General features: G+C 48.6%; 2 protein-coding genes and 2 pseudogenes across 2 annotated transcripts; 3 read left to right on the top strand and 1 right to left on the bottom strand.

The window, feature by feature from the left end:
- Positions 1-15,839: 15,839 nt before the first annotated feature.
- LOC121837621 lies at positions 15,840-17,764 on the bottom strand. The gene is made up of 2 exons (XM_042293312.1): positions 17,424-17,764; positions 15,840-16,628 (listed from the first exon to the last, which is right to left on the bottom strand). The coding sequence occupies exons 1-2, from the start codon at positions 17,679-17,681 to the stop codon at positions 15,840-15,842; spliced, it is 1,047 nt and encodes a 348-aa protein (XP_042149246.1). The 5' UTR covers positions 17,682-17,764.
- A 13,737-nt stretch (positions 17,765-31,501) lies between these two features.
- LOC120840238 lies at positions 31,502-33,185 on the top strand (annotated as a pseudogene).
- Positions 33,186-35,102: 1,917 nt separating this feature from the next.
- LOC115328966 lies at positions 35,103-54,574 on the top strand (annotated as a pseudogene).
- Positions 54,575-54,584: 10 nt separating this feature from the next.
- On the top strand, positions 54,585-58,166 carry LOC121837625. The gene is made up of 2 exons (XM_042293315.1): positions 54,585-55,829; positions 56,658-58,166. Exons 1-2 carry the CDS (start codon positions 54,585-54,587, stop codon positions 58,164-58,166), a joined length of 2,754 nt encoding a protein of 917 aa, XP_042149249.1.
- Positions 58,167-71,817: the final 13,651 nt, after the last annotated feature.

The raw sequence follows: 71,817 nt of genomic DNA on the forward strand, positions 1-71,817 counted from the left end.
CGAGTGGTGTTTGTAGAGGAACCTAAGCACACACAACCCCGCTCTGCACTACAACTGCGACACCACCAGAAGGGTTAGGAGAAAGGCGGTCCTTCCTAAAAACCTGGTGTCGGCGTAAGACCTGTGTGTGTTTGTCGCTCAGATAGGTTTCCTGCAAACAAAGTGCCACAGGACGAAGCTCATCGAGAAAAAAATTAACGTCATCAATATTACGAAGAAGGCCGCGACAGTTCCACTGCATGATACCTAATTGTTTAGTCATAGCAGTGCTAAAATTAAAATAAACTTTAACTTATAAACTGCAAAAATGGGTAAAAACAGGTTACTAGGGTTTAAAATCAATTTTTATGCGCGGAGCGTTTTTCTTTTTCGCGCAGTCATTCTGCTTCCCACTAGAGGTAGTGGGAGCAGCGAGGGAGGACTCCGATCCCGAGAGGATAGCCTCGTCATCGGATCTGAGCCCGCACTCTTCCATGGGCTCTTCCGGTGGTGTCGTCAGCTGACCCTTAGGGGCCAACTGCTTCGACGTCTCACCGGGCTTCCTCGGGGCAGTGGTTCGGGGTGGCTGGCCCCGGCCCCGGCCCCGGGGGAACACAGAGGCAGGGGGGGCCATCCCCTGCTCGGGGGTGGATGCTGACAGGCCAGCACCCTCCCTGGGCTTGGGACATCGTGCTGCTGGCACCGTCCCTGCGGGTTTCGGTGGGGACTCCGACGAGACCCGCAGATCGTCCGGAGACGTCTGTGTTCCCGCCGACGCCATTACTGGCCGTGCAGGTCCCCTACGCACGACCTCGGCATATCCGCCTTTTGCCAAGAAAGAAAAACGTTTTTTGGCCTCATGGTAGGGAATATTTTCCTTTGCCTTTAGAGTGAGAATTTCTTTCTCTTGCTTCCACAATGGACAGGACCGAGAGTATGCCGGGTGAGGACCGTCACAGTTGGCACACTTCGGATTGTTATCGCAGGTGTCAGCAGCATGCTCTCTGCTGGAGCACTTGGCGCAAGTGTCGGCTCCCCGACAACTCCGCGACCCATGGCCAAACCGTTGGCATTTGAAGCATCTCTGAGGGTTCGGCACATAGGGCCGTACACGGCACTGTAGATATCCTGCCTTCAAAGTTTCAGGTAGTGTGGTAGAGTCAAAGGTCAGGATGACGTGTTTGGTTTTTCTTTCAACACCATCTCGGCGGATAATGATGCGGCGCGCAGCTACAACCCCTTGACCAGAAAGGCCCTCAACAATTTCTGCCTCGGATGTTTCAAGCAAGTCATCCTCAGAGATGACTCCCTGTACGGTGTTTAGCTTGCGATGAGGTGTTACGCTAACTTTGTAGTCTGCGACGGCATTCAAAGCTAGGAGAGCTTCACTTTGTTGTTTTGTATTAATTTCCACAAGAAGGTCACCCGATGCCATCTTTTTTGCATTAAAATTCATTCCAATAATACCTTCAAGAACTTTTGATACCAGAAAAGGGGATAACTTTGCAAGTGGGTTTTCGTCTTCTGAGTGGAGTACAAGAAACTTCGGGAATTTTAGAAATTCAACACGTTTTTCGGGAATGTCGTTTGCTTCGGTCCGGACCCTTTTCAGGGTCCGATCAGTCGGTTTTTGACTGGAACCCATAAAGATGGGAGGAAAGTTCAGTGCCCGGGTGCACCGCCCACCACGGAGCCCAACAAGGGGGTAGGTAATGTGCCATAGCAAGAGGGCTTGGCTGACACAATTACGCTACCAGTGCTGCCCGGGCACTATGCCCTAGTGTGGTTGCAGGGATAGGTCCTGTTTCCACTCAAGGTTGGCCCTTGCCGCCTAAGAAGGTGAAAAAGGAAGGAAGAGAGTGTAGAAGAAAACAGAAAGGGGTGGGAGGAAAAGTGAAAGAAGGAAGAGGAGGGTAGAAGAGGCGACTGACTGAATCATCCTGGTCGGGCCAAGCCAGGACACCCGTCTACGGGAAGCAGGGGTCGAAGCGGTGTATTGCCTCGCCCGGGGGGCCCCGAAGGGTCCAAACATACCCCGGGCTCAGCTCAACCACCAGGGTCCCCTTTTCCCCGGACACGGGTACGCCACGCACAGCCAGACGTGGGTGGGCGAACCCACATGGCTCGGGGTTCGTAGTGACAGACATCCAGGGGGGTCTTGACCATCCGGCCCAGCAGAAGCTTGCAGGGGGCACGGCCAGTGACCTCTTGGGGTGTGGTCCGGTACTGGAACAGTACCCGGGCCACCTGTGTCCGGAAATCCCCAGGCTGGCTCTTTTTGAGCTTGTCCTTGATGGTCTGGACCACCCGGCCGCTCGGCTGCACCATTGGAAGCAGGGTGGTACGGCGGAACCAGCATCCGGTGGATTCCATTTTCTGCAGCCAGTCCAGGTACTCGGCGCTGGCGAAAGCGGGACCATTGTCGGACACAATAATGTCCGGCAATCCCTGCGCCGCAAAGACTTGCCGCAGCGCCGCAATGGTCGCACTTGCCGATGGACGGGTTACTGGCAGTGCTTCCACCCACTTCGAGAAGGCATCCATTACCACCAGGAAGTAGTGGCCCTTGAAGGGTCCCGCATAATCCACGTGCAAGCAGGACCACGGCCTCTGTGGGAACGGCCAGGGTGTGATCTCCACGTGGCGCGAGGCTCGCTGGTTCTCCTGGCAGCCTTGCACCTGGTGCACGATGTCCTGGTCCAAGCCAGGCCACCAAACGTGCGACCGTGCCACCATTTTGGTCTTTTCAATGCCAGGATGCCCCGCATGCAGCAGCTGCAGGACCTTGGCCCGGAGACTCTGTGGAATCACCACCCTGGAACCCCACAGCAGGCAGCCCTGTTCGAAGCTCAGCTCGGCGGTCTTGTGGCTGTACGCCTGGTGACGGAGCTCCTCCCCTCGGGACACCGCCTTGACCACCTGCGACAGGACCAGGTCCCGGCTGGTCGCCTGCGCCACCGCAGTCCTGGTGAGCACCCCCGGGTAGGCCTGCTCCAGCAGGAAAAAGTCAGCTGGCTCTGGAACGGCAACAGGCACAACCGGCAGGGGCAGGCGGCTCAGGGCGTCAACAGGTCCGAGGTCCTTCCCAGGGCGGTAGACTAGCTTGTAGCTGTAGGCCGCCAGCGTCAAGGCCCAGCGTACCACACGAGGCGATGCTTGCACTGGGACTGCCTTGTCAGGCCCCAGCAGCCCCAGCAGCGGCTTGTGGTCCGTGACCGCCTCGAATTTCCGGCCCCACAGGTACTGGTGGACGCCGAGCATGAGGGCTCGACCCCGAACATGAGGGCCAAGCCTTCCTTGTCAAGCTGGCTGTAGCGTTGCTCCGCCGCATGAAGCCGACGAGAAGCAAACGCCACAGGGCGTTCCTGACCATCCTGACCCCGGTGCGACAGGACAGCTCCTACCCCGTACGGTGAGGACTACAGGCTCGGCCGGATCAAAGTGCACCAGCACTGGAGCCTTAACGACCAGCTCCTTGCTGCGCTGGAAGGCCAAGTCCTGCTCCTTCTTCCAGGCCCACTGCTGACCATCACGAAGCAGGCGATGCAGCGGCTCCAGATGCGTCGACAGGTTGGGCAGGAACCTCCTGTAGAAGTTGACGAGGCCAAGGTAGCTCTGAAGCTCCTTCTTGCTCTTGGGCTTTGGCGCCTTGAGCACGGCCTCGATCTTGCGGGGTGCCGGGGCCAGGCCAGCCTGGGAGATGATGTGTCCCAGGTACTCCACACTGGGGGTCAGGAACATGCACTTGTCCAGCCTCAGCTTGAGATTGGCGTCCTGTAGTCTTGTCAGGAATTTGCGCAGGTTCTGCAGGTGGTCCCCGTCGTCGGTACCGGTAACCAGGATGTCGTCCAAGTACACCGCCACGTGCCTCATGCCCCTGAAGAGGTTATCCATCTCTCTCTGGAAGATGGCTGGGGCTGAGGCCACGCCGAACGGTAGGCGCGTGTACTGGAAGAGTCCCATGGTTGTTGAAATGGTGACATACTTCCGGGCGGCATCCTGGAGCACCAGCTGCTGGTAGGCATCTCGAAGGTCGAGCTTGGAGAACTTCTGTCCCCCGGACAGAGCCGACCAGAGATCTTCTACCCGAGGCAGCGGGTACTTCTCGACGGTAGTGACGGGGTTGATGGTGACCTTGAAGTCCCCACAGATCCTGACGCGGCCGTCTCGCTTGAGGACTGGGACAATTGGTGCGGCCCACTCGGAGGTCTTGACGGGCACCAGGATACCGTCTCGCTGCAGCCGTTGCAGCTCCTGGGTGACCCCATCCTTCAGGGCGAACGGCAGCGGACGCGGCTTGAAGAACCGAGGCCGGGCTCCCTCGGGTACGTGGATGCCGACCGTCGTGCCGGCGAAGGTGCCCACCCCCCGCTGGAACAGGGACTGGAAGTCGGTCAGGAGGCTCGGGACGTCTTTCACCACGTGCAGCGCAGCTTCTTGGTACTCCGGCAGCCGAACACCCAGTGCGTGAATCCAGTTCCGGCCCAGCAGCGTCGGCGACGACCCCTTGGTTAAATAAAGGGGAAGGATTGCCTCCCTGTCGCCAAGGCGAATGCTGACTTGGGCCCGACCCTGGACCTGGGAAAGCTGCCCGGAGTAGCTGCGCAGCATGACGTCCGACGCCTCGATGGACACGCCAGGGAAGGTCCGTGTTGCGGCCGGAAGCGGCAACCCTGGCCAGAGCCGCCAGCCTTCTTCCGGCAAGGAAACAACGGTCGTCCGCCGCGATGCCGTCACGCCGACTAGGGTCGGACGTCTGTGACCTGTACCCTAACAATGTATTCACGTTTCTCATCTCCTATAAAGAACCCGAGTTACAAAGCGTTGTGTTTCCTGACGCGCTAACAATGGCGACGAGGCTCGATAAGGAGAGGAAAACTGAACGACAATATGCGAACGTCAAGTGGTGTTAGTCGGTGCGTCGGTGGGACCCGGGAACAAAGGAGATGCGGTGGCCACCATGGAACAAGCTCAAACCCTCTACGCCGCGCCGATCCAGTATGACCCGGCTAGGATAGGATTAAGATTTTAATGGCGCAGCGGCAACGGTGGCCATAATGCGCCAAACAAAATGTTTTAAAGATCGAATGAAACAGATGCTAGGCTAGAGAAACTTTTTATAACTGGTGTAGATATCCAGTTTTGTTAATAAAATCAAAAACTCGTCCGAGTGGTACTAAGGCATTGTCTCCAAGTAAAAACATAGGATGAAAGGGAAGATGGTTTCTAAAGAGTTCAGGAAAACATGATACGCGCAGTTGATGATAAAACCTACATTCCCATAGAATGTGTAAAACTGTAAGTAATTCCCCACAATGGGCACAAACTGCAACATCTTCGCCACTTAGAAGGTATGTATGTGTCAAACGTGAATGGCCAATTCTCAAGCGGCAAAGCAGAACCTCAAGGTGGCGGTTCTTGTGGAATGAACTTTCCCAGATGCCTATCATGGGTTTTATCAGGTGGAGCTTATTATTGGTTTCAGTGTCCCATTCTAGCTGCCAAGTCTTTCAAAGAGATTTCTTTAGAAGTGGTTTAAAGTCCTGGTAGGGCAGGCCAAAAGATACTATTGAGTGTGTGGCAGATGCAGCCAGTCGATCTGCATTCTCATTTCCTGCGATTCCTACGTGACTCGGTACCCAGCAAAATTTGATAGTGCATCCAAGGCGAAGAGCTCTGTTTACTTTAATACCAACATGTTGTGTAAGTATATTCTTTGTAGAAACTCTGGAAGAAATAGCAGATAAGACACTTTGCGAATCGACAAAAATGACTGCGTTCAATACATTGTTGTCCAGAATATGTCCAATGGCTAATAAAATACCATAGAGCTCTGCGGTGAAGCTGCTTGCCATTGAGTCAAGCTGCACAGCTCTTCCAAAGTTACTAGAATAAACTGCACAACCAACGTGACTTGAAGATTTCGACCCGTCGGTATAGTACTCGTTGCAACCTCTAGATATTCTTTCTTGCAAAGAGAGAAATTCTTTCTGAAGAAACTGTGGAGCAACGGTCTTCTTACTGTATTTGGTGAAAGACCAGTCACAACATACGGGTAGCTCGTTCCAAGGGGCAATTCTCTCTATAGATTTTAGCAAGTTAACACCACTTGTGGAAGGGACAGGGAGGTTGAGAGAGCTACAGATACTTTGAACTCGAAAGCCTAGGGGGCGCACAATTGTTGGCTTGTTTTCAAACAAATTACAGAACTGAGGGGTGTGTAAAATACTATAAGCAGGATTTTTGGGATCCGAGAGGACTTTGTAATAATAACACAGGCTCAAGTACTGTCGCCGTTTTCCAAGAGACATTTGATGTGTGTCCACATACAAGCTTAATACGGGTGATGTGCGAAATGCCCCAGTGGCAAGCCTTAGCCCAAGGTGATGAACCGGATCCAACATCCTTAGTGTGGAAGGTCGTGCTGAACCATAAACGATCGCTCCATAATCCAAGCGTAACCGAACTAAAGCATTGTACAACCGTAGGAGGCATCGCCTGTCAGACCCCCAAGATACATGTGACAGCACCTTAAGGATGTTAGAGGATTGCAAGCACTTCTGCTTTATTTCCTTTAAATGAGACTTAAATGTAAGCTTTTTATCAAAGATCATGCCCAAAAATTTATGTTCGTGCTTCACCGATATTTCTGTGTTATTCAATTGTAAGATTGGATCCAAAGATAGACCTCGTCGCAGGGAGAAGGGCACACACACAGTTTTTTCTGGGGAAAATTTAAAACCATTCTCATTTGCCCACTTGCTCATCCTATTTATCGTGAGCTGCAATTGCCGTTCACAACTAGAGAGATTGCAAGACGAAAAAGATATTTGCACATCGTCCACGTAAAGAGAGTAAGAAACGGATGACGGTATAATTTGAGCCAGACTGTTTATTTTAACTGCAAATAAAGTGGCACTTAAGACTCCGCCCTGGGGGACACCATTTTCTTGTAAGAAGACACTGGATAAAGTAGATCCTAATCGAACTTGAAATGCACGCTCACTTAAAAAATTCTGTAAGCAACGGAGCATGCGGCCACGCACTGCAGAGTTGTACAGATATCGAAGGATACCATACCTCCATGTAGTGTCGTATGCCTTCTCTAAATAAAAAAATACGGACACACAATGCTGCCGGTGAACAAAGGCCTCGCGTATGACGGTCTCAAGTCGGACCAGATGGTCCATAGTCGACCGTCCAGCCCGAAAGCCACACTGGTTAGTATCAAAAAAGTTTTTCTCCTCTAAAAAAAACATAAGGCGGCGATTTATAAGCCTTTCATAAGTTTTCCCTAAGCAGCTTGTAAGTGCTATGGGGCGGTAGCTTGTAGCCAGAGAGGGATCCTCGCCCGGGGGGCCCCGAAGAGTCCAAACATACCCCGGGCTCAGCTCAACCACCAGGGTCCCCTTTTCCCCGAACACGGGTACGCCACGCACAGCCAGACGTGGGTGGGCGAACCCACATGGCTCGGGGTTCGTAGTGACGCCACTCACCAAGCACCTACTAAAGTAGGTGCCCCCTGCGTGCGGGTATGGTGGCCCACGCGGCTGGGGTCCGTGGTGACGCTACTCACCAAGCACCTAGCACCTAAGGTGCAGGCGCCCCCTGCGGAGCTTGGGGTCCGTGGAGACGCCACTCTCCGAACACCTGCTTTCACAGGTGCCCCCTGCGGGGATCAAGCCCAGGGGATGTAGGCTTTGCAGCAGCAAGGGCTCGACGAAGCTCAACAAGGGAAAAAGGACAATTATATTCTTCAGTGCAATCTTCTGACCTACGAATTGGAAGTCTCTCATGCTTCAACTTAAACTGCAGAAACTCTCTGGTGTAATTTTCAGAACTAGAGACTTGTGCAAAGTGCCTACCCAATGCGTTGGCTTGTTCATATAATGATGAAAATGCTTCTCCCTTCTCGTCTAACAGCAAGGGGATTGAGAAAGGATGGTAGTCACCATCCATTCTACCTACTCTGTCCCAGACAATCTTCGCTGGCGTGAAACTATTAATAGAAGATGCATACGAGCAAAAGGATCTCTTTTTTGCCCGTTTCCTAATATAGCGGGCTTTTGCACGTAATTGCTTAAATGCCAAGAGGTTTCTGGAAGTAGGATACCTCCTAAATCTTGCCCAAGAACAGTTTTGGCGGTTTCGGGATTCTTTGCACTCGTTATCCCACCATGGTTTTGGACGTCTTGGCAGCTTGCCGGATGTCTGTGGGATGGACAGACGGGCTGCCTCAACAATTGCTGTTGTTATTAGAGCATTTTTTTCGTCCACGGAGGCTGCTTGCGAAAGATCCAGAGAGGAAGGGATATTTGACTGAAAAAGGTCCCAATCTGCTGAACAGATCTTCCAACGGGGGGAACGACAAGGCAGCCTGGGCAGGACTTCCGAGGGAGTAAGATACACCGGAAAATGATCGCTTCCATAAGGGTTATCCAATACATTCCAAATAAAATATGTAAAAAGTGCAGCTGAACAAATAGTGAGGTCAATGCAAGAAAAGGAGTGATTAGCAGAACTAAAATATGTTGGCTCTCCTGTATTTAGTACACATACCTCTCCGAGAGATAAAAACCGCGCCACAACAGAACCTCGAGTGTCAGTTCGGACACTGCCCCAGAGGGGGTTGTGTGCATTAAAATAAAAGGTTCAGGTAGCTGATCGACTAAAGCTTCAAGTTGGGCGAGTTCCAGGGCAAATGAGGGGGGGATGTAAATGGAGCAAATTGTAATAAGGGGTTGCTGTAGCAACCTCACCGCAACAGCCTCCAGAGGCGTGTCTAGGGGGACCACACAGGCAGGAGTGCCATTGTCTACAACAATAGCAACCCCACCGGAAGCGCCAGAGGTAGTCACGCGGTCCTTCCTGTAGACTTGATATGATCTAAGAAAGTTGCTGTTGGAAGGTTTGAGGTAAGTTTTTTGCAGGCAAAATGCAGAGGGTTCATGCCTCTGCAGCAATTACAGAAAAGACCTCTGCAGTTCCACTGCATAATGCAAGTCATATTTTAAAAAGGGCGAAATCTAAAAAGCTAAAAACGTAAAAATGAAGGAAAGCTTAAGTACGTACAGACAAGGGATATATTTTCAGGTCTTAAAATCAATCTTCATACGAGGAGTGTTTTTCTTTTTAGTGGCACCCTTCTGCTCACTGGTGGATCCACGAGTGCCAGGAAGGGAACACTCCGACCCCGACATGGACCTGTCCTCGTCGGACTTGAGCCCACTTTGATCCATTGGCTCGTCAGTGGTTGTCACCAATGGCTGACCCTTGGATGCCGCTGGCTTGGTTGGCAGGCCAGGGTTCCTCTGGGTACCAGAAGGGCGGAGTGCCATACCCCGTCCATTGGGAGGCAGGGCAGTGGGAGGAGCAAGGGTCGCCAAGCCCTGCTCCTTACTGGGTGTGGGCACGCCCACATCTTTCCTAGAGCTCGGGGGCGGTGTTTGCCGCACCACTCCCGAGGTGGAGGGGGACCCCGACGGGACACGCAGGTCACCTAAAGATGTCTGCGTCCCCGTGGACACCATTGGCCGTGCAGGTCCCCTGTGCACAGCCTCTGCACATGAGCCACGTGAGGCAAACAAGACACGCTTCTTTGCCTCGTGGTATGGAATGTTCTCTTGGACCTTCAACGTAAGTATTTCTTTTTCTTGCTTCCAGAGAGAACAAGACCGAGAGTATGCAGCGTGCTTCCCTTCGCAATTAGTGCACTTTGGATCGTTCTCACAGTGATCTGCGAGATGCTCTTTGCTAGAGCACCTCACACACGTGTCAGATCCGCGGCAGCTCCGCGAGCCGTGGCCGAAACGCTGGCACTTGAAGCAGCGCAGCGGGTTCGGTACGTATGGCCGAACGCGGCAGTGCAGGTAACCTGCCTTGACAGCTGGTGGAAGGGTGGTCATTGCAAAGGTCAGTACGATGTGTTTTGTCTTGTGTTCCACGCCGTCACGTCGAAGTGTGATGCGCCGTGCGGCGATCACACCCTGGCTGGAGAGGGCCTCAACAATTTCCGTTTCTGGAGTTTCTAACAGGTCTTCTTCAGAAATTACGCCTTGTTTTACTGTATTCAGTGTGCGGTGGGGGGTCACGGTGACTTTGTAATCGGAGATTGAGTTCAATGCTAGTAGAGCATCACTCTGGATCTTAGTGTGAACCTCTACGAGGAGGTCACCTGATATCATCTTCTTAGCTTGAAAAGTCTTTCCCACAACGCCCTCTAGAGTTTTCGCGACAAGAAAAGGGGACAGTTTACTTAGTGGTTTCTCAGTCTCTGAGTGCAGCACCAAAAACTTTGGATACTGCGGAGTAACTACTACTGGAACAACAAGTGTACGTGCTTCGGTGCGGACTCTTTTCGGAGCCCGATCGAGGAAGGTTTTGTTTTGCAGACCCATAAAAATGGGAAAGTTCAGTGCCCGGGTGCACCGCCCACCACGGAGCCCAACAAGGGGGTAGGTAATGTGCCATAGCAAGAAAGGCTTGGCTGACACAATTACACTACCAGTGCTGCCCGGGCACTATACCCTAGTGTGGTTGCAGGGGCAGGTCCTGTTTCCACTCAAGGTTGGCCCTTGCCGCCTAAGGTGAAAAAGGAAGGAAGAGAATGTAGAAGAAAAGAGAAAGAGGTGGGAGGAAAAGTGAAAGAAGGAAGAAGAGGGTAGAAGAGGCGACTGACTGAATCATCCTGGTCGGGCCAAGCCAGGACACCCGTCTACGAGAAGCAGAGGCCGAAGCGGTGTATTGCCTCGCCCGGGGGGCCCCGAAGGGTCCAAACATACCCCGGGCTCAGCTCAACCACCAGGGTCCCCTTTTCCCCGGACACGGGTACGCCACGCACAGCCAGACGTGGGTGGGCGAACCCACATGGCTCGGGGTTCGTAGTGACGCCACTCACCAAGCACCTACTAAAGTAGGTGCCCCCTGCGTGCGGGTATGGTGGCCCACGTGGCTGGGGTCCGTGGTGACGCTACTCACCAAGCACCTAGCACCTAAGGTGCAGGCGCCCCCTGCGGGGCTTGGGGTACGTGGAGACGCCACTCTCCAAACACCTGCTTCCACAGGTGCCCCCTGAGGGGCTAAACAGCCGTGGACAAGAGTTCACGTGGATTATGCCAGACCAGTAGAGGGGAAGATGATCCTGGTGGTGGTCGACAGTTTTTCTGGCTGGATAGAGGCATTGCCAACGACAACAGCGACATTGGCAACGACAGTGGAATTGCTCAGAACCACCTTTGCTCGATTTGGCCAGCCCTCATGTTTGGTGTCGGACAATGGCACTTCATTCACAGGAGCCGAATTCCAGGACTTCGTCAAGAAAAATGGAAGACGTCACATACGTACCGCACCGTTCCAACCCCAGTCTAACGGCCTGGCAGAAAGGGCCGTGCGCTCGGTGAAGGAAGGACTAAAGAGGGTGTCTGGTGGGTCCCTCACAACCCGCTTGGCGAGATGGCTCCACATGCACCGCAGAATGCCATCGGGTGGTCGTCCTAAGTCTCCAGCAGAAATGCTTTTGGCCTATTAGCCGAAAGTTCGTCTGGACTTACTGACAGCCCGGGCAGAGAGTCACAAGCCGGCAGGGCCAGCCAACCAGTCGCCTACATGGAGCCGAGGTCAGGCTGTTTTTGCAAGGAACTTTGGTAAGGGACCTCGCTGGCTGAGTGGAACCATCATGGAAGAACTGGGAAACCGCATGGCGCTGGTGCAGACACCTGGTGGGATGATCCGCAGACATCATGACCAGCTACGCCTGAGGCACGAGGTCAACACACCTGACCCTCTGCATCAACCCAGTGAGCGGAATGAGGATTTAATGTTAGAATGGGGCCAATCCTCAGCGGCTCCAGAGACGTCAAGGACCACCCTGGAGCCAAGCAAGGAGCAGCGTCCACTGCGACAACGCCGACCACCCGTGCGGCTTGACTTGTAGTTCCACCATTCCACTAAGTGTGGGGGAAGTGTTGCGGCCGGAAGCGGCAACCCTGGCCAGAGCCGCCAGCCTTCTTCCGGCAAAGGAACAACGGTCGTCCGCCGCGACGCCATCACGCCGACTAGGGTCGGACGTCTGTGACCTGTACCCTAACAATGTATTCACGTTTCTCATCTCCTATAAAGAACCCGAGTTACAAAGCGTTGTGTTTCCTGACGCGCTAACAGTCCGCTTGAACAGCTTCCCGGGCATGACCGACACGTTGGCCCCTGTGTCCAGCTCCATGGTGATGGGGTGGCCGCAGATTTCAACAGACACCAAGTAAGGTGGCACAGACGACGAAATTCTATTGGTGTGCCACACGTCGAAAATCTGTGGTTCCTCGGCCACGACGTGGACCCTGGCTGAAGACGGACCCGGGCCTGGTGCCGCTCGTCCCCACCATGTTCTCTTGCGACGACCACCCTGGCCGCGGGCTTGGCTGGAACCCGAGCTTGAACCAGGCTGCTGCTGCTGGCCGCCGCTCGTCCTCCCCCCTCGGCAGACACATGCGAGGTGCCCAGTTCTCCCGCACGTAAAGCATTGTGCTTGAACGAACTGGCATTGTGAGGGGGAGTGGGCAGCACCGCAGCGGCTGCAGGCACCGCTCCTTGCCGCCATCTTGTTCACCGCCGCTTCCGTCGACGGGGAGCCGGCCGCACGCGCTATCTCGCTGGCGTCCTTAGCTGCTGCTTCCATCGCCTGCGCTGCCTTCACCGCGTCGTCCAGCGAGGGGTCGGGGAGCTCCAGGAGTCGCATCTGCATGGCGGGGTTGTTGATGCCGCAGACGAACCGGTCCCGGAGTAGCGAGTCCAACTGGTCGCCGATGGCGCAGGTGCTCGCTAACCCTCGTAGCTAGGGTGAACACCCGTCCCGCGACTCGCGGGACTGTCCCGCATTGAGGGCTTGTGTCCCGCGTCCCGCAAGCGGATTCCCAAATCTTCAAAATGTCCCGCATTTCATACTGTTGTAAAATTCACTCTGCAACTTATGGCGCTGCCGAACAATGGGGCACGGGGAAGCCCGGAGGTCGTTGGAAATCGTGTGAATCGCAATAGTGCACCATTTTCTATCCAAGCATTCCGGGAAGCGACCGTCGTTCTTGAAGGAGAACCGACGCGCATGCTCCGTTGTGCCTCTCCCCTTGGGGGCAAATTATTCTAAGAACGATTGCCCTCCAAAAGTTTCAATATAAAATATTGTAATTATTTTTCAAATCGCTCTGCCAAAGCAAAAGGGTTGCTGTGGATCTTTGTTTTAGTGAACACAGTCAAAAAAGGCAGAGCCTGCAACTCGGAACGGTCGAAAAAGCACATAATGTTAGAACTTTGTGTTTGACTATGTTGATAAAAGTAAGCGTTGACAGGAAACAATAACCCGAAAGAGATGTAATATTTCTTATTTTCATCTAATGCACTGAGTTCTGCTACAGTCGATATTTATGTTTTCAACTTCGACACATTTAATAACACATTTACCATAAGAGCTATATTACTTTTAGTCAAATTAATTGAGCTTAATTGCTGCAATACAATTAGCAGGTGGATAAACAGCACACAATGTTAAATGTATTAACAAAGCCTCGGTTCCTGGTGTGTGCGTTAATAAATTTCCTCTAACCCCCCCCCCCCCCCCCCCCCCCCCCCGTGTCCCGCATTTCGCTAGCAGGAAGGTGGTCACCCTACTCGTAGCGCAGCGACAAACTGCCCGAGGGTCTCCCCGTCCCAGCGGCTCCGGTTGTTGAAGCGGAACCGCTCCATAAGCGTGGATGGCGCCGGGCTGAAGTGCGAGCGCAGCGTGGCGAGCAGCTCACCCAGCGTTTTGACGTGTGGCGTGGCCGGCTTGAGGAGGTCAAGCAGGAGGCTGAAGACGCGGGTCCCGCAGCTGGCCAAGAAGATGTCCCGTTGCTTCGCCTCGGGCGTGTCGTTCGCCCGGAAGAACACGAGGACTTGTTCTTCGTAGACAGGCCAGGCGGACCCATCTCCCTCGAACGGCTCGAGCCTCCCGTACAGCGGCATGGCGACAGGAGCGGGGGGCGGTGTTGCGACTCTCTCTGCGGCGTGGGCCGAACTGTGCACGTTGGTGGCCTCCAGTGCCACGATCCTTCTACAGGGTGAAACAAGTAGACGGTAGGCTCTTTAAATCGACCGGAAAATTCGGTTTCTTAACCTATCGCGCTAAGACTTTGTGCAGCGTTGCCCACAGATGGTGCATTTTTTTTTGTAAAATTTGCAAAGAGCGAACTTACCTGAGGAAAAAGTAACGAAAGAAAAAGGCTTAGCTCCTATGGAAACTCAGCGACGCCACCGGTCTTCAAACAACACGGCGCCGTTTCGCACGGGACACAAGAGATGGCGCAACGAACGCCGCCAACGAACGAGCATACGGCGCCGAGAGCCGGCGTATTTAGCAGACAAGGAACTGCAGTTCCTCGTTGTTACTGCGCCTGTTTTTGTTTCTGCGACTGTCGCCGCCTGCGGAACGCGCGTCGCTTTTGAGTCGAAAAGATTGTCTGCTAAAGACGCTGGCTCTCGGCGCCGTGTGGCCGTATGCTCGTTCGTTGGCGGCGTTCGTTGCGCCATCTCTTGTGTCCCGTGCGAAACGGCGCCGTGTTGTTTGAAGACCGGTGGCGTCGCTGAGTTTCCATAGGAGCTAAGCCTTTTTCTTTCTTTACTTTTTTCTCAGGTAAGTTCGCTCTTTGCAAATTTTACAAAAAAAATGCACCATCTGTGGGCAACGCTGCACAAAGTCGTAGCGCGATAGGTTAAGAAACCGAATTTTCCGGTCGATTTAAAGAGCCTACCGTCTCCTTGTTTCACCCAGTAGAAGATGGACGAAGGGGGCCGAAGCACACGCCGAGAAGAGACGACACGCAGCCTGGTTGTGAGGTCGAACGATGACTGACCGGAGCGGCGTGCGCTCAACTGCGTTTATTCCAGTGTTGTCAGATTGCCGAACCCGAAAGTCCCCACGTGCAGGCCAAAAAGTCCCTCTGTGTCCCTACCCGAGTGTGCAAATGTCCCTATGGTTGTCCCTACAGGTGAAAAAAAAGCCGTATTTTATTTATTTTGCTTATTTGAGCGAGCCTGCCTTCTGCACCTCTCCGTGAGCGCGTTGCAAATGATTAGTTAGCTTTTCCCTTTTCTTTTTTTTTTTTTTTTTTTTTTTTTTTTTTTTTACAAACACGCGATTGAATTTTGTATTTAGGTCAAAGCTGGAGTTTTGGAATAATTCGCGGGTTCTAATTTTTGCGACGCGGTGGGATCTCAATATAGATTTCATTTTGTTTACATTTTACCGGAATCGTTCGCCCGATTTATTTTTTGCGAATTGTAAGCGGTTCGCGAAAATTAGGTCTTCGCGAAAATTAAGTCGTTTAGAGTATGTAAAAGGACAAAAAAAAAATAGAAGTCAATCCAGGTATTCAGTATAACAAAGAATTTTGTGTTTATTGCATAACATACCACAGTCACTAAAACTTGAATAGCATTTTTAAGAACAGTCACGTTATAAGGTCCCTTCGTTAACAAACATGCTTCTTTAACTATTTAATTATTTCGCCCTTATAGACAGTTCAGGAAGGCGAAGAGCATAACACTGTATAACAACAAAGCACAGATTGACGAGTATATAACCAGTAAAAGGGAAAAACGAAATGTCGGGAAACACCAATAAAAAAGTACATGACGGACATGATTATATTTACAGTTTATGCACGCATACACAAAGGATTAAAATGGCTTGCCAGTCGTAACACAATATAGCACCCTTTGGAAAAGCTGAGGACAATGATACGCGAAATAGTGTCGCCACCGTCTACAATAAAATTTGAAAGGTTGTTTCATGAGATGGGAGAATAAAGTTTTGATGACGAGTTGGTCTGCTTGCGTTACGCCTTATAAATTTCGCTGGTGAACAACTTCATGCGCTTCTTTTCCACCTTGAAATTAGTGCATGTCTCTGACCTTGCAGTCATGCCAGATTTCACGACAAGCACTGCGTTGATGCTGTCCGGAGCAAGGCGGTTTCTTTTCCTCGTCTTCACGTCTGTCAGTAGGGAAAATATTCTTTCCGTTTCAGCATTGGAGTGCGGCAGTGTTAGCACCAACTTTGCCAGGCAAGCGATGTTTTCGAATTCGGGCTTGCCTTCGAAGTTTTTTAGCTTGGACATTTCGCCCCAGAATGAAGCGGCGGGCTTTTCTCGCAGAAGTGCCTTCTCGGATTCAGTGAAAAAAGAAGGCAGCATTCGCCATTCCCCTTGCAGAGCATCGGCGCGTGGCAACAAGTGTGTGTAGCGCCTTTGCAGGACTGGCAGCACGGGCAGCTGTTTACGATCTTCGTAGCTCAATGCTGTGCTGGGTTGGACGAATTGTACCTCGTGGTAGAATGGTCCGGAAACTGGGAGCCTTTTCTTCACCTCGAAGACAGCCGTCTGGTAGAACTCCAGACACCGCAGCCTCAGGTGCTTGATATCCGAGCTCCCCCCTTCCATGCTTTGAAGAAGCTCTTGGCAGCTCTCTCCGAGATATACTTCCTCCAGCGGAAGAAGAGAACGCGGATCCATGGGGTTGAGCTTCTCGACATCTTGAATTGCTTCCGGTCGCATGAAATTTTGGCAGAGGCATCGAATGAGCCTCAGGCTTTCTTGCTGCATAACAGCGATGAGGTTCTCTTTGCTCTGAAACAGAGCGTTCATTTTGTTGAAAAATCCCAAGACGTAGGCCATGAACTTCAAATACGCCTCATTAATTGGGTTCATTTCGGCCAAGATCTGCCCTGCAGCTGCAACTCTGTCCTCTACAGACGCTTGCAAGAAAAGCAACTTCAATGTGTCCCATTCCTGAAGGACGCGCTCGACGCATTTTTGCAGTGCCAGCCACCGCGTTTCGCTGGGCCTTAGGATTCTATGCTTCTCTGTTTTAAGGTATTCCTGCAGATCAGCAAGCTGAGCTTGACGCTTGCAACTATGCCCGAAGTAACTCGCGACATTCTTCAGCAGATCTTCAAGATTCCGCGGTAGCTTCATTGCAGCTTTGCTGGCAGCGATGTGTAAAGAGTGGCAGATGCACCTGATGGTCACAAAGCTTCTGTCCGCGTTCGCGCGCAGTCGGGTCATCAAAGAGTTGTGTTCGCCGACCATCACGCTAGCGTTATCGCAAGCCAGTGCGATAATGTTTTTCATTGGAATCTCCTTGTGGTTTAAGCACTGCTCAACAGCAGTTGCGAGGGACTCTGCGGAGCAACTCGTGGCGTCGAGGGGAATAACTTCAAGCAGCTGCGTGATGACATCATCTACAGCATCGCAATAATAACGTACGACGCAGCAGAGGAGCTTTGTGCTCGAGACATCCGTGCCCTCATCGACGAAAAGAGAAAACCGCGTTTCTCTTAGTATGGCGGAAAGGCTCTGCACTTCTGCCTTTGCTAGCACATTTTTTACAATTGATGTGCATTTCGTCTTGTGAAGTCTCACCTGTTCTGCGATTTTAGAATCAGGAAACACCGTTTTCACGAGCTCGCCCATGTGGTCCATCGCTTTGAATGACAGGGAGTGTTCCGTGATAAACGCAGAAAGCTTGATCTCTGCCATCTTCACCTTGTCATCCATGGAGTCTTTTGGCTTTTTCTGGATGAACCCTGTTAGGAGGTGTTGTTTCTGGAGGCCTAACATGGCTTTCTTGTGGCCTTGCCTTTCAGCGTGCTTTTTAAGCTCGCTACTGCCAGCGACCATACTAGCGCTGCAAACTTTGCAGAACGCCCTGAACGGATCCCCAGGGACTGCAGCCAACCAGCCCTGAAATTCCGGCTGCTCAATCCATGCATCACGAAATCTTTGCTTTCTTGACTTCGATGTTGACGAGGAACCCTCACCCGGATCCATCATGTTGAGGAGTCAGTGGAGCAATTGATGCCGGTAGATATTTCCCAAGAGATGGTTAGGAACAAATCTAGAAAGAACAAATATTTGAAAAGTTTAACGTCTTGCTAATCAATGTGACATACGTTTAACGTTCCCCTTTCCGCATGGCCGGATTTAGAACCCTGGGCTAATTGGCTGCTTACGAGGCCCCTAATAATGGTGATAATACCGACTATGATAAAGATGGTGGATGGTGGTAACAACAGTGACGGCATCATGTATATTTCACGACCTTATATGATATACAAATATCGTTCATTTTATGATACATCTTAGAAGGCTTTTTTTTATCGGTAGACTTGATGATCAGAAAATTGGTGTTTCACTGGGTGAAAATGAAGCAGATGCGACTGTGCATTAAAGGCTGTTTTGTAAATACTCAATCAACCACTATGAGGTACAAAACGCAACAGCAATGAACAATTGGGGGATATGTTAAGAAGTGTCGCGCACATTGAGGAGGGCCTCGTAAACCTCCGTTGAAAAGTTGAAAATGATGACTGCGTGTTCCTATGGACTTGTTTTACCAGGTTTACAACCTTATTTACGCAGTAAGTGTCTCTGCCGCCTTGCATAAATTCATCATGATGCTACAGAGATGGCACAGATGACCGCCTTCATTTCGAGTGGCATAACTCCATGGGCACAAATTGCATTCGACAGTAACCGAAAGAATACCCGCAAAATTCCCATTACAAAGAAGAAAAATTTTGTTGCCCCTAAATACATGCTTCGCGAGTCGCAACTAGAAAACTGTCCTGAAAATAGAACGTTTACACTCTAAAAAAAAAGGTGTCGTCTTACACCCTTTTGTCCCATATGATGCACCCCAAAACCTCAGTTCGATGTACAGCGCATTAGAGTCGAACAAACGGCCCCAACTTTTACGAGGGGCTTGATAACGCTGCGATATAACTTATGAAATAGCTAAAGTATGTGTCAAAGATCACAGAGAGAAAACACTGAGGTTTTGCAGCCAGACCGAAAAAACACCGTTTTTTTTTTTTGTAGTCAGTAGCACGTACATTGGTATTGTAGTACCACACATTGGTAAGTCGTAGCACACGGCTATCAAGCCTCTCGTGAAAGTTAGTGCCGTCAGATCGACGTCAGTGCGCTGTACATTGAAGTTTTGGGGTGTATTATATGAGACAAAGGGGGTAAGGGCTACAGCCTTTTTTTTTTAGAGTGTATATTACAGTGATTGGAGGTTGTCTAACTAGCCTTTAATTGCTTATTGACCTGACCAGTAAAGCAACACAAACATGCAAAGCAATCTTGGTGATTAAAGAAATGGTGAACCGAAATTTGGATTAAAAGAACAAAAAACAATGCAGGAGCTGTAGGCGGGACGCTACAATCCCTACAACACTACTCGTAAGGCGATATCTCGAACGGACGGCCGTATTTTTGGAAAAAGAGGTCGAGATTGAACCAGGCCGGCGAGGCGCGTGACATAAAGATATCTCGTTTCCTCCTCTCTTCGCTTCGATCCCTCAAGGCGGAGAAGACGCGAGGCCGTTCCCTCTCCTTCTCGGAGAAACAAGACGTGAACATACCTGTCAATCAAATGCGCTTCCTTTTTTTTTTTTTTAAATATGGCGATCCGCTCGGGATATCGCTGTGTGAGTGATGTTTTGGTGTTTGTAGCACACCGGTTGCACGCTTTTGTCGCGTGCTTTGTGGAATCCAGATTTCGGTTCAGTATTTAGGGCTCAAACCGCTTCACCCTCTTCTAATAACTGCAACTCTTGTGTTCCAAACTAAAAAAAAAATCTGCATTCAAAAAAATAAAATAAATATTTGAGACTGAATGTGATTATTTATCAATTAACCACTGTCATTCAGACATATTCACAGGCATTTCTCATGAAGATCGAGGATATATTTTTAAACTCCCCTCCTACGAAAATGTTTCAATTAGTTTTGGAAGTGGCCTTGTTTCTTCTAATTGCAGTAATTAAGAGCTTTTTTTAGCCATTTGGACGTATTACTCCAAGCTACGATAAATAAGACATACCTCAGAGGCTTGTAAAAGGTTGCAGCACTCGATGGCAGGAAAAGTGTTTTCTCGTACTGGCAGATTAGACACAGGCTGCAGAGCAGTTGCTTGTAGTCACTGCTTCTCAAAAACTTTTGGAGCACATCTCAAGAGCCAGCCCCTTGAAACGCCTGTTAGTGGTTAGGAAGGATGGCTTCGGGAGGTTCACCGATATTTATTTTTGCTTGTTTTGAAACTTGTCGTTTCGGAGGAAACTTTCCATAGAGAAGTACACTAAAAGACCAAAAATGAACAAAACATGATGTGTAGCGTATGTTGCTCGTGTAGCCTTCGGCAACCCTCGCTTGCCTTCCAACCCACCATTGTCCGTAAAACGCGTCGAGGGGCACCATAGCATGTACAATAGAGAACTCCGTGACCGTCCTTCCGTCTGGCTTCAATTAGAAGATACTTCAACGGGACCGCCAGCGTCGACAGCTTTGCTCCCTTCCACAAGGAGGATGGGAGGCAACACATTTTGTTGCTCTAGCACAGTCTTTTACAATGGGCTCACAAACACCAGCTCATCTACAGGGAAGAGAATTTTATGGCACCCCTCTTTTCACCAATACAAAAAAAAAAAAAAAGAACTGGGGAAAAGCGGGGAGGGGGGGGGGAGGGGGAGACGACGACACTGAAAGCGGCTTTCAGAGGTCTGAGTTGTTTTGAACTAAAACCAACTTGCCTTTTTTTAGGGCTGGGCAATTATCGATTTTGTAGATTAATCGATTAATGCTTTAATCGCGGCTAAAATTTTTAACCTAATCAGTAAAATTTGGACGAACCAAAATAAAGTAAAAATTAAACGCTTCCACCACGCATACGTGGACAAGCGAGTAAACCTGTATGAAGGCAAACTTTAGGTCAAATTTTAGCCTAAAGTAAACTGTACTGGCAAAAATTCTGGCTCCAGACAAGTACAGAAAATTACAGGTGTCCCTGCCACTTCAACGCTATTCGAGTGTCCTTTCAGCGCAGCAGAGACTATTGTGAACGATCAAAGAAGGCTGCTCCTGCTGGAGAATATCAAATAAGCTCTTTTGCCGCATGCAGCTGAACTAATAATCTGCGAGTGGGAGTGTCTGAGTTGTTCTTTAGTATACATATCGAGACCGATTCATAATCCAAGTTGTATATTGCGCCTTTTATCACATATTCAGCGAAGGGAAACAAAATATATTAATCTCAAATTTTGTAATGTTATGCATAAAAATAAACGAGACCGATTAATTAATCGATTAAAGGGTGCCGATTAATCGAGTGAAACCTTCTAATCAATGCCCAGCCCTACATTTTTTTTTTTTTTTTAATTTCCGGGGTCAGCACGGAGCCCCCTGGCAGCCTGGGGCCCTCGGCTGCAGACCCCTTAGCCCGTACATTAATCTGGGCCCTGCCTTTGCAGGGCCCGACTTGCTCCCAAACCATTCTACAAGTGTGGATGACGGAGAATTTATTTTTGCCAGCTTTTTTAGTTTTTGCGGTAGTGACATATGTAACATACAAAAGACAACATTGATATAAAATGTCGAGAAAAATGACTTATCCGCTTTTATTCAGGGACGGTTCGCTCCACAATTCGTTGGTTGGCGCAATCTGATGCCAGAGGTATTCGCCCAGCTGAGCTCAACAACACATCGCACGAGGCAGATAAAATAAAGACGATAGGCTCAAACCAAGACAATAATCAAGACGACAGGCGACTTCGCCAGCCGGGCCCCTCAAAGAACGCTTCAGCCGAGGCCAACATTTGGACTACCGTAACTCGAGCGAGCACACGCGCCACTCGCCATCCCACCTCCCTCCCCCGCCCCACAAAAAAAAAAAAAAAAAAAAAAAAATCGAAGGTTGTCACACAAAGTCCCTACAAACTCCTCGAAAACTCAAAAACCGTCCCTACGTCCCTACAGCGTAAAAAAAACCGCGAATGTCCCTACGAGTAGGGACATGTCCCTACATCTGACAACACTGGTTTATTCGGCGCGGTGATCAATGTTGCCTGCCGAGCCAGGCGGCCGCAGACGGGCGGGCTGGAGGGGGCGCTACATACTTGTTACACTTAAGGTCCCTCTATACACCTTTCCAAAAAACACTCGACCCCAGGGGCAACAAACCGTTTTCGAGCCCAGTCACTGAGTTTGAGGCTAGACTCTCACCGGCGTCCCTCCTAACCCTAACTGAGGGGACTGTGATTTCAATAGGCGCAGCCTGCGTAGGCGCAGTTTCAAACACTGCTGGCGGCGAAATTCTCGTCTTTTCCAGCTATATTTTGTGTTTCATGGTACATGTATTTTCCCGAGGACATTGAGAAAGCATTGTACCACATTTTAAAAAACAAAAAAAGCAAAAAACAAAACTGTAAACTATTTTTTGGGGGTACGCGCGCGACAGAACGAATGCGACTGGAATGTATAGTTCTAGTTTTTTTGTTTTTTTTCTTACGATGAGTTTTGACGGCACCGCGGGATTCGCCGCTTGTGAAACGACAAAGCGCTTTACTGTCAAAAATAAATTACTACAGAAGAGGGCCGAAAGGCATGCATTTTTCACGCCCACAAATAACGTGTTTACCGATGGACAGGACACGGACATACAATTGAGGAAGTGTTAACATTCGAACAATATATCGTACGTACCACACGATGCAGCGTTATCCGAAAAGAATTTATTTGAGAAAGATCTCAAATAACACAATCACAGTCGACGACAGTCATATCTTGACGATCGGACGGAATCCGAGATGACTTCGTTTTGGGGCACGTCTTGCGGAGAGCTTCCTTTTTTCACAACCGCACCAAGGCAAAGAAACAAACGCGACTGACCCGTTTCTCACCCCAACCCGGACAACTATTTTTGGAGATGACTGAGGATTCTACGCGGATTATCGCTGGGAGGGGGGAGAACAATGTTCGCAAAATCGCGTCGAGGGTCGTTCGACGTCCTTCACCTCCTTCGTTTCCCGTGAATGTCGAGCAGAAAAGCTTGAATAGCAGGCACTTACCAGCCTTATTTCTCACAATGGAAGATAACACAAAAAGGGTACGCAGCACGCATAAAAAAATAAATAAGTGGAAACTTTCAAGAGGTGCGAGAAAACGTCGATTGCAAAACCGCAAAAACGTAGGTAGAGAACCGCGCTGAGCGGGTCTTCACAGTCCCAGAGAGTGGCAGAAAATTTCTAGCTGATAGAGGGCGCGAGAGTCGCACCAGCCGCATCAGCATCAGCAACATGGCGGCGGCCTAGGAGCGTTTTTTGGAAAGGTAGCGCCATCTCTCCTTCTCACCCTTTACGCTTCTCTCTTTCTCTCCTTTTGGCGCCGCGCGCGCCGCCTAGGGGGTACCAAGAAGGAGAACTAGCAGACGACGGCCGAGTCCTCTCTGCGCATTCAGAGCGCACAATCTTTCGCGTTGCGTATTTGAAAGTGCAGGTTTCTGATGCATTCTTACATTGCATAGTGCCAAGCAAGTGTTAAACACCAAGAAAGAATGAGTTAAACGTGACGGCAACGTTTTCAACCTTCGGATAAAGCTCACAGAACTGAGTACATAGAAAATAGAACACAGCTTTATTTCCACGAGTAACAATGCAGCGATATGGTTCTCACGATTGTTGTAAGCACCGTCATTGTCAGTGATTAAATACGTAAGAATGCCTTCATAATATTCGACCCCACATAATCGCGAAAATTTCTAGATCTTGCAGTCTTCCACGAGCTTAACGACTACAAGCGCGAATTGCAATTGCTGCTGCCTCCGCGCTAAAAAGAGCTTGAAACGCTATAGCAATCATACCGTAGATAAACATGCATGAGCTACCAAGGACGCCGGACTATTGCGATCATTACTGGGTGTGTTCAGATAAGGACGGTCATGGTGGTGTCATGCCTATTTTTTGTTTTCAATCAAATTTTTATATGAGGTAGCAAAACCTGTCCACACAATGGTACAGACCTTACTTTTGCAAGATACTTCCTTGTATTCGTGAGAAAAATCGCATTCAAGAGAAGGTTGAAAAAACGATTTTTCCAACTGCGCGATGACGCAACTTTCAAAGCTGGAGGAATAAAGAATACAGCTTTCTGCACCGTCAAAATGTTCATGTTTAATTCAAGCATACTTTTCTGCCAGAATTAGTTAAAGTTAACTTATATGAGCATATATTTCAAGCAAAACAAAATGCCGAACTTGGCTTCTAGAACAAATCTTACATAATGATGCATTTTTCGGCGAATTTTTAAGTCGCTTTAAATTTATGTTCTAAAGCTGAAACTTTTTGTGTCGAGCGTTTCACGCTTTGTGAACTTTTAACAAATTAATTAGCGTTATACTGTTGAAAGTATTTTCTGCATTGCGCCCGAAAATTTCGTCAAAACCGAAAAAGTCAAAATTTTGCGATTTTTGAGCGGCAATTAAAAAAAATAATCATTCTCGATTTTCTTTAAATTTTACCCGATGGGACCTTGATGACCGGTAATTACAAATCTGCAAAGACATGTTGCATTATTTTGTTTTAAAACAATAAAATAAACGTGTAACCAGGTCGTGGTCGCATCAAATACAGCTGTGGCGTTTCCGTCTTAACGACTAGTGGTACACGAGCGACGCATGCCACAGTATCCGTACTTGGTCATATTACTGCCCAGGCGTCATGAAGCACTATAAAAATAGCACGCGAACTTGGTTTCATTGCTGATATGGCTGCTATTGCCAATGAAAACTGAACGTTGCTACGCGTATACGATTCTTATTAGGGTGTTATACTTGGCTGGTTAGATGTTCACTGTGCTGCCATTTAAAGTTAGTGTTTTAAGATTAGTACCTGACCGACAAAATAATTTGATTCGTGTTTATAGGCCCCACTCGAAAGCTTGCTGACAAAATAGTTTAATTCATTTCTCTAGGCATCACTTAAACGAGCGACATTGCGGAAACTTCTTCCTTGACCGATGGCGCGCATGGTTAGGGCGGAACGAAAACAGTGTATGTCTCGAAAAATATAGGCGAATGGGAAATCAAGGTTGAGTTAGGGGAGATTTAGGTAGCGTAAGCGGTTGAATGTCCGAGGCAACAGCCAAGTGTGCGCTCGGGTGATATTCAAGTCGCTCCAACAGGATCTCCTGCGACACCTCATGCGCGATGAGAAAAGTCATGATCTGTGACTGGGTTGAGGAGGGCAAGAGGGTTATCGATCTGGGGAAATATTTTTATAAAATTTCAAGAGAGTCATATAGTGCAAAAACCTGCAGGTGTTTATTTTCAATTAGAACACTCTTTGTGAGAATCAGCCAGCGCCGCCACCAAGTGCCGTAAGCCGTCACACGCGCACAGGTTCGTGGTTCACTATAGACAGAAAAGGAAGAAAAATTTGCTGACGAGATGACCGGCCTACACCGCGGTGAGGCCTTGCCAATAACGAGAACGTAACACAAGTTTTTAAACAACGGGAGTTCAATTAAAGCGATCATTTAATTAGAAAGATTAATAATATAATGGGGTTCACAAGTATCGAAGCGTGGAAATAAATAGTATTAGCACTTTACCCAGCCGGTGCGCGGGCGGAAAAATACAAATTTACCTAGCAAATACACAGAAGGAAAACAATTACTAGACAATTGAAAGCTGAACTTCTAAAATCCTGAATTACTACCAACCAGATTGCAATACTGAGGAGCTAGCGGGTGAAGGGAGTGTCTAATCTGTCATTGTCCGGGAGTGTCGGCATTAATTTAGTAGGTTCTTGAAAACCCGAAAAATAGGCCCAATTATCTGTTACAGTACCCACAAAAAATCGGCGGGGAACGTGCCCAACCGCATACCCTCTTTCCTTTTCTTTTTTTCACAACTGACTTTTTGGGGGCTCTTTCCCAGCTTCCTCCTCACCCCCTCCTCTTCTCTCTCTCTATCCCTTCTCTCCTTCCCTCTTTTCTCCTCTTCCTCCTTCTTTCCTCCTCCTCCTCGAGCCTTCTGTGACGCCAGACGAATCTGTAACGGCATCGGTACCTTCCCTTGCATTGTCTGAGGGGGTGGTACCGGTGGATTCTACGGTGGGCTAGTGGGCAGCTCGATGAAGCCAACCAAACACTCTCACACACACACACTTGCGAAGGCTTCCCCAGCACAGACCTGGCCAACCACCGTCGCTTTTTTCGGGCTCGATCCGCTTTTCGTAGATCGAATCTCATGACTCCAAGTTCAGAGCAGACTTTGTGTTCACACAGGTTGCATTTCGTACGAGACGAAAAGAGCGTAATTGGAAGCGCGATATATCAAACCAGCTGCAGGGAAGCCTTCCAACCGTTTGTCCCGCGGGGTCTTGTTTATATTGAAGGGCATAGGAATTTGAAAAACTGTGGTATACGCCTGGGTCGGTCTCCGGGAAATTTGACGAGAGGAGTCTCTAATATATCCGGGCGCAGCCAGATTTGGTGAAATAAGTAACCTACTAGAACACGTTCAGGGGACTCAGGACTTCTTCCACTCAAAGTCCGCGCTGCGTGCCACGTACAAGAAATTCTCCTGATCTTTCATATTTTCACATGTGAAGCGACTGGATTCTAGGCACCCTCTTGGCGTCCTTCTACTCCAGTTCTTTTCGCTCTCTAAATGCCTCAAGCTCGCCATCCACGTAGAGCAAAAAGTCCGTGCACTTCTTTCACTTGTCCTTTGTTAAATCTTTTGCGCTGTTTTCACGTTTGACGATGTTAAACCAACTAGCCCAACTTACCGCCTTGTTGAGCAAAAAGACGTTTTTCATTCCCCCCCCCCCCCCCCCCCTTCCTGTGCCCGTACAAACCCACTCGCACCTTGTATGGCGTCAGTGGCAGGCAGGCGTCTGCAAATTTTGCAGGGTGGCTTGGTGTTTTACAAGTCCCCCTTCCCCGTTGCATGCATTCTTGCTTTTCCTGCTCCCGAAAAGATCCACTTCGTCGTCTAGAGCTCACTGTACTGCAACTCGTGGAATTGGTACCGGTTCTTAAAATGAGCGACCGCTCCATTGTTAACGTAAGTGAGGCGAGAGTAGATTGATGCGTTGTCCCCGAGGTGTGCCTTAATTTTTGACAAGGCTAAGCATGCATGCGCCTTGTCATAAGTTAGATTGTCGCAAATAGCGGCATAGCTCCGCGCGTAAAGATGCTGCGTTGGACCATAGGCGGAAAATCCTCAATGTGCTCTGGAGCGGACACAACAACAGACCCATGCATCAAACATGTTTCGTACATTCGTGTACAGTCTGCTAGCACCGGCAAAACTCCAGGAATCCTCCCCCCTCCCCCCTCTTCCATTCTCTTTGCTTGTTCTTCCGTGGGGAGGGGTTGTTGTGGCACCACACGAGGAATGACTTTGGTTATTCGTTTACTATAGCCGCAAGCCCGGCCGGTTATGTTACACCGCGCAGGGACGCCGCCGGTGTCACGTATCACCGCCACGAGTCGATGAAGTGCGATCGCCTTTGCGCGTCGCGTGCGGGTGTAACCTCCGGCCTCCTTTTCTGCCGTAAGGGGTGGGGGTTCGGGCTATTACTTATTTTTTGGCAAGTCTGCCTCAAGAAACACTTGTTTTCCTCCGGCGCCGTCTTCAATTATGCTCCGGCTTGGAGTCCAGTTACGCCATACGTGACAATGCCACAATCTACCAACGGCTTAACCTTCCGTTCACGCCACACCCTCCATCGGCCGGGCCAAAAGCTCCTGTAACATCGCTCAAACCTGGCGGTGCCTAGAACGACGAAGCAAATTATTTTGTCAGCCAAGTACTGATATTAAATAACTAATTTGAAAATGTAGCAAGATGAGCATCTAACCAGCCAAGTAGAACACACTAATAAGGATCGAATTCGCCGTAAAGCTCAGTATTCATTGGCAATACCAGCCACATCAACAATGAAAATAAGTTCACGTGTTATTTTTAGAGTGCTTCATGGCACCTAGGCATTAATATGACCAAGTACAAATACTGTGGCATGCGTCGCTCGTGAACCACTAATCGTTAAGACGGAAACGCCACAGCTGTAATTGATGCGACCACGACCTGGTTACACCTTTATTTTATTGTTTTAAAACAAAATAATGCAACATGTCTTTGCAGATTTGTAATTACCGGTCGTCAAGGTCCCATCGGGTAAAATTTAAAGAAAATCGAGAATGATTATTTTTTTTTAATTGCCGCTCAAAAATCGCAAAATTTTGACTTTTTCGGTTTGGACGAAATTTTCGGGCGCAATGCAGAAAACACTTTCAACAGTATAACGCTAATTAATTTGTTAAAAGTTCACAAAGCATGAAACACTCGACACAAAAAGTTTCAGCTTTAGAACATAAATTTAAAGCGACTTAAAAATTCGCCGAAAAATGCCTCATTATGTAAGATTTGTTCCAGAAGCCAAGTTTGACATTTTATTACGCTTGAAATATATGCTCAAATAAGATAACTTTAACGAATTCTGGCAGAAAAGTATTGTTGCATTAAACGTAAAATTTTTTACGGTGTAGAAAGCTGTATTCTTTATTCCTCCGGCCTTCAAAGTTGCGTCATCGCGCAGTTGGGGAAATCGTTTTTTCAACCTCCTCTCGAATTTGATTTTTCTCACGAATACTATGAAGTATCTTGCAAAACCAAGGTTTGTTCCGTTGTGTGGAATGGTTTCGCTACTTCATATAAAAATTTGATTGAAAACAAGAAATAGGCATGACACCACCATGACCGTCCTTATCTGAACACACCCTACTGTCGATCTGGTTTCGACCGGGGCCTTACGAAATTCGGGTGACTGCATGTATAGCAGGGCTAGTTTGTCTCTCGTCGCTCTTCATATTCGTTTCCCTTTTTTACCACAGACTACCATAGCCAAGACAGCAGTGAATGGAAGCACTTATACACATGCTCAGATATACTTTTTACAACAAAGACAATAGATATCTAACAGGCAAAACATAAAATTATAAAAAAGGTCTCACACTAGCCAGTTTTAACAACAAAGACAGTACACAGAAGTATTATTACAAAAAAGCCTCATCTGAAATTTATGTATACAACACTAATATATACGGCAACTCATTACAAAAATGTGAACCCATTTGGCCGACCCGAAAACGCCGCTTCGCGGCGTCCGACTATTCGCTAAAGTGTCAGTCGGTGAAACGCGGACGTTCGCTAAAACGTCATTCGATCAAGTGAGTGCCTCCCGTCCTTCCCCGGCCGTCCGACAACGCGACGACGGACGTCTGACAACGTGGCGAAATGCGAAACGGACGTCCAGCTACAAAAAGAAACGAAAAGCTACAAGACCAACGACAACAGCAAAACTGGCCCGAACGTCTAAGCAAGTCCGGATCTGTCCGACGCAACGCGAGTCCGGCGTAGCTTGCGGCGCAGCTGGCGACGGGACACACGAGACACGGGAGAATTTGCTGGCTGGATCCTTCATGGCTGCCAAAGGGGCGGAGCGCTAGGAGAAGGTCACGTGCCACACACCGGCCTACCGCTGAGCTCGGCGGCGTGATCAAAGGTTGTCGCTACTTTTCCAGTATAGAGGGACTTTAGTTACACTTTCGCAACAAGAAAGGGGGACATCTTGGAGAGTGGTGTATTGTCTTCAGAGTGAATAACCAAAAATTTGGGGAATGTAGGGGGAGATGAGGTCATGTCCTTCAGAGGGACTTCGGTGCGGACCCTTTTCAGGGCCCGATCAGAGGGAGGTTTTACTTTAGAACCCATGAGAGATGGGAGGAGATTCAGTGCCCGGGTGCACCGCCCACCACGGAGCCCAACAAGGGGGTAGGTAATGTGCCATAGCAAGAAGGGCTTGGCTCACACAATTACTCTACTAGTGCTGCCCGGGCACTATACCCTAGTGTGGTTGCAGGGACAGGACCTGTTTCCACTCAAGGTTGGCCCTTGCCACCTAAGAGGGTGAAAAAGGAAGGAAGAGAGTGTAGAAGAAAAAGAGAAAGAGGTGGGAGAAAAAGTGAAAGAAGGAAGAAGAGGGTAGAAGAGACGACTGACTGAATCATCCTGGTCGGGCCAAGCCAGGACACCCGTCTACGAGAAGCAGGGGTCGAAGCGGTGTATTGCTTCGCCCGGAGGGCCCCGAAGGGTCCAAACATACCCCGGGCTTAGCTCAACCCACCAGGGTCCCCTTTTCCCTGGACACGGGTTAAGCCACGCACAGCTGGACGTGAGTGGGCGAACCCACATGGCTCGGGGTTCGTAGTTACGCCACTCACCAAGCACCTATTAAAGTAGGTGTCCCCTGCGTGCGGGTATGGTGGCCCACGTGGCTGGGGTCCGTGGTGACGCTACTCACCAAGCACCTAGTACACAAGGTGCAGGCGCCCCCTGCAAGGCTCGGGGTACGTGGAGACGCCACTCCAAACACCTGCTTTCACAGGCGCCCCCTGCGGGGATTGGGTTAGTTCATTTCAGCTTACGACAGTGGCGCTGCGAGTGCACCCGACGGTCCCCACTTCCAGGACACCAGTACCATGAGAGTGCTGCAGGACGCCCTCTGTTTGGTTTATTTCGTTCCGCCGCTAACTAAACGGTAGCAATGACTGAAGACGAGAACGTCCCGTTCTCATTTCCACCGGACGCTTGGGTCGAAAGGCCTCCGTCGTGCGTGAAATTCTCGCAAGACGAAGTATGGCGGTACATGCAAACCAAGCCAAACACGCTGCTTCAGGCCCATCGCGGTTGAGCTCCCAAGAAGGGAGACTACGTACGCAACGTTCGATGGAACTTGTCGGATGATTCTCGAACGTGCCTCGTCCGATGCGTGCGCCTGCCTTCCATGAAGAAGGCACCGTATACTGTCTTCGTGTGGTTTACCAGGAACGCTCGCACCGTCACAGGCGGCATTTACAGTTGTGTTGCTGGGTGAGCAATACCCCGTTACGTTTCTGAATGATTTATGTCAGGGGCGGCCAAGCTGCGGCTCGCGAGCCGCATGCGGTTCTTCAAGTGTTAAAGTGCGGCTCGCAGTTCCCTCCCCTCCTCCTCCTCCTCCTCCTCCTCCTCCTCCTCCTCCTCCTCCTCCCCCCCCCCCTCACCCTTCCGGTCACACGAGCACTTCCCCAAAAACAGAAATGGAACGTGTTTTAAATCGGGAAACAGGTTGCGGTTTGGTAGTCTCGTGTTACTGCTATCTTACGTACAGATGAACTGCTTTTTGACTCGGACAGATTGAAAGTAGTTCGAGCTTCGTTTATTGCGCTAAACAAAACTCTGCCCCCCCCCCCCCCCCCCCCCCCCCCCGCGGCTCTTGGAAGTTTCGTGGTTTCGTTTGCGGCTCTCAGGCCGGGTCAGCCAGGCCACACCTGATTTATGTCTATGTAGTCCCGCACCACGTGAGAGAGCACGAGCGCTTTGGTTTAGTGCTCCAGTGCCCGTATCAAACGTGTGCCACAGCACTAAATAACGTTCTTACCGAACGTTTTATTGTGTGATCGATACTACTACTATTTCCAGATTAGTTACTCGTTTTCGTAAACATCTACACACAGCTTGTAGAAGTCTCTTTGCTTTCACTTCTCGTGCACGCTGCTGATAGCGCCCCATTAGCATAGCAATTTATCTAGTCATTAGAGGTTCAATTAGGATGTCCTTTCCTAGGAAAAGCGGGAGCTGCCAGCACGTCGTAGCACTACTTCTCTATGCAGAGGAGAGCTGCAATACAACCACGACAACCTCTTACACCGACGTTCCCTGTTCTTGGCTTGTTCCAGCTCAAGGTGTGTATGGAAGAAATGCTTACATAAAATGTGTTGCACTTGCACATTACGTATGTCTGAGTACTACATCATTAACGGTGTACCATACGAAAAGTAGAAGATTGTTGATCTCACCGTCTCATTCATGATATGCCTTTCTACGTCATTAATTTTTAAGTCAACTATGGCCATTTTTAGTAAATAAACAGCCTCTCTGGTTCCGATTGATGGCTTCAGAAACACATACAATCAAACATTGTATAAGCCTGCAACCTCTCACATTCAGGTGTTATTTTGTATTCAATAACATGAAGCCACAAAGAGCTGTGTTGGCAAAGTGTTTGTCAACACATCTTGAAACCACATGGTACATGAATATTAGAAATGAGAGAAACTGGTAGAATTACTAATAAGTAATGCCTCCCCTCACCTCCCCTCACCTCCTCCCAATCTCCTATTTCTCTTCCTTTGCAGCCAAGAAGCCCGCAGCTTCTTGGTATTACCTTCTGCAAGTTCCTCATCAACAAGCGGACTCATCAGAAGAAAAGGCGTTCATATGACCCTTGTCGAAAGAGTGCCTGAGAAAGAGGAGGCTGGCTAACATAAGACCCAATCTTCTTTGCCTGAGGTACGGCAACGTCATGCCAGTGAAACAAGCGAGGCACACAAGAGTGATCCCTCAAATCGATGACGAACAGGATCTGTGGAGCCGGGGGGCCCGGAAAATTGCACAGCACCACATGCAGACACTGCCACAACTGATTGCCGAAAAGAGGGCTGACATTCTAACCTCAACGATCGGTCAAGCCTGCAACCAAAGGTGGCACAGTGAGCGACTCGGGAAGATCATGGCACCACAGTTTTCTGCTGGGATTAAGTGCAGAGAGCCCGACTATCTTGTGAAACGGATCATGTATCCTAGCAAAAAAGCAAAGAGTGAGGCACTGCATTATGGAAGGATAAAGGAGCCCATTGCTCTTGCCGCTTACGTCGCAATCATGAACTGCAGGGACAACCCAGTACAGGTGTACGAGACTGGGCTATACGTCCATCCGCACTACAACTTCCTGGGAGCGTCGCCTGACAGGATCGTCGTCAAGAACGGCGAAGAAAGGCTTCTTGACGTGAAGTGTCCCATCCCAAAGATTGGGTTCACACCCAAGGAGGCCTGTGGTGACAAGAAGCTCTGCTGCGTGCTGATCGATGGAACCATGCAAATGAAGCGTGAGCACGTGTTCTACTACCAGGTGCAGGGACAAATGATGGTGGCCGGGCACATGTAGTGCGACTTTGTTTTCTGGAAAAATACCACTGACGCCAATTCGACGCACATTGAGACAGTCATCCTAGACGAGGAGTTTGATGGTAAGGAGCTGCTACCTGGCTCGCTGTATTTTGCCGAGCATGCAGTTACCCGAGATGATCACTAAGCGCATCCAGCGACACAAGGACCTGGCCAGGGGAAAGTATGTCTCCTTCAAGAAGTTTCGCAAGGGAGCCTACAGGGCGGAGGACGGTCCTGGCTTGAGGAAAACATTCAGGAAACTGAAGCGAAGTGGAGACTCTGGATGACCAAAACGCAAAACGGCTCTTGTGTGTGTCGGAATCTGTCGTGTCTTGACGAATACGCAAAAGAAAACCAGGTCTCAAAGCTAGCGCTCACATTTTATTGAAACTAACAGCCCCCTAATGTGCTGGCAAACAAGTATACAAGTTTGGTTGGGACAGGCTATCAAACATATTTACACTTCTTTCAACTGTTTATGCAACAAAAAATTGCACATGCCTGCTCAAGGCCAAGGTGTCCAAGTCAAATTTAGGGAACTTCCAACTCTGGCCATCAGTAACCTATTCCAACAAAGCACACATCTCCAGATAACTTCAGGCTTACATATAATCAACAATCACGTGTTAAAATACGGCTCTTTGTATACTGCACAACGGCGCTTTCTCACATTGTACTCAAACAGGATATTAACTAGCACATCCTTTCGAATACTTTTGTTTTTGCAACGAAAAAGAAACAACTAAGTGCCAAACAATCAAATTTCTAGAAAGTAGTTCAGCTGGTTCAGTTATTGTATATAGTCAATACAGGTGGATCATTGTTCTGGCTCTAGTATTCTTTAAAACTAGGGGCAAGAAATATTGTAACCATAAATACTTTGAGATACGCCAAAAGAGTATATTTGTAACAATGAGAGACCTGTAATAGCGAGCAAAATTTCGGAGAGGATAAAGCTGTTTGAGGTATGCCATGCGAGTCAACTACTTCTCCCGAGCACACAGATGCAAAGCGGTGAAGCTTTATGTGTGCGCAGAGCAGTCGTAGGAAGCTTGATGTGGCCAGACTGTCCGTTTATATTTAATTAGTTTGTTTTTATCCTCAGATATTTATTTTTCTTTAATACAAGGGTCAGCCTATATTCATAAATTATGTATGTTCTAGTAAATATGATAGCTAAAATCAGGAAAGTGCCACAAACAATGGGTCTAACTTGGTTGGATAGTAATGCGCAGAGCAGTCGTAGGAAGCTTGATGTGGCCAGACTGTCCGTTTATATTTAATTAGTTTGTTTTTATCCTCAGATATTTATTTTTCTTTAATACAAGGGTCAGCCTATATTCATAAATTATGTATGTTCTAGTAAATATGATAGCTAAAATCAGGAAAGTGCCACAAACAATGGGTCTAACTTGGTTGGATAGTAATGATGAAGTTATAATATAAGCAGCCAATTGATTGCCTCATGACATGACTAAAAAAGATGAATACATCATATCGGATGGGCCTGGTGCACAGTTGTGAAAAACTCGAAGCACGGTAGTTGTAGATCAAATTAATGTTTAAAGAGTGGTCGGACTGGCTTTGCTATGGCGACACTGGTCCACACTGTAGAGGAGCAATTTAGTGATTACACAATAACTACTAACACGGGGTCTTTAAAGAAATGCTGAACCGAAATTCGGATTTCACAAAATAAGGCCGCAGACGTGTTCAGCAGGACGCTACGAACCCCAAGGCATCACTCATACAGCAATATCTCGAACCGATGGCCGTGTTTTTGGACAGAAAGAGCGCAACTGAGAGGAGAATGCGATGTGGCCATTCTCCTGGAACGGTTCAGAATGAGAGAGAACGGCCGTCCTTCTCTCCTCCTTGGTTTGGTTCACCTCCTCGAGGGTACGAAGGGGAGAGGGAATGAGAATCTGAACATGCAAGTCGTGCAAGTGATCTGTTCTTTCGCAGAACTTTTCATTGCTTTACAGCATTTACACAGCGAAGTTTACATGTTTTGACTGTGACACTACTCTTCCCTAGTTAGTGGCTCCCGGAAATTGCTTAAGGAACAACAAACTTAAAAGACCTGGTTAGCAATGTCGATCACTGTGATCGGGAACCGGCAATCCAAAGTGTAAAACTGTTTCACCCTCCCTATTACACGCTCAACAATTACTCTGGCACTAGCCACCCGGCGGGAGTGCGCCATGTCCTCCTCTGGCATTTGCAACTTTCTGAAAGCAGGAATGTGCACCTGCACCCCTGATGGCATGTTATTAAAGGCCCGTTCACACAATGCATTTTTCTCGCGCATCTAGTGTCACGAAATGTAGTTTCGCGAAATGGTTGCGCCGTCTGAACGAGTCCGAAAAGGATGCGCGCATCTCAAAAAAGGTTGCGCGCACACCTCGCTTCTGGAGCAAGCTTTTGCTGAAACTTTACCGAGTCCTGTCAATCACTCTAAGGGCGCCGCCAATGGCCGTTCAGAAACTCTCTCACATGGCCTTTGAGGGGGGAGCGAGCTGTTTGAGAAGACCACTTCACTGCCGGCGTTGTACCGGAGCCAAATCCGAAAAAAACCGAAAACACGAACGATGGATACTGCCGGCGCTTCCGCAAGCACGTCAAGCACCACTGAAGGAAAAGTGAGTAGCATATCAGAAAAAAATCCAGCCATGGACGAAGACAATCAGCGGGAGTTGGCGAGATTAGAATAGTGCTCATAGCATTGTTGTCGCGACGATACCACTGGATAAGAGACCATCGAGTAAACTGAAACCAAGTTTGCTTTGTTTACAGCGAACGTGAAACCATGTGCGCTCTCTGAAACAGTTGGCACAGTAAAATCGGGGCAGACAAGGGCACCGAGAAGTAACCGGATTGGGCAAGTAGCGTTTCTATGAATACCATGTGCATTGATAGGAGCTTTGGAAATGAATTAGCTGCGTAAGGGCTCGGCGCCGGCACATGTCCTGCATGTACAGGTTGCCACCTCAATCGGCTTTGCGCACATGTGAGATCGCTCCAAGTAGTGCAGTATGTGAGAAAAAAAAAAAGAAATTTAAGTGAATTGACTGCATAAAATGCGCAAAGCAGGTCCCCAGATAAATAGCGATCTGATTCGGAGCTCACTCAAAACGGTGCATCGGTGTGTGTGTGTCACGTTCGGAAATACTGGGTGGTCCGGATGGCAGTGGTTTTGATAAATCTCAAAAAGTCATTTTGTTAGCTACGGCACAGTCATTGACCACGTAATTTTGTCTGTGTGGTGCATTTAGTTCGTAAAAATATCAGTGTTTGCCCCAGTCAAAAGTAACAAAAAAAATATTTGGGCCGACATTCTTTCAAAGCTAGAAAACATTCTTGTGGATACCTGGGACGTTTGATAGACAAAAACTGAAATGAGAGCAAGCTTTGTAGAACATTTTTTCACCTTTGCTAATCGAAATGCTGCAATAAACCACACAACACTTTTTTTCTAATTTGATTGAAATACATGAACTTTCTTTTTTTCCTTTGCAACTCTTCACTGGGGCAAGTGTCTCCTTCGATATTTAGCTTGTGTGTCACAGCTTGCAACACACATTTTCGTGATTAATTATGACGCAGTGCTGCCATTCGTACCATCCGGCAGTATACATGCATGCGGAGCAATTTATGCTATTTAATATTATACTGTGTCCCCATACTAAATTCGTTTGAAGAAAAACAAAATTAAATCACGGACAGTTTGCAGCAATGCTTCATTTTTTAAACAAGTAAAAAGACCAAGTAAATTGCATGTTTGAGACTTGATTTGACTTTTTATTTTCCAGTTTCAATGGACGGTTTCTAACCAGAGGACTCTGATAGAGTTCTATATGGTACTCGTCAGTTTCTGTACCTGCCAAACCACCCCGACTTTAAAAAGAAAAGACTCCGGGAAACCACAATGCAAATCCTTGCAGACATGCTGAAATGCACTGGTGAGAACATGGTTTTGTTAGTACCATACAGTTTCTAAATTAATACTAGTTTATTTAATCTGACTTTTTTCTCCCACAGTGGACGAGACAAAGGCAAAGTTCCACTCGTTGAGAACATATTTTAATAGGGAATGGTCCAAAACACAGACGAAGAAGTCCGGCCAGGGGACGATCATGTTTCCAAGTGGGAGTTTTTTGAGGATTTAAAGTTCTTGAAGACGAGTCTGATGCCACAGCCATCGTTTTCGTCCTTGGAGGAGCCGGTGGAAGAGGTGTGTAGTACCTTAACCACCATGTAAACAGTACTGCATACCTTATGAAGGAAACAAGCTACATTATGCCAGTAAAATGAGTACAACAATGGGGCAGTCATCAACATTTAGGTGCTAGACAGCAGCATATATAAAACAGCACAATTGCTCAAGTGTTAATGCTGCTTATTTACATGGAGGCAATGTGCCTTTTCTCAGTTTAATGGGTGAGGTGGAAGCTACAAAAACAAGCTGCACCTACTGTGCAGACATTCTTGTGCAGTGCAACGGTCACACAAGGCTACTTGTTCGTGACTTCAGCTTTGGTTTCGCTCCATCTGATAGTTGAGCATCATATCGGGCTGAACTGAAGAGTACTGTAATATTAATTTCTATATTTTGAACAGTCTGAGACATCAACGCCCCCTATGATGGTGACGGAGGGGGTGATCGTCGAGGACACCACGCCAGCTGAGGTGCGACGGCCAGTCTCGAAGAGGAAAAGGAACGGTCAGCCCCAGCCCATTAGAGAACAAGTGTTCCTACATGCGCTGGAGCTGTTGTCGTCTAGCGCCAAGCATGAAGACGGAGACCATGATTTTGGGGAGTCAGTGGCAACCACAATCGCCGGCCTTGATGAATATAGGAAGGACATGGTGATGATGAGGATTATGCAGTTCATTTTCGAGGTAAAACATTCCTGTATTGTTGAACAGGTTTATAGAATGCACTCCAGGGCCAATAGCTTTATAGTAATATTGCGTGGGTTACTTCAAATTAAAATATTCCAGAGCCATTTAGGATTCACATATTTGCATGGATAGCACGCTTCTGCGTGCTATCCAAGGACAGTGAGCTGGACGTACAAGGAATGACTGAGTAAGTGGAAAATAAAACGCTTTGTGTACAACAACGGACACTGAACTCTCAATAATTTACATCCAGCCTGTTACTACGGTGTTAGTGCTTATTAATATAGTCTGACTGCCAGGCCACAGTTCCTTCCTGATTGAAATGCCTGCAGAACTCGTCTCTGACAGCGCTGGCAGTCACCGATGGGTTGATTCCATGGTTGTCCAAGGGCGATAAGGCACCCACGTTTGATAGCTTCTCCGACTGGATGTCTCGGTCGATAGCTTCATCGCGAAGCATGCTGTACAGTGCACAGCAGGCCAGCACCAACATTATCACATTGTTGGAAAGAGCCTGAATGGGTCGGAGAAGGATCTGAAACCTCTGTGCGAGTACCCCGAAAAAATTCTCTGAAACTCTCCGTGCCCTGGAGTGCCTGCATAAAAATTAGACTTGCTGCAGCATTACCATGAGACATTGCGAGTGACATAGACCATTCTGTCTGTAACCTGTACACCCTACCTGTAGTTATAGATCTTCTGGGGATCTGATGCCTTCCCAGGATAGGGACACATGAGGTTAATATCACACTCGCAAGACTTAATTTTTATAGCAAACAGAGTAACACTTAAAACTCCTCCCTGGGGGACTCCATTTTCCTGAGGGAACACATCAGACAGTGTAGAACCCAAGCGGACCTGAAAAGTCCGGTCGCTTAAAAAATTCTGTATACCCTGGAGCATGCGGCCTCGTACTCCATAGTTGTGCAGATCCCGAAGAATTCCATACCTCCATGTGGTATCATAGGCCTTTTGCAGATCCAAGAATACCGAGACACAATGCTGCCGATGTACAAATGCCTCGCGGATAAATGTCTCCAAACGAACCAAATGGTAAGTAAGTAAGTAAGATTAAGGTTTTAATGGCGCAGCAGCAACGGAGGCCATAATGCGCCAAACAAAATGTTTATTAAAATTCAGCAAAACAGATGCTAGACTATAGAGAAGATTTTTATAACTTGTGTAGATAACCAGTTTTGTTAAGAAAATTAAAAACTCGTCTAAGTGGTACTAAAGCACTGTCACCAAGTAAAAACATAGGATGAAAGGGTAGATAGTCTCTAAAAAGTTCAGGAAAACATGATACGCGCAGTTGATGATAAAACCTACACTCCCATAGAATGTGTAAAATTGTAAGTAATTCCCCAGAATGGGCACAAAGTGCAACTTCTTCGCCACAGAGGAGGTACATATGTGTCAGACCTGAGTGGCCGATTCTCAAGCGACAAAGCATAACCTCGAGACGACGGTTTCTGTGAAATGAACTTTCCCAGATGCCTATCATTGGTTTAATCACGTGGAGTTTGTTGTTGGTTTCAGTGTCCCATTCTAGCTGCCAAGTCTTTAAAAGAGACTTCTTTAAAAGTGGTTTAAAATCCTGATAGGGCAGGCCAAAAGATGCTAATGAATCTGTGGCAGATGCAGCCAAGCGATCCGCACTCTCATTCCCTGCAATTCCCACGTGACTTGGTACCCAGCAAAATTTGATATTACTTCCAAGGCGCAGAGCTCTGTTTACTTTAAAACGAACATGTTGTGTAAGTACATTCTTTGTGGAAACTCTGGAAGAGATATCAGCTAAGACGCTTTGTGAATCGACAAAAATGACTGCGTTCAATACACTGTTATCCAGAATATGCTCAATGGCTAATAAAATACCATAGAGCTCTGCAGTGAAGATGCTTGCCATTGAGTCAAGCTGCACAGCTCTTCCAAAGCCACTAGAATAAACAGCGCAACCAACGGAACATAAAGATTTCGATCCGTCGGTGTAGTATTCGGCGCAACCGCTAGATATCCTTTCTTGCAAAGATAGAAACTCTTGCTGAAGAAACTGTGGAGCCACGGTCTTCTTACTGTATTTGGTGAGAGACCAGTCACAACATACGGGTAGCTCGTTCCAAGGGGCAATTCTCTCTATAGATTTTAGCAAGTTAACACCACTTGTGGAAGGGACAGGGAGGTTGAGAGAGTTACAGATACTTTGAACTCGAAAGCCTAGGGGGCGCACAATTGTTGGCTTGTTTTCAAACAATTTACAGAACTGAGGGGTGTGTAAAATACTATAAGCAGGATTTTTGGGATCCGAGAGGACTTTGTAATAATAACACAGGCTCAAGTACTGTCGGCGTTTTTCCAGAGACATTTGATGCGTGTCCACATACAAGCTTAATACGGGTGACGTGCGAAATGCCCCAGTGGCTAGCCGGAGTCCGAGGTGATGAACCGGATCCAACATCTTTAGAGTGGAAGGTCGTGCCGAACCATAAACAATCGCTCCATAATCCAGACGTGACCGAACTAAAGCATTGTACAAACGTAGGAGGCATCGTCTGTCAGACCCCCAAGATATATGTGACAGAACCTTAAGGATGTTTGAGGATCGCAAGCACTTTTGCTTTACTTCCTTTAAATGAGACTTGAATGTAAGCTTTTTATCGAAGACCACGCCTAAAAATTTATGTTCCTGCTTCACCGATATTTCTATATTATTCAATTGTAAGATTGGGTCCAAAGTCAAACCTCGTCGCAGGGAAAACGGCACACACACAGTTTTCTCTGGGGAAAACTTAAAACCATTTTCATTTGCCCACTTGGTCATTCTGTTTATTGTGAGCTGCAGTTGCCGTTCACAACTGGAGAGGTTGCAGGACGAAAAAGATATTTGCACATCATCCACGTAGAGCGAGTATGAAACAGATGACGGTATAACTTGAGCCAGACTGTTTATCTTAACTGCAAATAAGGTGGCACTTAAGACTCCGCCTTGGGGGACACCATTTTCTTGCAAGAAGACATTGGATAAAGTCGAGCCTAATCGGACTTGAAATGTACGCTCACTTAAAAAATTCTGCAAGCAACGAAGCATACGGCCACGCACTCCGCAGTTGTATAGATCTCGAAGGATACCATACCTCCACGTAGTGTCATATGCCTTCTCTAGATCAAAAAACACCGACACGCAATGCTGCCGGTGTACAAAGGCCTCACGTATGACGGTCTCAAGTCGGACTAGATGGTCCATGGTGGACCGTCCAGCACGAAAGCCACACTGCTTAGTGTCAAAAAAGTTTTTCTCTTCCAAAAGGAACATAAGGCGGCGATTTATAAGCCTTTCATAAGTTTTCCCCAAGCAGCTTGTAAGTGCTATGGGGCGGTAGCTGGTAGCCAGAGAGGGACCTTTTCCAGGTTTCAGCAAAGGTATAACATGGGCACTTCTCCAAGAATGTGGGAAAGCAGCAGCTTCCCATAGGTAGTTGAAAAAAGACAACAGGTGGGACGAAGATTCATGAGACAGGTGCTTAAAGGGATACTACAACGAAATTTCGGCGCTCATTTTTTTGGTCTATATGTGTTCAAAAGAGCAGTATCACATGGAACATACCAATATCTTGTTAAAAAAGTCTCGAAAAGGAATTTTAAAACGAATTAAACGATTAGCAAAGAGCACCTGGTGGATGTCGCTAACGCCTCGTTTGTAATGCTCGTCTAGGAACCTTGAGAGCTAGTGACGGAGGTTGTCTCGTCTTCGGCCACGACGAGAGAAGAGGGGAAGGAGGAACTCCCCTCTTCCCGAGAATCCCTTTTCTGTGTCGCAGAAGTCGCTATTGTCCCCCTAGAAGATTATAGAAGATTAACCCGTCACTCAAAATTCGTACAAAAGCAGCCGCTTCGGTGGCTGGAACGACTAGGCCATCCTCTCTACGTCAGCCTCGCCGTAGCTTTGCTCGTCTTGAGACGACCTACGTCACGATTGCGTTGGATGTCACGTGATCTAAGCTGGGCCTTCTCCGAGCGCTTGCCAGAGTGGGCCGTTTATAACGAAAAATACAGCCACCAGGATCGAAATACAAACGTGCGATTGTCATTTACGGATATTGTGGATCATATTCAACCTATTTTTGAACACGACGGGAATATTTCAAATTTCGTTGAAGTATCCCTTTAAGCATCTCGTAGTGAATTCTGTCTGGCCCAGGTGCAGATTGCTTTTTTAGGCTGAGAGCAACTTCCAGTTCACACATTGTGAACGGTCTATTGTATGCAACAGAGTTGAAGCCTGACATAGTGATTTTCTGCTTCTCAGCGGTAGACCGGTACTTTAAAAACTCCGTACTGTAATTGGAAGAGCTGCAGACATGCTGAAAATGTTCTGCGAGGAAGTCTGCTTGTCCTGTTAGAGATGCTGAGATTGAAGGAAAAAGTGGAATCCTGAAAGCGTGGTAGTGCCCACGAACTTTTTTGAGACGATCCCATACTTCTTTAGCAGTAACAAAACTATTTAAGGATAAAACATACTTTGTCCATGAAGCCCACTTGGCCCGTCTTCGCGTCCACCGAGCTTGTGCCCTTTTTTTCCTAAACTCTACCAAATTACGGAAAGTTGGATAGCGACGAAAAGTTCCCCACGCCTTGTTCTGGCTTTTCCGAGTGGAAGTACATTCCTCATTCCACCAGGGCTTGCACCTCCGGGGAAGATTTCCTGAGGTCTGTGGAATTGAAGCAGAAGCGGCATTTATAATGCATTCTGTAACGTAAAGCGTTGCATCCTCAGGAGTCATATGAAGAAACAAGGAGGGATGAAGTGTAGCTTCTAGACCAAAAATAGACCAGTCGGCCTTTTCCAACTTCCATCGTGGAAGGCGCGTTGGTATCGATGAAACTGGTAAAACGCTCTCTAAAATTATGGGTAGATGGTCGCTTCCAAAAGGATTGTTTAAAACGTTCAATGAAAAGCATGAAAGTAAAGATGGTGATGATAGTGATAGGTCAATTGATGTAAAAGTGTTGTGGGCAGCACTAAAAAATGTTGGTTCTTTCTTATTGAGCAAGCAGATTCCAGTTGATAATAAAAGCCTTTCAATAACTCCACCTCGAGAGTCTTGACGAGAGCTTCCCCACAAAGGATGGTGGGCATTAAAATCACCAAGAATTAAAAAAGGTTTAGGAAGTTGTTTGATGAGTGCTTGAAGTTCGTGAAGATGCAGCGGAACATTAGGTGGTAAGTAGAGTGATACTAGAGTGATAAGGCGGTCAAGAAGGATGCGAACTGCAACTGCCTCGAGTGAAGTTTGTAAAGGAACTTCAGCACATGCCACTCCACTTTGAACCACCACTGCTACACCACCCGAAGGGTTTGAGGAATGGCGGTCCTTCCTAAAAACTTGTTGATGATGCAAAACCTGCGTGTGCGAATCAGTCAGGTACGTCTCCTGTAGGCAAATAGCAACAGGACGGAGCTCATCAAAAAATGAATTGATGTCATCTATGTTACGTAGAAGGCCGCGACAGTTCCACTGCATAATGCCTATATGCTTAGCCAGTGCAAAAGTGAATATAAAAACTGGTAAAAAAGTAAAATGAGGTGACTATGGCTTAAAATCTATTTTTTTGCACGGGGCATTTTTCTTTTTTACAGCCTCTTTCTGCTGGCCAGTAGAGTCACTGGTGGCAGAAAGAGAGGAGTCAGATCCAGCGAGGAAACTTTCGTCGCCGGACTTGGGTCCACCCTCGTCCATTGGCTCTTCAGGGGGAGCCGGAGGAAGACCCGGTGGGGTTGGTAGCCTTAACGGCTCACTAGGTCTCTGCTGGGTCGAGACGCGGGGTTGTCCTCGGCCTCGAGGAGGCAGGGATGTAGGGGCGGCGGGAGGTGCCGCCCCCTGCTTCAGGGTGGACGTTGAAGGAACAGCGTCCACCGTGTGGTTGGAGTGCAGTGCAGGTGGCACTGCACCCGCGGGTTTCAGAGGGGACACTGGCGGGAGACACACCCCCCCTGGAGGGGTCTGTGTTCCCGCCGATGCCATCACGGGTCGTGCGGGTCTCCTGCGCACGACCTCGGCATACCCTCCTTTCGATAGGAAGGAGAAACGTTTTTTCGCCTCATGGTAGGAGATGTTTTCTGTGGTTTTCAAAGTAAGTATTTCTTTTTCTTCTTTCCCTTTTGGACAAGAGCGCGAGTATGCTGGGTGACGGCCATCACAGTTGACACATTTCGGTTCACTCTCACAACTGTCAGCAACATGCTCCTTACTGGAGCACTTCGCGCAAGTGTCGCTTCCCCGGCAGCTCCGTGACCCATGGCCGAACCTTTGGCACTTAAAGCACCGCAGGGGATTCGGCACATAGGGGCAAACACGGCACCGGAGGTAGCCTGCCTTTATGGCCTCTGGGAGAGTGGTGGTGTCGAAGGTCAGTATAATGTGTCTCGTTTTACGTTCTACACCCTCACGACGAAGGGTGATGCGACGAGCGGCAACAACTCCTTGGTCTGAAAGGCCTTCAGTGAGTTCTTCCTCAGACGAGTCCATTAGGTTGTCCTCCGAGATAACTCCTTGAACTGTATTAAGTCTGCAGTGTGGAGTAACGTTTACTTTGTATTCAGACACAGCGCTGAGAGAAAGAAGGGCATCACTTTGCTTTTTGGTGCTGATCTCAACAAGAAGATCACCGGACGGCACCTTTTTGGCAGAGTAATCTTTCCCAACGATTCCTTCCAGTACCTTGGCGACTAAGAAAGGGGACAGTTTGGCAAGTGGTTTTTCTTCTTCAGAGTGTAAGACCAGGAATTTTGGAAATTTTTCGAGTACTTTGGATGTTTCGAGAGTGACTTGAGCTTCGGTGCGGCCCCTTTTGGGGGGCCGATCAAAAGGTTTAAGTTTGGAACCCATATAAAGGGGGAGGGTTTTCGGAAACTGTGATGCACCGCCCACCACCGAGCCCAACAAGGGAATAGGTAACGCTCCATAACAAGAATGGCTTGGCTGAAGACGTTACTCTATTAGTGCTGCCCAGTCTCTATAACCAAGAGTGGTTCTGGACAAGGTGTCTGTCGCCACCCAAGGTTAGCCCTTGCCGCCAAAAGAGTTGAAAAGGAAAGAAGAGAAATGAGAAGAGTGAAAAGGAGGAGAAGACAAGGGTGAAAGTAGAGAGGGGATAGTAGAAGTGGCGACTAGACTGAATCATCCTGGCCGGGCCTTACCAGGACTCCCGTCTACGAGAAGCAGGGGCCGAAGTGGTGTATTGCCTCACCCGGGGGGCCCCGAAGGGTCCAAACCTACCCCGGGTTCGGCTCAACCACCAGGATGCCCTTTTCCCCGGACACGGGAAAGCCACGCACAGCCATACGTGGGCGGGCGAACCCGCATGGCTCGGGGTCCGTGGAGACGCCACTCTCCAAACACCTGCTTTCACAGGTGCCCCCTGTGGGGCGAACCAAATGGTCTGTGGCTGATCGTCCCTCCCGAAATCCACACTGATTAATGTCCAAAATATTTTCTTCCTCTAGAAAATACACCAGCCGCCGGTTGATGAGCCTTTCATAAGTCTTCCCGAGACAACTAGTGAGCGGAATGGGACGGTAACTCGCTGGAGAAAGGGGCCTTTACCAGGCTTCAGAAGAGGAATAATGTGGGCGCTTTTCCAGCATCGAGGGAAAGCAGCTACTTTCCATAGATGATTAAAAACGCAAGCAAATGACTTAACGATGCTGGGGACAAGTGCCTCAGCATTTCGTAATGAATCCTATCTGGACCTGGTGCAGACTGCTTTTTTTCACCCAGCGCCACTGCCAGTTTGCACATACTGAACGGTCTATTGTAAGCTGCCCGGTCATATCCTGACATCGAGATTGATTGCTTTTCAGCAGTAGAGTGAAACTTTTTAAACTTTACACTAAAGTTTGAAGAACTAGATACATGTTGGAAGTGCATACCAAGAACATTTGCCTGATCTTTGAGAGATACGGCAGGCAAGGGAAAAAGAGGGATTCGGGAGGTTTGGTAGTCTCCTCGGACTTTTCGCAGGCGGTCCCACACTTCCTTAGCTGGAACAAGGCTATTTATAGAAGAGGCATATTTGGTCCATGAAACCCTTTTAGCCTGTTTTCGTGTCCAAGTCGCCTTAGCCCAACTTTTCTTGAATGCAATTAGGTTTTGATCGGTAGGGTACCGACGAAAAACTCCCCAGGCTTTATTCTGGTCCTTGCGAGTGGTTGTGCACTACTTAGTCCACCACGGTTTGCACCTCTTAGGAAGATGTCCAGATGTTTGAGGAATAGAATTCGAAGCTGCACTAATTATACATTCAGTGACATAAACTGTCGCATTGTCGGGGCTCATAGTACGAAGCAAAGATGGATCAATCACAGCCTCTAATTCAAAAATAGACCAATCGGCATTCTCTAACTTCCACCTGGGAAGGCGAGGGAAGGCGAGTCGGAATCAATGGAATCGGTTTAACGCTTTCTAAAATAATGGGAAAATGATCGCTGCCAAAAGGGTTGTTTAAAACCTTCCATGAAAAACATGGGAGTAATGATGGTGATGATAGGGACAAATCAATAGCTGAAAAAGTGCTATGGGTGGCACTAAAGACGTTGCTTCTTTTTGGTTCAAAAGACATAACCCGGATGATAATAGAAGTCGCTCAATGACTCCACCACGAGAGTCCTGTCGAGGACTACCCCACAGGGGGTGGTGGGAATTAAAATCGTCAAGAATTAAAAAGGGCTCGGGCAGCTGGCCGACGAGTCCCTGAACTTCTTGCAAATGCAGCAGAGTGTTGGGCGGCAAGTAGAGCGATACAAGGGTAATGAGGCGGTCGAGAAGAATTCGAACTGCAACTGCCTCAAGTGGAGTCTGTAGAGGGACCAAAGCACAGGCAACTCCACTCTGTACTACCACTGCTACACCACCCGAAGGGTTTGATGAAATGTGGTCCTTTCGGAAAACCTGATGACGATGTAGCACTTTTGTGTGGGTGTCACTCAGATAAGTCTCCTGTAAGCACAAGGCCACAGGACGGAGCTCATCAAGAAAAAAATGTATGTCATCAATGTTATGAAAAAGGCCGCGACAATTCCACTGCATAATGCTAAAATTGTGGATCATTGTGAAGTTTATAATAAAAAATAAAATTAAAAATAACTGTCAAGAGTACCGTATTTGCACGAATATAACGCGACCACGAATATAACGCGAGGGCAGGTTTTGATGCCCTCAAAAAGAAAAAAAAAATATTATTACTATTATAACGCGAACCGAGGCTGCCTCAATTTCTCGCACTCGGGGGCATAGCAGATGTGAAAAGTCAATGGAAATAGAAGAAACATCAGTTCATGTTTCGACTGCACTCATCCTCACTGCTCAGGTCCTTCCGTTTACAATCCACTTGGCGACTACGCAGATAAGCAGCAGCACGGTACCTGCTTGTGTGGTAGTTCCTTTTCCTTCGGTGCGAGCTCCTCGGCAGCCCACAATCCAAACAAGGCAGGAAGCAGAAGCGCCAACACACAAACACCAGATCACTCTGGAGGAGAAACTAAACAATGCGCAGTAGAAAAAAGACTGCTGAATTCGATATACGATCACACTTCTAGTTTTGGTCCCTCTGCATAAACAAATGCCTCGTGTTGCACGATTGCGTAAATGCGGTTGGTGGTCTTGGCTTAACTTGTGTTGACTTGACTTGGCCCGGCTTGGCTTGGCTCGAATTGGCCAGTGCCCGCATGGCGCGTGCTGAGTTTCTGCGGCGTGCGCGCGTTGTACAAACACAAAAAACGATAAAAATCCTTTTTTATGTTTTCTATTCGCCCCTTCACATGGCCCAATAGCTAATAAATTCCCTTCCACACATCCACTTCTTTTCCCACCGGATATTTTGCATTGAGCCAGAGGGATGGCTTTCTCCTCTGGCTTTTTCCCCTTTCTCCAGACTTGTGTGCCTCGTGGCTGAACTCGATTCCGAATATAACGCGAGGTGCGTTTTGGAGCACGTAATTTCGGAAAAAAACTCGCGTTATATTCGTGCAAATACGGTAAGCAAATTTTCTACGACTTAAAATCTATCTTTACACACGGAGAATTTTTCTTTTTGGAGATGTTATTCGGCCTGCCCGTGGTGCCACCGGAGGCCGGAAGTAGAGATTCAGAAGTCGAGTGGAGTCTGTCCTCGTCGTACCTTGACCCACTCTCGTCCATTGGCTCAGCTAGAGCCAAAAGGCGCTCCTCCTTGGAGGCCTGTAACCTCGATGGCTCCCCCGGTTTCCGAGATCCACCAGGGGCAGAGGGACCAAGTCCCCGACCTCGTGATGACTGAAACGGAGAAGCAAGGGGTGCAGAACCCTGTGCAGGGAACGCAGACCCCTGTGCTCGGGTGGATCCCGACGGACCAGCATCCACCCTGTCATTTCGGGGTGGAGCAGTGTGCACTGCTCCAGAGGTACCTTTCTTCTGCGACGAGGTGGCCTCCGTCTGCTTGGTTGATGCATCCGAGCCTTTCGCACGGTTAGGGGGGGGCACCTGCCTGGGCAGCTGAGATAGCATGCCCTGGAAGTTGCACCTTTAGTTTGGGACCAGAAGACTTTAGTGGTTGTGCAAGGTCCCCATAAGACACTTGCGTTCCCACAGACGCCATAGGTGGTGCAGGTCCCCGGCGCACCACCTCGGCAAAAGAGCCTCTCTGAAAACCTAAGAGGCGACGTTTTGCTTCGGGATAGAAGATGTTTTCCTTCACCTTCAGGGTCAGGATTTCCTTTTCTCTTTTAAAGTGTTCACATGACCTAGAATATGCAGGGTGCTTGCCTTTACAATTTGCACATTTCATATCTTCATGACAGTCATCGGCGTTGTGCTCAGAGCTACCGCACCTGGCACATGTCTCACGGCCACGGCAGGATCACGAGCCGTGCCCAAAGCGCTGACAATGAAAACAACGGACAGGGTTAGGTATATAAGGCCGAACCCTACAATTCAAGTACCCCGCTTTCACGGAAGAAGGCAGGCTGTTGAGCTCAAAGGTAAGGACCAAGTGCCGCGTAGGAAGTTCTTTGTCATCTCTACGGATGGTGATGCGCTTTACAGCAACAACACCCTGGCTGCGCATGCCTTCAAGAATCTCTTCCTCCTGACTCTCCATCAGGTCGTCCTCAGATATAACACCACGAATGGTGTTGAGTGCACGGTGTGCAGAGACGCTCACTTTTGTGTCAAGGATATGGTTGAGGCAGAGCAACGGTGCTGCCTGATTTTTCTCAAATACTTCTACCAAAAGGTCTCCAGAAAAAGTCTTTTTTGCATTAAACTTTTCCATTGCCAAGTCTTTTAAGACCTTAGCCACAAGGAAAGGGGAGAGTTTTGACATCGGTTTTGTCTCCATCTTCAGAATGTATAATGAAAAACTTAGTAACATAGACAGTGTTGCTCTTGTCCAAAGATGGTAGATATGCATCGGTGCGGACCCTTTTGGGGGCCCGATCAGAAGGTTTACGCTTGGAACCTATAAGAGGGGAATGGTGTTCGGAAACTGTTGTGCACCGCCCACCACCGAGCCCAACAAGGGAATAGGTAGCGCTTCATAACAAGAATGGCTTGGCTGAAGATGTTACTCTATAAGTGCTGCCCAGTCTCTATAACCCAGTGTGGTTCTGGACAAGAGGTCTGTCGACACCCGCGGTTAGCCCTTGCCGCCAAAGGAGTTGGAGAAGGAAAGAAGAGAAATGAGAAGAGTGAAAAGAAGAAGAAGACAAGGCTGAAAGAAAGGAGGGGATAGTAGAAGTGGCGACTGACTGAATCATCCTGGTTGGGCCAAGCCAGGACACCTGTCTACGGGAAGCGGGGGCCAAAGTGGTGTATTGCCTCACCCGGGGTTCCCGAAGGGTCCAAACCTACCCCAAGCTCGACTCAACCACCAAGATGCCCTTTCCCCCGGACACGGGAAAGCCACGCACAGCCAGACGTGGGCGGGCGAAAACGCATGGCTCGGGGTCTGTGGAGACGCCACTCTCCAAACACCTGTTTTCACAGTGTTCGAGGCGGGGTTTAGGCTGCACGTCCGGAGGCTTCCTGTCTCGCGACGACGTCCAATTCCCGAAGTGAAGAACCCAGGGGTTCAGTGGAGGTGGGAGACTTGGTAACGTAACGAACGGTTTAATTACATGGTAGCGATACAGTCGTCAAATCCGAGAGAACAACGGAGCAGCCTCGCGCTCCGCCTTATATAGGGTCCGTTTCTCCCTCACTCCCCGCCAGGGCAGCCAGTGCGATGCAGCAACCCGCCGTCAAGTGCGATGCAGCAAAGTCCGCCGTCCAGTGCGACGTAGCCAAAGTTCTTTGCAGTTAGGCCACGCCTCTCTCCCTTTCCCGAGCGCACCAACCACCACGCACACACACACGTCCCGCTAACGTCACGGGCGCGTTGAGACTTGTTGCCGCAGGCCCCGTCACGCAGGCGACAGTCCCGGACTCGTCTTGACTCGTTTCCGCAGCGTTGGAACTCGGAAGAAGGTCGCCGAAGGTTCCATTCTTAACAGCCCCTCCGGGGCCAGGGAAACCTCGAATGGCCGGTGGTACTATCGCTGGCCTGAAGAGGTGGGCTTGGAGTAGGCTTTGAGAAGACGCTGCAAGCACTAAGCAAACTCCCAAACCTCTCACAACGGAGGCATCAGCGGAAACGTCCCCCACGCCACACCGCAGTCAAACGCTCGGAATCCGCCAGAGACCCGCCAGACTGGATTACGGATTACCAAAATTTGCCAAAACAATGCAATTTAAAACCTTAGGACAATTTCGGGTATCGAGACCCGCTGTCGCCAAAAACCTCATTTCTCCAAAGAGGTCACTATGAACAAAATACAAAAAGACAAAACTTCGCAATTTGTGAGGTCATTTTGGAGTTTTAACGAAGTGTCCCCACTTTGATCCTCATTCCCGTGGATGACGAAAACCTCTGAGATCATATCCCTACTGTTTTTGGTGATATCAGAAAAATCTGCTCAACCCATCGGCATTGCTGTTAAATTTGCCTTTCTTCTTTCTTACGCTGAAGTCATAGTGATCGATTTTCACGTGATTTCTAGACGTGAAAATGCGGTCCTTATAGCGCCGATAAAACAATCCACCTTTTTCATGCCCCGTCACATCGGTCCCAGCAATCTCCTGAGCAGTACCGCGAAACCCTGACACACTAGGGTCGCTCTTCTGCTCGACTGTCAAAGACACTCTGTCTACTCGTAACAGAGGACCAAAGTTACGTGACGCCGGAGCTACGAGAGATCCTTTAATGATCCCGTCTTCCTCCGCCTTTTTCGCCGGCACGTTGCGACGGCGTACGCTTTCTAGTGCTACGAGGTCGGGCTGTTCTACAACTCGGACCCCCTCATCCCGTTTCTCTGCCTCCAACTCTGGGAGTGCTTGCTCCCCGTCAGCTGCCTTTCGCTCTGGATCACTCGTTAACAAAGGGGCGAGCTGACGCGATTTGGACCTCGTACACGACTGAACGAGTCCTTCTCCCAGTTGTTGACCCCTTTCGCGCAGCAGGAAATCTGACCGGTTAGAAAACAAATAGGAATACTCCAACGGGACTGTTTGCGAGACAGCCGCCTCTGTCACTAGCTCTCCGAACGGGCCAGTTATCCTTACTCTCGCCATAGGCAGACAGACACTGTGCTTCTCGAGCAGCTGCTTGATCCAAACTACCTTTCCAGTAAAGTCGGATGTCGTTACATACGACGGATGAACAACGAATGACCTCATCTGAATACATTTATTCAGATGAGGTCATTGATAACTAAAGAAATCGTTCACACACTTAAATTAAGGAGAAACTACTGTGTACGAAGAGGTATCATATTACGGACTAGTGATCCGAGAAAAGTAAAAGGGAGGAGAAACTATATACAGCATTTTACATAAGCGTACAAAGTGGTATCATATTAGAGACTAATGATTTGAGAAAAGATGATGCAGTGTGAAGTTGTACCTTCCGGTATATTTTACATCTAGAGTAAAATAAATAACTTTACTTCCACACACAAAAACAAAGATATAATAGTAAGATATTTAGGTTGGCTGTGTATTTACGATTACAAACAATTTCGGGTGACGGATGCCATAGTGCCTAACTGGAGCAGCTTCGATGCTCTCGGTGTATGAATGAATCGTGGCAAGCCGATATATTTTATCCTGCTCGAGGATAACATTTTGGGATTTTTTTTATAGTGATCAGATAAAAATTATTAGTAACCACCAACAAAAACAGTAGGTTAAATACCCCGTGAAGAAAAATGTGATAAATAAGATGTCCCTGCATTCAAAATGAGCAGTCCTTGGGAAATCAAATTCGGCACTTTACGCTAAGGTTTTCCTCGCTGTACCCATTTAATAAAGTTAATTCGAAGCAGATCCGACTGTCCGTGCTACATATACGTCACAGGTCCCTTCTGTTGATGACTTGCTGAGCCGCCACGCGTGCCAAGACTGAATGCCAGGGAAGGCACGCACCGTCAGCCACTCTTCTTTTTTTTGTTCACGATACCGAACAACCTCATTTTCGTCCAGATATACAAGATGCACGCCTTTCAGTTTCTTTGATAGAACGCTCACCATTGTCCTGGCCGTCTGAATTGCGCTTACTGAACGTTCTCTCTGGTTGTTCAGCATGGCCTGGTGCTTCACGAGTCCGCCAACTCCGTCACATGCATTTTTCCCATGTCCAGATGCAGAAAATAACCACTGGGCTTGTGGGCAATCGTCCTTTGCAAATTGGTGAAGCTGGTAGCGATTCTTGAAATGACTGGCAGCGCCGTCACTTACGTACGTCACGTACGAGTATACCGCAACATTGTCTTCAACCCACTCCTTCACTTTTTCTAGAGCCAAGCAAGCGTGAGCGGCGTCGTGACACAGGTCCTCACTGATGATGGCAAAGCTGTTTGTAGATTTTCTTGTCGTCACTACACATGTAAATATCGAAACTTGTTTTTTTTTTCCAGTGATATGCTTGCACTTCGTCAGGAAGCACGATGGTCCAGTTTTCAGCAAAGTCAAAATGAAAGACAATGCTCCCGCGTTGCATGCACTGTTTTTCATCGTAGATCGCTTTACCTTGCGTTTGCCGGATATGGTTGTGAAGTACCCAACTTCCAACCGTCCGCAACCTGGTCCGAATTCCGGTGCGCTCTTTCCCAGCTACGCCGACAAACGCCTCTGTGGGAACAGTGCATGGCATGGCCGGCGAACACTCTCTACAGGTGATTCGGACTATGGTGGAGGCAAAAAAGACCATCCTGGACATCGCCCGTAAGGGAAAAGGCACATCAATCTTCGTCTTTTTTGAGGGCCCAAGTATGCCTGATCACGTGACTCTGGGCCCGCGGTGGTACAGGGTTTATCCGGCTAAAGAACAAAAACCGACTCAAAGGGATCGCCATCACGACCGGCAGACCTCCATGGAGATGCCCCCACTCACATCAACATCAATATCGGAACCGCCACAAGCAGAAAACAACCCATGGAGAGGCAGACCTACCTTTGCGCGTGTACTCCATGCAGGTCGGGAAACACCGAGCCGGAACGCAGAGCTCTCTGTGGGCCAAAAACCCACCACCCCCACTCGGTGCCACGGTGCAGCTGTGTCGCAACGCAGGGGAGAGAGATCCTCCTCGAGACACGGGGGCACCTGGATCCGTGGAGACATGGATACTCGGGGGCCCCTATCATCGTCAAAATGCGGCCGCAATCGTCCACTCATGCGGTGCAGCCGAGGAGATGGCGGGATGCCCAGACGAGATATGCGCTGCCGATCCGTGCCGTCACCCAGTGAGCGGTCCCAATTGCGGAGAGCGATGACTGGAGGTCGGCATATCGAGCCCTTTGGTTTGCAGGAATCATCCTCCCGCGGTGCATTTTGGCCTGCACGGAGCGAGCCTCCTTTTGGTGACATCGATATGCGACGGACGGGGGCAGTAAGTTGGCCACCGCTTGTTTCGCTGCTCCAAGAAGAACACCAGAGGGAAGAAAAACGTCCTTACACAGACGGGTCCGCCTCCAACGCGTCTGAGAGAAGCCGGAGCGGGAATGACAACAGCAGTAGGCATCCCACGGAACCAACCAGCCTCCCCTGCAAAACAGCTAGTGGGACTCACCCAACCCTCCCGCATACTTCTCTAGCAGCCGACCCCAACCAGCCTCGGCTCCCGGTCTCCCCAAATGATCGCGGCCGTCCCCCTCCCAGTTCGCCTGAGGCGCACGCTGCTGCTCCTCCTCCTCTCTTCTCTACTCTTTCGAGAGGGCATGCGACACCAGCGCGGTGCATGTGCGGACACTCGGGGAATTCCGCGGAGGCGCTGAATGACTTCCACCAAAAGTGTGTAGCGACGGAAATGATCCTTCATCAGACCTTCACTCCACTGGTTAAAGAACTGCTCTCAAGTCTGCTCGAGGCTAATCCACAAATGAAGGGAACATCCGACGAAAACCGAACCCCACAGGAAAATACTAGTACTGCCCGACAACTATCAGACACTCAATCATCACAGCCACATTTCCGAGGGACAGAGGAGTTCCCGCTCCTGCCTTCTCGGCGGGAGACGTCTACAACCGCCGATACCGAAGACTTGGTGTCGCCCATGCGGAGAAATATCAACCGCGATCGACCTCTGCACCAAGACATAGACACACGCATAGACCAGCTGGAAGGCGAGATGCGCGAAGTAAAGCGCTACTTGAAGACCATCCTTGACAGACTCCCACAACCCAACAATGGCCAGGACAAGTAAAGGTTGTATTATGTGGCAGTGGAATTGTCGAAGCTTGGCTCCGAAGAGGGGACACCTTCACCAGTACCTACAATCCCTACCACCAGAACGCAGACCAGACGTTTTGGCCATACAAGAAACGTGGAAGGCCATCACCATTCCGGGATACCAAGCCTTTAATCACACCAACTCATCAGGGGTCGTACGAGTCACCACGCTAGTGCGACGGAACCTACCAGCACAACTTCATTCAACCGGCATCGAAAACATCGAGCACACCTTCATCGAAATCTTGGCGGGCAAGAAGAAGAGCCATCGCAGCACGTTCATCCTCAATGTATACAGTCCTCCGAAGGCACGACACTCGTTTCACCAGCTCCTGCGCGCCGCCATAGACATGGCCAAGGGAAAAGCTCTGCTCATCGTTGGAGACTTTAACGCACCACACATGTCATGGGGCTATCCGCGGGACAGCCCTAAGGGTCGGCAGCTTTGGCAGGACATTGCCACCCTGGGACTGGACCTACTTACAGACCCGACGCAGCCAACTCGGAAAGCCACGGGCGGATACAAAGACACATCACCAGACCTCACACTCGGTCACTACTTGGACGCAGAATGGCACAACACCCTGGAAACTCTGGGCAGTGACCACTATATCCTCAACATCCTCCTGAGACGCGGCCCTACGAAGCCCATGGGAAGGCCTCTGCGAGTGGTCGAGTGGGACACTTTCAGGCAGGAGCTTGACGAAGTGGACCGAGACGGAGAGATCAAGGACCTGGATCAGTGGACCGCAGGCATCAGAGAAGTTGAGGCCTCAGCCACAAGAAACATTCCCGAGGAGGCAAATCTGACCGCGGCGGACAGCCGGCTCCTGCACCTATGGGAAATGAAGACAAACCTTGAGGCACGCTTAAGGCGAAAGAAAGGAAATCGTCGGCTACGCAGGCGAATCGCAACATTGTACAAGACCATCGAGAGTCACGCCACCTATCTCACAACTAAGCAATGGGAAGACACCTGCAACGAGTTCGAAGGAGCTCCCAACACTCCAAAGACGTGGAACATCCTTCGACATCTCCTCGACCCCGGACAAAGCCGAACCACAGTTCGAAATCAGATGGAGTGTATCTTGAGCTCATTCAAGGGAGATGGAAACGAGCTTGTCCAAGAAGTACAAAACAAGTATATCGGACGAGCTCCGCCAACACCTGCGATGGAATACACGGGCCAGCCAAACCTTACGCTAGACGAAGAATTCCGACCCTTCGAAGTCATGGCTGCGATCCGAGAGCTCAAGACCCGCTCCGCTCCCGGACCTGATGGAGTCTCAAACAAGCTACTGCGGCACTTGGATGACAGAGAGATTGACCGGCTAACATCATACTTCAACGTCTGCTGGCAAAAAGGAGAAATCCCAGAATCCTGGAAGACTGCGAAGATGGTGTTTATACCCAAGCCTGGGAAAAAACTTCAACTGGAAGCCCTGCGCCCCATTTCGCTCACGTCCTGTCTCGGGAAGGTCTTGGAGCATGTCGTACTCAATCGCCTTAACAGGTACGCAGAGGCCAACAAAGTCTTCGCGGACACGATGGTCGGGTTCAGACCCAAGCTCTCGACGCAGGACGTGATGCTCCGACTGTATCATCAGATTATGGCAAGGGAATACGCACCCAAAAGGGACACCAGAGCCATACTCGGGCTGGACATCTCCAAAGCATTCGACAATGTCAGCCACGCAGCCATCCTCCGTGGGCTAAACTCCATTGATGTGGGCGAGCGCATCTTCAAATACATACAGAACTTCCTATCAAGTAGGCAGGTGCAGGTCTCGATCGGCGGTTTCCAATCTGACCTGCAAACTCTGGGCGGAGTCGGAACACCGCAAGGAGCAGTGCTCTCTCCGTTTCTCTTCAATATCGCCATGAAAGATTTACCGACGAAACTACAAGGTATCCCCAACCTTCACCACAGCATATACGCAGACGATGTCACTCTGTGGATGGTAGGAGGAAGCGATGGCGCCATCCAAGACTCGCTGCAAGAAGCTATACGCATCGTGGAAGCCTACGCTAAGGAGCGCGGACTAGCCTGCTCTCAGGAAAAGTCGGAGTTGCTACTCATGGCCGGCACCACGGTAAAAACTCCCTCAGGCATCATACTGCAGGTCGGAGGCAAAGACGTCCCTCGGGTCTGGCGACTTCGGATACTCGGTCTGTGGCTGCAGGAGGATGGCAAGAACACATACAGCATCGGAGTCCTCCGTAACCACGCACAGCAAGTAGGAAGACTCATAGCAAGAATCGCCGGAAAACGGTACGGGATGAAAGAGCGGAATGTCATTCGCCTTATCAAAGCCTTCGTGATTAGCCGGATTGCCTACATTGCACCCTTCCTGGACTTGACACTCACGGAGAGGGATGCCATCGATCGCATCATCCGCTGCGTATACAAGAAAGCGCTTCACCTAACACCTTCAACAGAGACCAAGCGACTCGAGAAGCTTGGGCTTCACAACACCCTCTCGGAAATCATTGAGGCACAGAGGATAGCCCACTACGAAAGGCTATCTCTGACCACAGCGGGAAGAACCATCCTCACATCTTTGGGCATCAACTACCACCCAACAGGGCACAGTACGCGAGGCTGGCTTCCAAACGAGCTACGCGAGCAACTAAAGATTTCACCTCTGCCTCGTCACATGCATCCAGTGCACGACGCAGGCAGACGCATGGCCAGAGTGAAGGCTCTGGAGAACACTCTACGGCAAGGCTGCGGCGACTCCGAGGTGACCTATGTCGACGCAGCCTCAGCTGACAGGGATCGAATGACCCTTGCAGTTACGAATCGCTCCGGCCAAATCCTCACGGCAGGCAGCATGTACACCAGCAACAGTGCAGAGGCAGAGGAGGCAGCCATCGCCTTGGCCCTCACCCTCAGCACCACGAAAGTCATCGTCAGTGACTCCCAGATGGCCATCCGCCAGTACATGCGTGGTCACATCTCTGACAAAGCCCTCAAGATCGCCACTGGTCATCGTCTGATTGACCACCCAGTCCGCATACTGTGGTCTCCAGCCCATGCGTCACTCCCAGGCAACGAGAGTGCTCACAGCGCAGCCTGCGCTCTTACCAACCGGGCTAGCACACCAAGTGAGCACTCGACCTTCGCCACGTGGAACCACGACAACCTCTACACCTTTAAGGGGGTGCTGGACCACTACCGAGTAGAACGCCGAGCCTACCCAGAGGCTCACAGCACTCTCAACAAGGCAGAATCCACCATCCTCCGTCAAGTCCAGACGGAGACCTTCCTCAACCCGGCGCAGTTGCACTCGTGGTACCCAGATACCTACGGCCCGTCTTGCAGGAACTGTGGCGAGATTGCCACACTCCACCATATACTCTGGGGGTGTCCGGAGCTGCTTCTTCATTCGAAGAATAAGGAGTTCATCAAGCAAGCCAGGCAACCAGGTGCCTGGGAATCCTTCCTGCGGGATCCTGACCCCACGACTCAGAAAATTCTAGTCCAGCTGGCCTCGGACGCCGCCGGGAACATCGCGTCTCGTCTGTCGACCGAGGGGATCGCTTCGTCAAGGGTCTCTCCCTAAGAGAGGCTCGGTTGACGCGGGGATCTAACAGTCTTGGACCCAATAAAGTCTACCTCACCTCACCTCACCGTCACTTGGATGACTTTTAGGAAAGTCTCAGGTTCCAAAGTTTTTTTCACAAGGTCGCCGGACTCCCATGTTGCAAGCACAATCTCTTCATCCTCCGGGATATCAAGTTCCTGGAGTGTAAGAAACTGGCCTTTTGGGCAGTGATCACAGTCTCCTTGAAGGCACAGTTCTGTTGCTGGGTCGCACAGAAATGCCGAGTTCATTTCACCAGTGTTGAATGTTGAGCCTGTAACGTTCTCTAGAGCGGCAATACAAAGATAATAATTGGCGCAGCGCACACAAACGCACACTTCCTGGTGTGGAATACATTGGACCCATCTAGGGCGCAACGAATAAAATTTCATTAGCCCAACGCCGGAATCGGGATGCTTGTCTTTGTATATACGGAAGGCCTCTCGTATTGAGCGTGTCATGAAGCGCTTTGGCACGAACGTTTTCTCTCCGTTGAGCATGACAGAGATGACGTCCTTCTGGTTGGGACTTTGGCGCGAACATTGTAGCTCGTCTTTCGTGAAGTACTCTAGGGCAGCAGACAGGTTCTCAGGGCTCACCTTGCACCTCGTGTAAGGATCCGGCTCATACCACACGCCATGCTTTTCCTTGAGTTTTCGGGATTTACTGATGAGGTACATTGAGGCCTGTGGAATCATCTTTTGAACCTCATTCTTCGTCAGTGTTGACGGCAGGAGTGTAAGCAGTTGACAACGTTCCCGGAGAGAGGTGGCGGTTTCAAAGGCCTGCCGAAAGTTGTCCACCCACTCAGTGCATGTGGAGCATGTTGGTTCGGACGACCCCGATGGTGCGTCCCTGTCGTACGCAATACGTAGCCTTGAGCGTATATTCTTGACAGCAACCTGCTCCAGTTCTGTCTGCTTTCTCTTGACATAGGCAGGCCTGTCCCGACTTCTTACGACGCTTGGTTGTCTCAGCGGCGACACATCTGTAGGTAGTATGCTGCGATTTAGATCTTCAATTGCTTCTTCAGCTGGCACAAATATGTCAGGCACTGCTCTGAGCTTCGCATCGAGATCTCCTTAGTGATGTGCATGAAGCAATGGTAGCACAGGTAGTCCGTCGCACTCACTCTGGTGGAACAGTCAGGCGGAAGAATTTGCTTCAACGAGTTAAGGTCCAACTCGCCAACACTTCGAAAATTCCGCTGCTTTGGTATAGTCTTTTTGTGTTTGCAAAAGTAATCTGCACAAAACACTCGTTCGGAGCTCCAGGACGTCTTCATAATGTATACATAAACAATAGAAATTAAACCCCAACTGATGGCATATAATTGCCAAGTGAAAGAACTACTGGGTGCACAAGTGACAAGTCCGAGGCTGAGGAGCTCACTCACTGCAAACGTACATTTGAAAAGAGAGGTCACAACTGAGGCTGTCGGCAAAGCTTGATCCACGTCAAAGGAAGAAAGAGGGAAAGTCTCCAGACAAAAAATTGTGGTCAGCGGCCTTCGAAAAAGACTTTCCGGAATCGCACTGTCGTCCCTCCACGCGCTGATATGAAAGCACCCGAGCTTCTACCACGTGGTTCATGACACAGCCTGAGCCATGTCGGCGACCGGTTCGCGAGGGGTTGGCGGTGGGGTTACGTTGATGGTCACTCGGATTAGCCCTTGCTGTACTGATCTACCGCCTGCAGTGCCTTATCGCCGGCTGGTGTCAACAACGAGAACACACACACCCTGTCTACACCAAAACTACAAGCGTTCACCGCACACGCGTCGCCGCCGCTTTTAAGCTTTTGTGAAATTGCTTTCTTTTGCCGCGGAGAACCGCCTTATCTTAACTACGCGCCTGAAATCCTTCCAGGCGGGCGTACACAATATCAAGCGTTTCGAGAAATGCCCGTGGAGTAGAACTATGGGAAAATTCGGAGCCCGCGATGTCGATATCGTCGCCGTTGTGTTAGTACGCCGTAGCGTACTGCAGTCCCCCTTTGGGGGAGGGGGGGGGGGGGCGGTCTTACTACGATAACATGGCGACAGCGTTTACACTCTATGTATTTACGCGAGGCTCGAGTATTTGGGGATAATGCTGCCGGTTGGTGTGCCCCTTTGTGCCTGATATTATCGCCCGTGACGCCAGCGGGTGAGATGGCGACAGGCATGACTGCTCAGTAAACAGGCGTCGGCGGCCATGTTTTGCTGGTTGAAGCGAACCCCCTTGTCCTTGACAGCGAGCGGGGAAATGCGAAAAAAAGATTGTATCGGCCGTTTTGCCAGAACTAGCGACGAGTGTCGTCTGCGGTTTCCGGCAACTATTTTGCCATAATCGTGAGCTTAGCGAGGAAATGATTTTTGCTAGCCACAGAACACTACCACGCAGAAAGGGAATGCTTGAACATGTTTTTGTTCTGGATATATATCAGGAATATATATGAGAGAGAGAGAGAGAGAGAGAGATGAAGGTAGAGCGGAAGAGGGAATAGCATATAGTGTCGCAGGAGAATAAAGTAAACAAAGTTCCTAGTGGCCGATGGCTGCATGATCTTTTCTCGGATCACTAGTCCGTAATATGATACCTCTTCGTACACAGTAGTTTCTCCTTAATTTAAGTGTGTGAACGATTTCTTTAGTTATCATTGGCCTCATCTGAATAAAAATATATAAAAGATGTGTGCTGGTTTCATGAAACTGGAACTCAGAGTCAGTTCTTGTATAAAACACTGCTAAGTGTAGGCTTTGAAAAAGGACCCTACTTTGGGGAGTTGTATCTTCTTTCTCAATAAAATGATGCAACATGTTTTTAATGGAAATGAATGCCGAAATAGAGTATAACAGGTTACCTAAATTTAAAAAAAATCGAGGGTGGTGTTTTTTTTTATTCGCATCGGAATTTTTCTTTGTTTGATTTTTTTTCCATGTTTGACTAAATATATCCTAACTATTGTATCACACAGATACCTTAGTTATTTTTTAAATATTAGCTATATATTAGTAGAATAATATCTGCAAATTATATCATAATGATTAAATTATTTCATGAGATACAGACCTCCAAAGTTTGCCATTTGTCGTTCGAGCAGGCATGTTTGTCAATTTTTAGAAAAATAAATAAATTTCAAATAAATATGATTACTTTATATTACAAGCAAGCTATACCCATAGTTTGCGCCTAAAACGTATTAGAGTTCTCCTAATGTTATCGCTTTAGTTATTCACTCTCAAACGGGCCCCCTCCATCAGTGCGCGTTAATGCAACTGTCCACCACCTCATGCCTAACGATTTTTCCTGTCCCCAAGTATTTTTTCTAGTCAAAACTAAGTTTGGATTCGTTCATACCAGACACTAGACAATAACATATAAAAACATCAGTTGATTTGAAAATGTCGACTAGCCATCCTTTGGTCGATCTTATCTGAAATCACCCAGCACAAGTACAACAGAGTAGAGGGGCTTGGAGTGATGAACCGGAATCCTGTGCATTAGCTGGAAATTACCTTTACCCCTCGGCCATTGTCGTGTTGTACACTTTTTTGACCCCTCGTCATGTGACCATTCCGAATCTATGACAACAACAAAAAGATGGAAGTGCCCAGTGCATGTTCGAGGTGTTGGCCTGGTTCGAGTATGATGACTTGGGGCATGGGAATTGTGACCTCAGCTGGGTTGGTGGAACTTTAGCATTCTGTATACATTCTCTTGTACTGTCATTTGTTCTTGTTTTTCTAACGTAATTTATTATTATGAAGCATGTTTTCTTCTCATTTTATTTCGTTTATATTGCAGTAACCTTTTTGCATGAGACCCTCAAAGCTTCAAGTCAGCCGCAGGCTCAACCCGTTGCCAAGGTGCCTGACCGGGCCCCAAGCTACCAAGACCATGACAGGGCAGAAACTTTGCCAGAATCATGCCCAGCGTACAACATATTTTATACTGACTGTTGTACTTACTAGTACTGCAGCAGTACCACTTGAAACTGGAACGAGAAGCACTACAAATGCCACCGTAGAAATATTCGTGGAAGTTGTGTGTAGCAGCGTCTAATGTTAAGTGCATCCCAAATATGGTAAAAACACCTCATGAGAAGACAGTTCTCACCCTAACAGGCGGTTTGTTCCATGGAAGTGATGCCACTATAGACATGGCCACACGTATGAACCTGTAGCACAGGAGGCCTTCATCATGGAGACAGGGTTGACCGTTTCCCTCGGCACAACTGTAGTTTGCGCTGAGGAGCCCTGGCTTTCTGCTACTCCCGATAGCATAATCGAGTAGAAATGCCATCCTGGAGGTAAAGTGTCCAGAGATACTAAACTGCAGGGCTATGGTTTACACTAATAAGAGGTGTGATGTTCAGTGCAAAGATGACACATACACTAAAAAAGATTGGGAGTCATGGCTTTTATAGCCAGATACAGTATGCAATGCTGTGCTCAGTGAAGCAGCTCTGTTTTTTTTTTTGTGTCTGAGGTTAGAGAACAGAGATGTAATGTTGGAGATCCCTTTCAATGATGGCTACATTCCCGAAAACATATCGGCTGAGCCAGTTTTGTTTGTCTTCAATGTCGCCGCATCTCGAAAAGATGCACGGGGGTGGCAAATTGGACATGTGCTTTAAATAAAGGTGACTGGTCTTTATATAATCAAACTGTTTTCACGTAGCACCAAGAACATAAGATCAAATAAATAAAGCAGCAGCTGGAGCATTGACGATGCTCCATCCAACAAACAAGTGTTGACTGTCGCCTGCTTGCTATGTTTTCAAGTTTCAATGAGGTGTGAAAACTTTAATTTGTCTTTTACATTCCTTAATTTATTTCATATGCACATACCACAAACAGTCAAGCAGAACAGAAATCAGTAACTTGCAAGCGTCTGAGAAGTACAAAACTGTCCAACTTGGAAAAATCTTCAAATGCACAACAGTTCGAAAACAGCTTCCAAGACCGTTTAAAGACCGGCGGCCCTTTAATCAGCTCTTGCATGTGCTGTTAAAGCCGAAGGGAGGACAACTGACTGCAAGTCAATCTTGAAAACTGTAATTAAACTGCTGAACATTTTAACAATATCCTGGGCTAAGCAGAGTCTTTTATTTATTATTATATATATTTTTTTACACTAGTGCACATATCACAACGAAAGAGAAGAAATGATTGGCTTGAGTGAAACAAGACAACTGAAAAACCTTTATTTGCACTATAACTAAGTTTATAAGCAGAGTTTTATCCTTTGTATGAACTAGAAATACCGTCCCCCCATACCGCAAGGTCGTCCTATCCAATCAAAAGCCACCATTCTTAATTTTGCTAAAGGATATATCTACCCCGGCCCGAATTATTCTTAGAGCCAAGCATTTTAATTTGTTTGAATCCAACGTCAGACTAGTCTGTGTTATATATGTAATGAAAGGTAGCGCTACCTATGTTGCGTTAGCCCTACTGGCAACTCGTCGCAGAGCCAGCCGGGCGCCATTAGAACAATAAAAGAACACGTTATGTTTTAAAATCCAGCGCCATCCTGTCAATCCAAAACTGTAAAAAGAACCCACGCATAACATGGTCCGTGTCAGAAGTGGGATAAGCAAGTAAGCAGCATCTACCACAGAAGCGATGGCGTTGTTTTTTCCACCCATTCAAGCCTTCTCGGCAGCCGCCAACCCGGCAGAGGACTGGAGCGACTGGAAGAAGAGCTTCACGATCTATGAACGTGCAACAAAGTACCACAAGGAAGACGATGAGACACGGATTGCTCTGCTGCTACATGTTGGAGGCACGGAACTCGTGCAGAAGTACCACGCATTCACATTTCCGGCGGCGCAGCAGAAATTCGCCGATGTTCTTCAGCGTTTCGACGAGCACTTTGAAAGGTACCGCAACACAACGCATGCATCCTACGTCTTCCATAACTTGAAACAGTCGAAAGTCCAAACGTTCGAGGCCTTCGCTCAAGCCGTAGAAAAGCAGGCAGATCAATGCGCTTTTGGTGAAGCTCGCAACTGTATGATCACCGACCGCCTCGTTCATGGAATAAATGACAACTCGCTGAGAGAACAGTTGTTGCGCGAGAAGAAACTTACACTCGACAAAGTCAAGGACCAGTGTATGGCAGCGCAACTTTCCAGAACGTACGCCCAAGAGATGCAGCCACAGCGTCCGGAGGTGCTCACAATACATCGCCGCGGTCCACCAACTTCACGGCAGTATGACGCTATGCGGGAACCAAGTGAAGGAACGCCCACTCACCGCCAGCCACCGCAGTCTCGTCACAACTCGCAAAGAACATGCTCCAGGTGTGGCCAATTTCACCAGCCACGACAGTGCCCAGCATTCGGACAAGTGTTACAACTGTGGCAAGCCCAACCACTATGCTGCGTTGTGTCAGCAGCAACATCAGCCTCGTCCGTTGCAGTCGCGTCATGCCCACGTCATGCGAGAGCTGCAGGAGGATGCACCTCTTTCCTTGGATGTGCTGACTGTTCGCACCGTTCAGCACTCTTCTTCATGGAGCCAAAGAGTGAACGTCAGTGGACACGACATTGTGTTCAAACTGGACACTGGATCAGATGTGAACCTAATCTCGACGGAGCAGTTCCAGAAGTTGCCGGATCCCCCACCACTTAACAGCCCTGGTGCTTGTGTGACTACTTACACCGGTGAGCCGTTGCCACTACGTGGAGAGTGCTTTCTAAGATGCAGCGTACCTGGCACATCGGCAACACTGAAGTTATGCATAGTTGACATGTCAACAGCTGCCATTTTGGGTTTGGATGCCTGTCGGGAGCTGAAGCTAATACAACTCAACAGACTCAAGTGCAACTCAGTTGATGGCACTACAGGAAGGGATGACACACCAGAGCGCATCATTGAGGAGTAGAAGGATGTCTTTGAAGGAACAGGTCGTCTCCCTGGAGAGTTCACAATAACTCTAAAAGAGAATGCATAGCCAGTCATTTCGGCACCACGAAAGATCCCATCAGCCATGAAAGACAAGGTCAAGCAGGAACTGCAGCGCTTGGAGGATGAGCATGTGATTGCTAAGGTCACCGAGCCCACTGACTGGGTCAGCCCGATTGTCATCGTAACCAAGAAGGATGGCTCTCTGCGGATTTGCTTAGACCCGCGAAGACTTAATGAAGCAATCAAGTGCCCGCATTACCAAATGCCAGCGTTTGAAACCCTCCTCTCAAAGCGACATGGATCAACGGTGTACACTCTACTGGATGCTTCTCATGCCTTTCATCACATGCAGCTTGATGATGCAAGTTCCCGGCTGTGTACTTTCACCACACCATTCGGACGCTTCCGATTTCTGGTCATGCCTTTTGGACTGAGCCGTGCACCTGAGATGTTTCAGCAGGCAATGGACCAAGTGTTTGCGTCAGAAGAAAACATCAACCCGTACTTTGACGACATCCTAATTGCATCCAAATCCGTGCCTGACCATTGCAAGCAACTGCGACAGGTGCTGGAGAAAGCCCGTTGCTCAAATTTAAAGTTCAACAAGGACAAACTGAAGTTGGCAGTGTCGGAGGTCAACTACCTTGGTTATGTTTTGACTGCCAAAGGAATCCAGCCAGATGATGCCAAGCTCAAAGCAATTGCACAATATCCTGAGCCAGCTAACCGACAAGACCTTCAGCGCTTTCTGGGCATGGCTACCTACTTGACGAAGTTTGCCCCACAGCTAGCTCAACGAACTCATCAACTGAGGCAGCTGTTACGGAAAGACACTCTCTGGATCTGGGACGCAAACACACAGAAGTGCTTTGAAGAAGTGAAAAAATCGCTCTCCGAAACTCCCATCCTTGCATTCTACGATGCAACCCAGAAGACAACCCTGTCGGTTGACACAAGCTTGTACGGATTGGGGGCTGTGCTGCTACAGCAAGGCAAGCCAGTCGCTTTTGCATCTGCAGCACTGTCAAGTGCTCAACAGAAGTACGCCCAAATCGAAACAGAACTGTTGGCCATTGTGCATGGTGCAGAACACTTCCACTATTTTTTGTACGGACGCCCTTTTGAAGTGGAGACTGATCATCGACCTCTTCTCGGTCTGGTGCAAAAGCCATATGATGCGGTGTCTACCAGACTCCAACGTCTCTTACTGCGACTACAGCCGTATGATGCACAACTGGTCTTTGTGCCAGGAAAAGAGCTCGTCGCAGCTGACGCATTGTCCAGAGCTCCTCTGACCTCCGTCTCAGTTGACACATCATCGGTGGACACCCGTCAGTCAGTCTGCCTGCTCGTCGGAGCCTCGTGTGAAACCCTAAATCTCATCAGAGTGCAAACAGCCGCCGATCCAACCCTGCAGCGTGTGGTCAAGTATGTCCAGGACGGCTGGCCAGAGAGACACGAAGTACATCCATCGGCACAGAGGTTTTGGGACTGCAGGGAAGAACTTCACTTCGGAGAAGGACTACTCTGTCGTGGACTCCGCCTTGTGATTCCGGAAGCTGCTCAACCAGTAGCACTCAAGAAACTTCATGTGGGGCATCGTGGAATGTCAGCATGCAAAGCTCAGGCTCGAGAAGCACTTTACTGGCCAGGAATGACACAAGATGTGGAAGACATGGTAAAGCACTGCGTCACATGTCAGCGCCACATGCCCGCAAACCACCACCAACCACTAATGGACATCCCGCTACCATCTCTGCCGTGGCAGAAACTGGGAATCGACACCTTCCATCTGAACGGAGCGTCGCACTTGCTTGTAGTCGACTACTACTCAAAGTATGTCGAAGTAGAAAGGCTGACTTCAACTGCTAGCCAACCCGTCATCAGCAGTCTGAAGAAGATGTATGCACGCTTTGGGATCCCGAACGAGATCATTTCGGACAACGGTCCTCCCTTTGACAGCAAGGAATTCGCAGACTTCAACGCCTCATGGTCCATCATACACCGGACATCATCACCCCACTACCCTCGGTCAAATGGACAAGCAGAGCGAGCGATCAAGACGATCAAGGACACACTCTGCAAGACAGGACAGTCGGGTGAGGACCTGGACATGGCCCTCCTCACCTACCGCTGAACGCCAACATCCACGCTGCCATCTCCAGCGGAAATGCTTATGGGCCGAAAAGTTCGCACCCTGCTTCCAGTACATCCGAAGCTACTGGTTCCAGACTACCCTACGAAAGCCCACCAGCAAGGACTTCAAGCTCGTCAAAAGGAACAACACAAGCACGGAGACCAGCACACATCCACCCTGAAGCCGCTGAAACTTGGACAGCAAGTCTGGTTCTGGCTGAACAACAAGTGGACGCTGGGTGAGATCACAGCATTCGGTCCAGAGCCGCGCTCATTCATCGTACAAGGAAACGGTGGCGGCACATACCGCAGAAACCGCTACCACCTGAGAGAAGCACACCTGCCACCGAGGGATCGAGAGGCACCACCCCAAGTGCAAAGGAGTGTGGAGGATCTGTGCCCATTGTCTGACTTAGATGAAGACTCCTCCCGGGCAGCGAATGTACCATGTAATACCAGCAGTGGACCGACAACCTCAGGTCACACACTTTCAGGAAGACAAGTCCGTCCTCCAAACCGCATGAACTTGTAAAAAAAAAAAAAAAGGAAAAAGGGGCATGTTATATATGTAATGAAAGGTAGCGCCACCTATGTTGCGTTAGCCCTACTGGCAACTCGTCGCAGAGCCAGCCGGGCGCCGTTAGAACAATAAAAGAACACGTTATGTTTTAAAATCCAGCGCCATCCTGTCAATCCAAAACTCTAAAAAGAACCCACGGATAACAGTCTGGACGCCAGCGCACGTGGGACTCTGCGGAAACGAGTTGGCCAACTCAACTGCCCGATGATACACCGTCCGGGGTGAACCCAGTTTCCCGATCACGTGGCCTGATCAGCGCGTAAACCGGCTAGTTACCTTCCATGACATCACTTCCTGTTACTGTCCCGTCTGCCGTCTCTACCCTTCCACGACCCAACCCTTCTCCCAAGAAGACAGTGTTATGTGGTGCCAGCTACAGACACGCTCCCATCCCCAGTCCTGTCATCCTTTCCCATATCTATCCATCTCTCCGCAATCTCACCTCCAGTCTCTGCAGTGTCAGATTTTGGAGGATTCTGACATTGAGGACGCGTCAACAGACGACGAGAGCTTTAAGGTTCCCACTTGAAAGCCGAAACCTGTGTTTGCCATGCCTTGACCCAGTGCTTCAAATGCACGACCAAAGGCAGACAACTCGGACAAACGATGTTGTTCGAACACAGCTGCTCAAGCCCCGTTCCAGACGCCACAATGATTTTTATGGAAGCACAAATTCTTTCACTTTGAGAAAGAATAAATTCCTATGAATTAGACATGCGTGGGTCCCTTGCCTCATCTACCACATGAATATTTCAAGATGTACAAACCTGACAGCCTCTTTGAGGCGGGGGCGGAGTACAGGTACTACGTAGCCAAAATGGGAAAGTTGATTAATGTCACAGCTGAAAGAATCAAGCAACTGTACGACATGCATGCTGTGATGGGCTGCATCAAGTACCCAAGAGACAACATGTACTGCCAGGAAGGAGTAGAGCTGCAGTTGATTAGCTCAGTAATGCCTTGCGATGAATTTTTCACACAGTGTTCGAGCCTGCGCTTTCTCAAAACAGAAGTAATTCCCGCTCAGGCTGAAACTAATAAGCTGTGGAAAGTACAGCCATTTATCGATGCCGTGCAAAAGTGATACTTGGAACTAGAAAGAGCAGATGATTCCATTCACTGGAGGATGCTCAATGAGGCAATAAGTTAGAGGGAAGCCACAGCCTGTTACAACATCCAGGGGGCTTGTCGTGGATTTCGAGATTTACCAAGGCACGACAACAAGACTGGCAGACGTTGACATTGGCCTGGGAGGAAGTGTCGTGCTCTGCTTGACAAAAACTCTTTCCGAGAATTCGAGAATTTTTTTTTACATATACTTCACAAGTATACCGTTGATGGGTGTCCTGAGAATAGAAAACCTGGAAGGTATGGGAACCATCATGGCTAATCACATAAGGAGTTTTACATTTCTCCCCGACAAAGGCATGAAACAGGGCGAGTGTCAAGGACTTTGCCATGAAGATGACGAAGGAGCAGTTGTCAAGTGGTGTGACAGCAGGAACGTGGTGATGGCTTCAACCTGCACAAGGTAAAAGTCCTGTCTGGGAAGTAAAACACTGAAGCAAGACAACAAAGTCATACCGCCAGGTTTCTGCGCCTGCAGTGGTCTGCGACTACAACTGGCACATGGGTGGCTTGGACATCTGTGACCAAATGATGGAATGCTACTGTAGATGGATCAAGACGAGAAAGTGGACCCTGAAAGTAATTCTATATTTCATGGACTTTGCCATCGTCAATGCCTGGATGGAATATTAAGACAATTTCCGGAACAATATTATCAGGAAGGATGTGATGAATCTCTTGGCATTCCGGATGTCTATTGGTGAGGCACTGAACAGCATGCCAAAAAGAAAGAGGCCTCTAAAAGAGCCCTTAATGCCAGATGCTAAGAAGCCCAGTTGAAAAGCTTCCGGTATGCAAAAAAAGGCTGGATGGCTATGACCACTGGTCTATGGTTGATGCCATTGCTAATGCTTGACTTTGTCGAAAAGGATGAAACAACTGCATCCACACACGTTGCGAAAAGTGCAACATCTATTTCTACCTGTTCAGAAGAAACAATTGTTTCAAGATGTTTCACACAAATAAGCTAAACTTTGTGTTTGAGCTAGCAGAATTCTGCATGTTTGTCTACCAATGAAATCGTGCGCTGTCGTTCTCTTGAAGATTTGCTTTTTCTCAAGCAATATGCACTAGAACGAGTGTTGCAGCCCTTTGAAAGGTCAGCACACTATTTGAAAAGCGTTTAGTGTGAAAGCACCATAGCTACTTGCTGCTAAGCATTGTGTTTATATTTTATGTCCCCAATCAAGTACTGTGGGTCCCAAGTACCACTTAATTGCTTTCAGTCAAGTACCTGACTGACGAAGAAATTCAGGCCCTTCTGCAAGAAAGTGACGCGGCTCTTTCAGACTAAGAGGACACCAACGCTCTTGTTAATGACATGGACGGCAGGATACAGAACCTGAGAGTGAAGAGAGTAACAACAGCCAAGACGACCGAAGTGACCAAAGGCCACCAGAAATGACTCCGCCAAGGTGGAGGGGTAAAGCGTATGTATCTTTTATTATATTTCCTACGCATACATCAAGTGAACTAAAAGAGGCTCGATGGACTGAAACCCGCTTCTTATTTTTGCAATCACATTTTCTAGCATTACCCTCAAAGAAAAGGATGAAGCATCGAGCAGCCAGGCACACCAGGAGCCAGACACACCATTGAAATATTTTCTCAGATACTTTCAAGAGGGCTTCTGGAAGGAATTAGCATACCAGACAAATCTCTATTCCATTCAGGAAAGAGGAAGGAGGTCAATTCAAACAGATTCAAGAGAGTTGAATATCTTGGTATCTACATAGCCACCCCGCAGGGGGCACCTACACCTTAGGTGTTTGGTGAGCGGCGTCACTACGAACCCCGAGCCATGTGGGTTCACCCACCCACGCCTGGCTGAGAGTGGCCTAAGCCGTATACTTGGAAAAGGGGATCCTGGTGGTTGACCTGAGCCCGGGTACGTTTAGACCCTTTGGGGGTCCCTTGGGCGAGGCAATATACCGATTCAGCCCCTGCTTTTCGTAGATGGGTGTCCTGGCATGGCCCAACCATGGTGATTCAGTCAGTCGCCTCTCCTTCCTTCTTCCACTTTTCCTTTCAATACAAGTACCTATTGGTCTTTCTATTGGTTCAATACAAGTGCCTATTCGTCCTTTTATAGGAGCAAAGTCAAATTTGGGGGTTTTACGTGCCAAAGCAACTTCTATAGGAGCAATAACAATTTGTATTGGCTAAACTGAAAGCTTTGTTGGTCAAATAGAAATGCATATCGGGTCGAGAACTTTTAATGGTGGATTGGGAATTTCGATTGGACCATTTGAGAAGGGGATCATACAGAACTTGAAATGTATTAAGTGGGCATCTATCAGGGTAAATAGCATGCTTATTGGAGAAATTAAAGGTGTTATATACTAAAGTTTTATGTTTTGAGCACAAGAAAATACTTTTACTGCAAACACATACAGTTAAACCTGGATATAACGAAATTGATAAAAGTTTGCAATAATTCGTTATATGGAGGATTTCGTTACATGCAGTTTTCGCGGTAAAACTCGTTATGGAAACATGGAAAAAAAGCGAAAATTAAAAATCCACGTGGGCAAATTCACCACGTCATTTATTTAGTGGAAAAGAAGTCTGTAAGCTTGCGTTGTGCCTTTCGCGTGAGGGAAGGCAGCACGCAGCGCTCCAAGGACACCAAAGTGTTTAGAGCACTGTCGTCATCCTGGGAGCTGGACATACATCGATGGCATTCAAGACCTCCCTCGCAGTAGACACCAAAGGCTGCTCGCCTTTGGTGGCCATTTGAAAAGAATATATCTGCATTTTAGGTACAGTGGCCGACCGATTATTTGGACTTCGCAGGGACCGAAAAAACGTCCGAAAAATAGAGCAGTCCGAAGAATGAGCAGATTGAAAAACTTGCATTTATTACTTCCAAACGGGCTCAAAAAAGC

The sequence above is a fragment of the Ixodes scapularis genome, unplaced genomic scaffold (assembly GCF_016920785.2).
Source record: "Ixodes scapularis isolate PalLabHiFi unplaced genomic scaffold, ASM1692078v2 PGA_scaffold0__279_contigs__length_252992795, whole genome shotgun sequence".
Taxonomy (NCBI): domain Eukaryota; kingdom Metazoa; phylum Arthropoda; class Arachnida; order Ixodida; family Ixodidae; genus Ixodes; species Ixodes scapularis.

Coding starts and splice junctions, on each gene's coding strand:
- LOC121837621 (XM_042293312.1), bottom strand. CDS start 17,681: ATGGTCGCTGGCAGTAGCGAGCTTAAAAAGCACGCTGAAAGGCAAGGC. Junction 16,629..17,423: donor ATTCTAAAATCGCAGAACAG/GTGAGACTTCAC, acceptor GCTCTGTTTCAG/AGCAAAGAGAACCTCATCGC.
- LOC121837625 (XM_042293315.1), top strand. CDS start 54,585: ATGTGGCAGTGGAATTGTCGAAGCTTGGCTCCGAAGAGGGGACACCTT. Junction 55,830..56,657: donor AAGAATTCCGACCCTTCGAA/GTCATGGCTGCG, acceptor GCCTGCTCTCAG/GAAAAGTCGGAGTTGCTACT.